The sequence below is a fragment of the Mirounga angustirostris genome, unplaced genomic scaffold (genome assembly GCF_029215605.1).
Source record: "Mirounga angustirostris isolate CCGP_5_RB_7025 unplaced genomic scaffold, mMirAng1.0.hap1 SCAF_11, whole genome shotgun sequence".
Lineage (NCBI taxonomy): Eukaryota > Metazoa > Chordata > Mammalia > Carnivora > Phocidae > Mirounga > Mirounga angustirostris.
In genome coordinates, this window is record NW_026991719.1 from 81,756,239 (window position 1) to 81,828,327 (window position 72,089).

The window sequence follows — 72,089 nt, forward strand, 5'->3', positions numbered from 1 at the left end:
ACTTCCTCCTCAAGAAGTCAAGGATGGCTCCATATTAGGAAATCCATACATGTGACTAACCATATTAAGTCAATGCCAAAAAAATATTAAAGTAATCTCACTAGTTCCTAAAAATGCATTTGCTCATATGTAATATTTTTTATTTAAAAACCTTTAGTAATCTGTGAATAATGAAGTAAATCTTTAGCATTATTGATGGGTACATTCCAAAAGAAAGGCATGCATCACAAACTGAGTGGTCTACTACTAGTATTCTTGTAGAGTCAGCAATTTGAAAAAAAAAATCTATTGTTATCATCAATCTCCATCACTGTGGTAGAATAACAAGTCAATGTGTTTATACAAGAAAGTTAGCCATGGTCAATATTGTTATAATTACATAATTAAACCATGAGATTACTCTTCAGTAGTCAAGAGTGTGGTATCGGCAGAGGGTTTGACAGATAGATCAATTGAACAGAAGAGAGAACCCAGAAATAGATACAACAAATATGTCCAACTTATTTTTCATTAAGGTTCAAAGGCAATTCAATGGAGGAAAGACAGCCATTTCAACAAATGGTACTGGAGGAATCAGGCATCCACAGGCAAAAATAAATGAAAGACAAACCTTTAACTAAACTTCAAGCTTTATACAAAAATTAATTATAATGAATCAAAACCTTAATTATAAAATTTAAAATTATAAAACTTGTAGAAAAAATATAGTAGAAAAATCTTTGGGATCTAGGTCTAGGCACAGAGGTGGTTTTTTATCTTTTGTTTTCTGTTTTTGTTTTTTGTTTGTTTTTTTTTAGGTGGGGCGAGAAAGAGGAGGAGGAGCAGAGGGAGAGAGAGAATCTTAAGCAGGCATCAAGCCCAGCATGGAGCCCAACATGGGGCTCAATCTCACAACCCTGAGAGCATGATCTGAGCGGAAATCAAGAGTTGGATGCTTAACCAACCAAGCTACCAAGTCACCCTTAGGCAAGGAGTTGTTAATCATGACATTAAAAACAAGATCTGAAAATAGAGCTATCAGGTTCCAAGATGGTGTAGGAAGACCCTGAATTCACCTCGGTACCATGGAACACACCAAGTTACACCTGTTTATACAGAACAATTCCTCTTGAAGAAGAACTAAGGGCTGACTGAATAGACATAGTAACAAAGGGAACTCCCACCCCAGATGCTGGGAACTGCAGTGAGAAGGGATAGTACCAAGGGACTAGGAACAGATCCGTCTGTCCTTGAGCACAGAAAAAAAAAGCCACGGTTTAAAAGAGCAACTAGTTTATAAAAGATCCAGCCCTACAACTCTGCCAAATGGTGGGGGAGCTGCTAGAACTCCCTCTGGGTCAGAAGGGCTGGTGAGCGACATGGTTTACACTCACTCTCCATCTTGAAAGAGCAAACCAGAGTGGGTCCAGACACCATAGACGGTTTGCCACTTCAGCAAGTCATGGGTCCCTAGCCCACACAAGCCCCATTTGTCCTGGGACACAGAAAAAAACCCCACAATTTAAAGGAACAGCTAGTAAATAAAAGGGTCTGTCTTAGAACTCAGCCAAAAGGCAGAGGATGGGGAGCTGCTAGAATTCTCTCCAGGTGGGAGGGGCTGGCAGACATGATTTATGCTCCCCGTCTACCTTAATAACATGAATAAGAACAGAGTCTAGACCCTCTAACTGGCCTACCACCTCAGTAAGCCTTGGGCCCCTAGCCCACCCCAGCCCCACCTGTAGTCCCACCAAGGTGGCCACAGGGCAGTGCACACAGGGACACCTTTAGTCAGTGCTCACCTTGCTCCAGCTTTTGCACCAAGATGACACAGGCACAAAGCACCCTGAAACACTCCAGGCCCACACTGAGATAGGGTAACTGAAGGACTCCATACAAATCTGCTTTTTGCTTCTTTTCCTGCTTCTATTCTTGCTAGAACCTGCACCCCCACTTTACACATGTCTCATAGTGCAAATAGTATATGCGCTCCTTGTAAGTGATAAGGAGTTAATGATTTCTTTGGAGTCTCCCAGCACAATAGATAACATCTAAGGAAGGACAAGGTGAGAATAGCCAGATGTAGTCATCACATGCCCATTCCACACCACCGATACTAGACATCTTGAGGCCAAGACCCCCGGCTCCAAAGAATAATTGACTTATAAAGGATACCTGGCCCCTTGTCCTTTTTCTAACCAGTTCCTAGATGCCTGAGGACATGTACACCAGACCACAATGCTCAGGAAAACCCCAGGTCATGAGCAAAGATGAGACTCTCTCTCCTTTCCTTTCTGAGTCTTCCAGACACTGTCTGTACCTGCACTCTCTCCACACTTTCAATAAACTCTGCTCTCACCTCCTGCTGGCTTGCATTTGATTTCTATCCTGCGTGGTGCCAGGGACCCTCTTGGCTTGTCCAGCAGGACTCCCTCTGGGTCCTTGGACCTGGGCTGCCTGCATCAACATCACTTTGACTTCAGATGGTTTGCTAGGGCACTCCTGATGTAGAGTGTTCCAGGACCTCCCGGCTGACACCTGCTTCAGATCCAGCCACTCTGCCAGAGTGCCTCCTGGGCAGAACGCCCCAGGAACCCACACGGCTTGCCTACATTGGTTCTAGCCATTCTGCAAGGGCACCCCCTGCATGGAGCACCTTGGAACACCCCTGCCCATACCAGCCTCAGTTCCAGTAGCCTGAGGGCACCCCCTGTACTGAGCACACCAGGATACTCTGGCTTTCATCCACTTCAGCTTCAGCTGTCCTTCCAGGGTGTCTCAGTGTGGAGAACCACAGGATACCCTGGCTTACATCCATTTCAGCTTTAGATATCCTGCAGGGCACACTTTATGCAGAGAACCCAGGGACCACACGGGCCCATGCCCACTTCAGCTATACCTGTCCTGCCAGGTACCCCCTCCACAGAGTACCCCAGGAACCCCCAGCCTTTATTTTGCTTCAGCTTCAGCTGCGCGCTAGGGCACCCTCTGTGCAGACAGTCCTGGAACACCCTGATTTGTACCCACCTTAGCTTCAGCTACCCTTCCAAGTTGTCCTCTGTGCATAGAACCCTGAGACCTTCCAGCTTGCATCCACTTCAGCTTCAACTGTCCTGCCAGGGTGCCCTCAGCATGTAGAACCCTGGAATCACACTGGCCTATACTCACTTCAGCTTTAGTTGTCCTAACAGGGTGCCTACTGCATGGAGAGCCCCAGGAAACCCTGACTTTCACCTACTTCAGCTTCAGCTGCCCTGCCAATGTGCCGTCTGTGCAAAGACTGGGACAACCAACATGCACCCACTTCAGCTTTATCTGTCTTGCCAGGGCATCACTGCATGGAGAGCCCAGGGACTACACTGACCTGTGCCCACTTCAGTTGTGTACCCCCTCCGCAGAGAGCCTCAGGACCACCCCAGCTCATGCCCACTTCATCTCTGGCTCATGCCCACTTCATCTCTGGCTATCCCATCAAGGAAGCCCTAGCCCAGAGTGCCCATGATGCCGAGGCCATGCCAATTGTAGCTCCAGACAGCCAGCAAAAGTCACCAAGCACACACAGTCTACGTAGGGGATGAACGTACACAAGACTGTTCCTTCAAGAAACAGTAAAACATACACAAGACTGCTCCTTTAGGAGCAGCAGCTGTTCCACCTAATCCATAGGAAAAAAAGAAAAAGTCAAGCAAAATGAGGAGACAGATGAATATTCTCCAAAGGAAAGAACAAGACAAAATCTCAGAAAAATAACTAAATTAAATAGGGATAAGAAATATGCCTGATAAAAAGTTTAAAAGTAATGATCATAAAGATGCTCACCTGAGTGTGAAGCAAAGCCGTGGCACCAAACTGTGTTGGCATTCATTAGTTCTTCAACTCCTCATACTCAGCAAAACAACAACAAACCTCATTTAAGACTATCCTCTATAAAGTAGCTGAAATTAACTTTATTAGAGCTCAATTATTGAGAATATGTATTTTTATGTCCTGTGTGATAAAATAAGTAAACATAAAGTGCTTTTGGTATGTATCAAAGTAGGATGATTGTCTTGAGAAAAGCAGTTATATCATCATTTTAATTGCATGAACTCTATGAGACAGGGCAGTAGAGGGACAGTTTTGGCTTGGGTGTCAGACAAACATGAGTTAGAATTCCTATTATGTCTTTTATTAATCCTGCTGCCTTAAAAATGTCCTTAAGCTCTCTGTACCTATTTGCTCATTTGTAAAATGTGAGCATTGATTTTTATCAGAATTATTATGAGTAGCTAAAGAAATAACCAATTTAAAGTGACCAATACAGCATTTGCCACATGGGGCTTTCAACTAATGTCATTTCTCCCCTCACTTCACACCTTCCTTCTCATATTAAGACAACTACATCTATATTTACTGTGTCTAAATGATTAAATGCCCATGGCTAACGCTGGAGCCATATTGTGAAAGTTTACAGGGTCAAATCAGGCCTCAAATCTCTTCAAATATGTAGTGCAAAACGTTCCTTCTCTGTTAGCACCAAGAAATTTTCAGTTATCTTATAGGTGACAAAAGCTTCTTAGTAGCCAGGTCCTTCATCTGCTTTATGATTGTAAGAAATGTAATGGTTTCAGAGGTTATCTGATCCACTTCAGTTTAAGATAATGAATCCAAGTTCAGGGAGGCTAGATTAGTTAGTAGCCAAAAGAATGTCAGGATCCAAAGCAGAAACCACTTTTGTGATTTTTCCTGATATGCTGCTCAGTAATCCTACCATTTAAGCATTGTATTTTCCTATCCGATTTATTTTGTGTTTTAGGTTGGCATCAGAAAGTACTAAACTGCGTGTATATAAATAACTTTGAGCCCCTAGAAGACAAAAGTACCTGGATGAGAAGTTCGTATGAAAGAATCGAGCATAATAATTGAGCTTCTGGTCAAACAAACTATTGCATGGGAATCAGGAGATCTGGGTGCCAGTGCCTAAACTCCCACAGGCTCTGGGAATTGGGGTCTTTCCCCCATTGCTGTCCTCATCTGTAAAACAGGGCAACACCATGTATTACTCTCAATCATCAGAATATGTTGTGTTCGATCCCTCTCAATACCTTACCCTTGTAATAGCGCTCCAGCCAGTCTTAAGGGTTAACTTGCTCCCAGATAACACACTCCTTGCTGACCTAAGACCTTGATCTGTAATAGAGCTAATTTACAGTTTTTGAGATTTACAGGCCACTGGCCTGAGAAGTGAAGAACCAGAATTTTCTCAGGCCACAGAGTCCAGCAAGCCTGTTTGAGGCCTCCTTGGCTTTCTGATTAGCCCAGCAATTTTTTAGCAAAATGTTTTTCTGGGGCACCTGGGTGGCTCAGTCAGTTAAGTGTCTGACTCTTCGTTTCAGCTCAGGTCATGATCTCAGGGTCCTGAGATCCAGTTCTGTGTTGGGCTCCACACTCAGCACGGAGTCTGCTTGTTCCTCTTCCTCTGCTCCTCCCCCACCCACTCACTCTCTCTCTCTCTCTCTCTCTCTGGAATAAATAAATAAAATATTTTTTAAATGTTTTTCTTTTTTTAGGTCACACAAATGATTTTACTAACCACCCTTTGTGCATTTGTAGACTCTGCCATTCTTTGCAGAAAGAACAGAGTACTCCTGTGCATCATGAAACAAGAATTGGACCCCCTCACACAACCCCAGAGCGCTGAGATCACATTTGTAGCTGGCATCATCGAGTCTGCATGAAATCAAGAAATGTTGCAGGCCCCTGCACTCCCTTTGCAAATTAACTACCCTAAACTCCTCTAAAAACCCTCGGGCCAGGCAGAAACCTCAGAGTTGGCTTTTGGACAGGAATCCACCTTCTCTCCAGGTTGCTGGCCTTTGAATAAAGCTCAGATTCCTTTCCAATCAAAAATTCATCCTTTGAGTAATGGTCTTTCTTTTTTTAAGATTTTATTTATTTATTTGAGAGAGAGAGTGAGTGAGAGAGCAAGCACAAGTGGGGGTAGGGACAAAGGGAGAGGGAGAGGCAGACTCCCCGCTGAGCTGGGAGCCAGACATGGGGCTTGATCCCAGCACTCCGGAATCATGATCTGAGCCGAAGGCAGGCCTTCCCCGACTGAGCCACCCAGGTGCCCTGAGTAATGGTCTTTCAAGTGACAGACAGCTGAACCTGGGTTCAGTAACACCCTCTATTGGAATAAAACAGAACTGAATGACAAAATTTATGTGCATTACCATTAGTGTATTGATAAAATAGAAATGCTAATACATAAAGATATAAATATTTATTAATATAAATGTACCAACATTTTATAAGAATTTTAAACTTGGTTGGCTTCCTTTACCTTTCCACTTAAACCCTAAAAGGATAGAGTCTAAAACATTTATTCATTTACATTTCTCTCTCTCTCACACACACACACATACACAAACACAGCACACAGCACACTATGGTGTACTCATACTCACATGCTGTTTAATGGGTCCTTAGCCACACAGTAGGAAATACACCCTATCCTCTATAGCAATAAGTGAAATGCTGTGGAAAAACAAAGGGAAATATATTTTGATTCCATATTGTAGGGGTCAAAGCAATAAGAGAAGGCTTTCAAATGAACTGAAAAAAGTCTGAGGCTCATTCCTGCCAAGCTGGTAGGCTATCTTATCTGAGTCATTATTATTGGGTTTATCTAGCACCAAATCCTGTACCTTCACTTGCAGTTATCAATTATCTTTTCCACATAGTTTAGTTTAGAGAAGAGATGAACATTGTCCTGGCTGGTATAATGTCTTTTGGTTATGTGACTCTATTCTTTCAATCCCACGCTCTAGGTTGGTGAATCATTGGCAAAATTGGCTTCCCAGCTTGCCTAGACCCACCTGGAGCCACCCCCAGGTCTTGAGATGGAAGAGTATCCTCCGAGATTTTCCCATGCCATCCAGGGACACTTAATTTATTCAATGAGTTACAGACAATAGGATGACTCAACGACTGCAAGCATTTCTGCCACAACACCCCACCGAAGCTTCTTACTGGAAAGGGGGAAAGGGGAGAAAGAAACATAAGGAGAGGAAGTAAACAATAATATTTCACAAGTGCGTATTGCTACAAATGGTTTTCATTCTTAGATGTTTCCAGAATTAACACACATCCATTCTCTTAGCTGAATATCACTATTAGGAATTCAAACTAAGAATGCTTTCTACTCAGTATTTTAGCTATTTGAACTCAAGTTTCTAAAGTTTTCCAGCACAAAATAATGCCTCAATAATGTATCCTGAACATGATACAGATTTCCATTCATTCAGACTTTCTTTTTATAGGGTTCTTTTGGTAAATTTTCTTGAATTGTCGTATACACATAGAAAAGCATACAAATCATAGGAGCACAGCTCAATGAATTTTTTTTTAAGTCTTTATTTAAATTCCAGTTAGTTAACAGTGTAATATTAGTTTCAGGTATACAATATATAGTGATTCAACAATTCCATACATCAGCTGGTGCTAATCACAACAAGTGCACTCCTCAACCCCATCACCTATTTTTATTAAGTGAACACACCTGTGTAATCAGCAACCAGCTCACAAAGCAGAACACTATGTTCAAATCCAGAAGCCACTTATGAGCTCCACCCCCAATTCCTACTGGCATCTTAGAAGGGTAACTACTATCCTGACACCTAATATCATGGGCCAATTTTGCCTAATTCTGCAGTTCTTATAATTGGCATCTTATAGTGTGTGCTCTTTTGCAGCTGGATTCTTTTTACCAACATTATATCTTAGGAGAATGGCATTCTGTTTTTCACCGTTAAGTATAACATTAGCTGTAGGTTACTTGTAGATGTTCTTTACCAAGTTGAGAAAGTCCCCTCTACTTTTAGTTTTCTGAGAGTTTTTGTCATAATTTGGCATTGAACTTTGTCAAATATTATTTCTGCACTGATTGATCATGTGATATTTTTCTTCTTTAGATTGCTAATTATTGATATTCACATGTTGAACTAGTCTTATTTTTCTAGAATAAACTCCACTTGGTCATGTTGTATAATTCTTTTATATATTGAATATATATACATATATATTCTTTTATATATTGAATATATATGTATATATATAAAAAACATTGAATTCCATTTGCTAATATTTTGTTAAGCATTTTTGCCTCTATATTCACAAGAAAATATATTGTTTCTTTCTTTTTTGTACTGTCTTTGGTTTTGGCATCAGGGTAATTCTAACTTCATGAATTGAAAGTATTTCATCCTTTTCTGGAAACCATTGTGTAGAATTGGTGCTAATTCTTTATTTGTGAATGTTCTTCCGTGAAACCACCTGGGCTAGGGAGTTTTGGGTTTTGGGAGTTGTTAAATTATAAAGTCATTTTTCTTAGCAGTTATATGGCTATTCGAAATATCTATTTCATATTGGATGAGTTGTAGCAGTTTGTGCTTTTGGAAGAATTGGTCTCTTTCATCTAAGTTGTGAAATTTATGTGCATTCAGTTGTCAAATTATTCCCTTAGTATCCTTTTAATGTCTGCAGGTTCTGAAATGATATATCCTGTTTTATTCCTGATAAATTTGTGTCTTGTCTCTTTTGGCATTCTTGCTAGAGGCCTGTCAATAGTATCAATCATTCTAAAGAACAAGCTTTTTGTTTAAGTGATTTTCTCTATTGTTTTTCTGTTTTCAACTTAAATATTTTGTTATTTTTATATTTCCTTAATTTTTGTTTGCTTTGTGTTTATTTGTTGGCATGTGTGGGAGTGAGGATACAGTTTTGTTTTTTGTTTTTTTTTCCCCCTCTGGTGTTTGGTTGGAGTAGAGCAGTTATTAAAGTTTTCTGTCTGGTTAGGCCGCACCTTTCCTGGTTCTTTGGCTGATGAGAAAACTTGTTGGAGCTTTTTTTTGTCTGTGACTATTGGCATCTCTGGATTATCTTTTTCTCCAGCTCTAAGTCTGGAATATATGAGATAAAAAGAAAACCTAAGGAACTCACTATGATGTCATTCCTTGGGTCCCACCTTTCAGAGTCTTCTTAAGTTTGTTTCCCATATAATGTCCATAGTTTTAAGTTGAACTTAGAGAAATAAAGAATTTGTATACCTTTCCAGAAGCAGAAGTTTGTCTTTTAAGTTGCGCACTTGGGATAGTCATATTGGTAGAAGTTAATGAGATGAATAAACCAGCTCTTCTCTATCTACACTGTTGCCTCAATTCATCTGCAGATCTAGAGGTCTTCTTTATGGATTAAGTTACTTTTATATTGCAGTAAATTGGTATTTTTATTTCCATTAAGTTATGATTTCTAACTGCACAAATAACGTGGAGTATTTTTTTTATAAGAAAACTATGAAATATGGGAAAAGGAAAAAAAAAACCTACTTGAATCCCACTATCTGTTGGTATGCATTGCTATCATTTTTGTATATATAGTAAATGAAAAGCGGAGAATAGAAAGAACCTAAGCTAGCTACACAGTCCTGTCTGGTATTGAGACAGTGTGAATAGGCAGAAAGGATGGGAAAAGGTCCATCAAAAAGTAAATCTGGAATATTTATTCCTAACTCATGTGATTTTAGGCCATTTTCTCTAGTAATTTTTTGTCTATTTATAAGCTGCATACATTTATTTTATTTTATTATTTTAAAATTTTATTTTGTTGTGTTAGTCACCATACAATACATCATTAGTTTTTGATGTAGTGATCCAAGATTCATTGTTTTCATATAACACCCAGAGCTCCATGCAGTACGTGCCCTCCTTAATACCCATCACCGGGCTAAACCATCCCCCAACCCCCTCCCCTCTAAAACCCTGTTTGTTTCTCAGAGTCCATAGTCTCTCATGGTTCATTTCTCCCTCTGATTTCCCCCCCTTCATTTTTCCCTTCCTTCTCCTAATGTCCTCCATGCTATTCTTTCTGTTCCACAAATAAGTGAAACCATATGATAATTGACTTTCTCTGCTTGACTCATTTCACTTAGCATAATCTCCTCCAGTCCCATCCATGTTGATGTAAAAGTTGGGTATTCATCTTTTCTGATGGTTGAGTAATATTCCATTGTATATATGGACCACATCTTCTTTATCCATTCATCTGTTGAAGGGCATCTCTGCTCCTCCCTCTTGTTTCCAGACTGCAGGTGGAGTCATCATTTAAGACAGCAGATCAAAAAGGTGGAAAGAACGTGTGTTCTTGATTAAATCACTGGGCTGCTGAATCAACCAACCCAGAAGCCCACTGTATATCTGAGCTTCCTGGGATGAGAGGCAATATGGGAGGCATTTAGGGACTTTTAGCCTGGGGTATAAAGAATAAAACTTATGTGGACATTCTAAAAAGAAAAAGTAGAGCCAAGACAGACAGACTTGAAAGTGGCCAGAACTTTGAATGTGTTCCTCTACCCACACTTAGATACAATGACAGGGGTAGAAACCTTACTGGCTTGAGTTGTTTGAGCACAAATTCTATCCAATCTTATTTAGCTATTAAGCTATTAAGCTACAGAGACCAGGGACTACCTCTAGGATATTCACTATATATATATATATATATATATATAGAGAGAGAGAGAGAGAGAGAGAGAGAGAGAGAGAGAGAGAGACACAAAAGTGGAGATTTTATATATATAGGTATATTATATATATTATATATAATAGGTATACACACACACATACACAAGTACAAACACACAACTAAGACATCAGCTGCCATATATTACAGCTGAGATAGTTTTAGCCCAAGCTTATTACTAAACAATGAAAAAAATAACTACCAGAGTTACAAAAATATATTATCAAAAATTTCCAGTTTTCAACAAAATATTACAAGACATGAAAAGAAACAAGAATTTGTAACCCATTCTCAGGGGGAAAAAAGTCAAAAGAAACTGCCTTTGAGTGTCCCCAGGTATTAGATTTAGCAGATAAAGACTTCAAAGCAGAAATTATAAATATATCCAGATAACTAAAGAAATCACTTTAATATAATTATACAAAAGTGTGGAACAACGAGTCAACAAATAAGGATCCTCAATAAAGAGATAGACGTAAAATAAGAACCAAATTTCCATTGGGTTCAATTTGTGAAGTACAATAACTGAAATGAACATTTCACTTAAGGCACAAGAGCATATTTGAAATGGCAAAAACAACAATAATAACATCAAAAAACTGTGAATATGAGGATATATCTTGAGAAATTACTCTGAAGAACAAAGAGAAAAAAATAATGAACAATGAACAGTCTCAGAGATCTTTGGAATATCATCAAGTGTACCAAGTAATGGGAATGGCAGTAGTGGGGGGGGGCAGAAATATATTTGAAGTAATATACCTGAAAACTTCCCAAATTTTGATAAAAAAAATATTAATCTACAGTAACAAGAAGCTCAACAAACCCCATGTAGAATAATTACCAAGGGAACTACAACTAGACACATCATAGTCAAACTTCCAAAAACCAATGACAAAGAGAAAACTGAAAACAGCAAAAAAAAAAAATGACTTGGCACATACAGGGGATCAAAAATATGATTAGGGGCCAACTTCCTATTGGAAGTAACATGGTCAGAAGGCAGTGATGCTGGAAAAAACCCTGCCAACCAAGATTTCTATATCCAGAAAAAAATTATTATTTAGAAGCAGAAGCTAAGATTAAATAAAGACATTCCAGAAAAAGACAGACTGAGAGAATTTGTTGTGCATACCTGTCTTACAAGAAACAATACAAGAAGTCTTCAGGCTGAAAAAAATGACACCAGACATTAACTCAAATCCTCAGAAAGAAATGAATAGCAACAGGTATGGTAAATATATGGATTAATATAAGAGACTTTATCAATATATTTTCTCATTTCTTCTCTTAAATTCTTTAAAAGGCATAAGATGACACAAAACAATGATTATAACTGTATTGTTGGATTTATAACATATGTAGATGTAATATACATGGCAATAGCACAGAGGAGGGAGGGATAGAATGGAATTTTTATCTGAACAAATATCTTTGTTTTATTGGAATTTCATTAGCATTAATCTGAAATAGGTTACAATAAATTAAGATGCATGTTGTAATCCTTAAAGCAACCGCTAATAAAAATTCTCAAAAAACTATAGTAAACATAAAAAATCACTGGAAGAACTAAAATGGATATCAAAAATAATTTTAACCTCAAGAAAGGAGTCCAGTAAGAATAGAAGAACAAAAAAAAAATAGAAGAGACATTACTCAGTCATAAAAAAGAATGAAATCTTGTATTTGCAATGACATGGATGGAGCAGGACAGTATTATGCTGAATGAAATAAGTCAGTCAGAGAAACACAAATACCATGTGATTTCACTCATCTGCGGAATTTAAGAAATAAAACACACAAGCAAAGGGGGAGAGAGAGAGAGAAAAGAGAGAGAGACAAACCAAGAAACAGACCTAACTATAGAGAACAAACTGATGGTTACCAGAGGGGAGGTGGGCAGGAGGATGGGTTAAATAGGTGATGGAGATTAAGGAGTACATTTGTCATGATGAGCACTGGGTGATCTATGGAACTGTTGAATTATTATATTGTACAAATAAAGCTAATATTACACTGTATGTTAACTAGCTGGAATTTAAATAAAAACTTAAAAGAATAGGAGAGACCTAGAAAACAAATAAAAAATAAGAAATGAAACTCTAAATATATCAATAATTACATTAATCAAAAGGAAGCAAATCACAAACTGGGTAACAAAACAAAATTCAACTATATATGGTCTTTAAGAGACACCTTAGATTTAAAGACACAAATGATTTGAAAGTAAAAGATTCAAAAAAGATATATCTTGCAAACAGTAACTACAAGAGTGTTGGAGTGAATTAATTAATATCAGAAAAAAAATAGACTTTAAGAAATCTTATGAGACATAGGGAATATTTCATAATGATAAAAAGGCCAATACCTTGAGAAGATAAAACAATTATATATGTGTATGATCCCAAAAGCGGAGCCCCCAAATACATGAAACAAAAACTGACAGAACTGAAAGGAACAATAGTTGGAAACTTCAAAACTCTATTAATCAGTAATTGATAGAGTAACTAGATGGAAAATTAATGACTTTAACAGCATTATGAACCGATGTGACATGTGTGTATGTATGAGTGCATGTGTCTGTGTGTATAAAAATGCATCACTCTGTAAATGTAGAATACACATTCTTTTCAAGCACAGATGAAACATTCCCTGAGATTGACAATATGCTAAACCATAAGTCTCAATAACTTTAAAAAAAAATGAAAATGATACATTTTCTTGGTTCACAACAGAATTAATTGAAAAATCAAGAGAGAAACAAATCTGGGAAATTTCAAAACATTCAGAGATTAATACACTTCTAAATAACACATGAGTGCATTTCTTGACTGGATTTTTTGTTTTCTGGTTGTTGAGTTTGATAAGTTCTTTATAGATCTTGGATACTAGCCCTCTATCTGATAAGACATTTGCAAATATCTTCTCCCATTCCATAGGCTGCCTTTTAGTTTTGTTGACTATTTCTTTTGCTGTGCAGAAGCTTTTTATCTTGATGAAGTCCCAATAGCTCATTTTTGCTTTTGTTTCCCTTGCCTCTGGAGACATGTCTAGTAAGAAGTTGCTATTGCCAAGGTCAAAAACGTTGCTGCCTGTGTTCTCTAGGATTTTGATGGACTCCTGTCTCATATTTAGGGCTTTCATCCATTTTGAGTTTATTTTGTGTATGGTGTAAGAAAGTGGTCCAGTTTCATTCTTCCGCATGTTGCTGTCCAGTTTCCCCAACACCATTTGTTGAAGAGACTGTCTTTTTTTTTCCATTGGATATTCTTTCGTGCTTTTTGAAGATTAGTTGACCATAGAGTTGAGCCATTTCTGGGTTCTCTATTCTGTTCCATTGATCTATGTGTCTGTTTTTGTGCCAGTACCATACTGTCTTAATGATTACAGCTTGAAGTCCGGAATTGTGATGCCTCCCACTTTGCCTTTCTTTTTCAACATTCCTCTGGCTGTTTGGAGTATTTTTTGGTTCCATACAAATTTTATAATTGTTTGTTCTAGCTCTGTGAAAAATGCTGGTGTTATTTTTTTTTAAAGATTTTATTTATTTATTTGAGAGAGAGAGAATGAGAGAGAGCACATGAGAGGGGGGAGGGTCAGAGGGAGAAGCAGACTCCCTGCCGAGCAGGGAGCCCGATGCGGGACTCGATCCAGGGACTCCAGGATCATGACCTGAGCCGAAGGCAGTCGCTTAACCAACTGAGCCACCCAGGCGCCCGCTGGTGTTATTTTGATAGGGATTGCATTGAATGTGTAGAAATGGACAGAAGACATGAACAGACATTTCTCCAAAGACATACAAATGGCTAGCAGACACATGAAAAAATGCTCAACATCACGGAAATACAAATCAAAACCACAATGAGATACCACCTCACACCAGTCAGAATGGCTAAAATTAACAAGTCAGGGAACAACAGATGTTGGCAAGGATGTGGAGAAAAGGGTACCCTCTTACGCTGTTGGTGGGAATGCAAACTGGGGCAGCCACTCTGGAAAACAGTATGGCGGTTTCTCAAAAAGCTAAAAATAGAACTACCCTATGATCCAGCAATTACACTACTAGGTATTTATCCAAAGGATATAAAAATAGTGATTCGAAGGAGCACATGCACCCCAATGTTTATGGTAGCAATGTCCACAATAGCCTAAGTATGGAAAGTATGGAAAGAGCCCAGATGTCCACTAACTGATGAATGAATAAAGAAGTGGTGCTCCTATACATATGTAAAATATATATAGATACAGGAATATTACTCAGCCATCAAAAAGAATAAAATCTTGCCATTTGCAATGACATGGATGGAACTAGAGGGTAATATGCTAAGCAAAATAAGCCAGTCAGAGAAAGACAGATACTGTATGATGTCACTCAGATGTGGAATTTAAGAAACAAAACTGGTGAACACAGGGGAAGAGAAGGAAAAATAAAATAAGATAAAAACAGAGAGGGAGGCAAACCATAAGACTCTTAGCTATAGGGAACAAACTGAGGGTTGGTAGAGGGGAGGTGGGTAGGGGGTGGGGTAACTGGGTGATGGGCATTAAGGAGGACACTTGATGTAATGAGCACTGGGTATTATATGCAACTGATGAATCATGAAATTCTACCCTGAAACTAATAATATGCTATATGTTAAATAACTTGAATTTACATAAAAATTTTAAAAAAATAACACACGGGTGAAGGAAAAAAGAAAAAAATTAGAAAATACTTTGAATTTTGAAAATATTTTGAAATGAATGCTCAATCATAGCATATCAAAATTTTGGAATGCAACTAAGGCAATGCACAGAGATAAATTTATACCTTCAAACACCTATATCAGAAAAGAAAGAGTCTCAAACCATTAACCCAAGCTTCTATTTTAAGAAACTAGATAAAAGAAGAGCAAACTAAACTCAATACAGAAGAAAGCAGAAGAAAGAACAGAGCAGAAATCAATGAAATGGACACCAGAAGATACAATAGATATATTTTCGAAATCAAAAGTTGGCATTTTGAAAATGTATGCAAAACTGCCAAACTGTTAGCTAGACTGGCCATGGAAAAAAGACAAATGACAAAAATAAGTAATAAAAAGGGACACCACTGCAAAACCCACAGAAAGTAAAAGGATTTTAAAGAAACATGCACAACTTTGTGGCAGCAAATTACACAACCTAAATGAAACAGACAAATTCTTAGGAAAGACACACATTATCAAAACTAGCTCAATAAGAAATAGAAAATCTGTACAGACCAATAAGTAATGAAAATGAACTAGTAATTATAAATCTTCCAATATAGGAAAATCCAGGCTTAGATGTCTTCACCAGAGAACTCCATCAATAAAGAAAAAAATAATACCAAATCCTTCACAAACTCTTTCAGCAAATGATAGCAGTATTGTCTTGATATAAAAGCTGAAAATAGGTATCAAAAGAAAATTAATCCATAGACCAATATCCCACATGAACAGACATGAAATTCCTTAATAACATTTAAGCAAATTGAATCCGGCAACATATCCCAGAAGGTCAAGGTTTGCTTAACATCTGAAAATTAATATAATACATTTTATTAATAAAATAAAAAAACCCCCACATGATTATTTCAATAGATGCAAATAAAAGCATTTGGCAACAACCAACAAACTTTCATGATAAAAAAACTCAACAGGGCATTAAGGAGGGCACGTGTTGTAATTAGCACTGGGTGTTATACGCAAATAATGAATCATTGAACACTACATCAAAAACTAATGATGTACTGTATGTTGGCTAATTGAACATAATAAAAAAATCCCAACAAACTAGGAATATAAGTAAACTTCCTAAACATGATAAAGAACATTTATTGCAACTGAAACCTGGTAGAGAGAGTTTCTTAGCATTGCTTCCTTGCCTCAGTGCCCACTACAATCCAGTATGGTCTCATCCTAATTTATTATATCTGTGACAACCCTATTTCCTCACATTCTGAGGTGTTGGTGGTTAAGATTTCAACATATCATTTGAGGGACACAATTCAACCCTTAACAATCCGCTTGGACACTCTGGTATTTTTGCCTCAATGTTCTGTATTATTCCCTTACTAAATCTCTCTATCGCAATGTAGTGCTTTCCAAATGTTCCAAACTGTGCTAACACCACAAGTTACATTTTATCCGATCCATTTCATAAACATTAAATGCTTCTGGTTCAAGGTCAAAGGACTTAGGACAGTCCAGGAATCCTCTCCTGCATTTTCACTAACTCCTACCTTCAGTAAATTGGCAACGAGATGAATTTAGAGACAAACGGGCATTGTGGGCCTACCTGTTAAACCACTGAAGCTCTCCAAAAATAATCCAAAGTGATAGGGCCAACTGTGTATGAGGGACCATGTGCAGATAACACAACTAAAATCCAGAAAGAATCCATCACATCCCAGGGAAAACCCTGCGCAGAGATTCTACTGAAAACAGTTGAACAGGTCAGATGGTGTGCGTAAATGCACAACAGCAAAATGCACATTGATGTAAAATAAGCCAAGCCCATGTGTCTGCAACAGCAGAGCTGCCCAAGCATAAGGTTAGGGGGTGTTTTGTAAACAAATGCAGCTCTGTTGCAGAGGGGCATCGGTCAGATCCCAATTCTGCCGAAATAACAAAAAGGGAAGCAAAGCCATCAAGGGGCAGAGGAAGCAGAGGAAAATGTAGTTGTCAGCACTCACACACAGACACACTCAAACACACACACTCACATACTCATCAGGTTTTCTTATAACAATACTAGAATTTGCTCAGGACAGTTTGCTGAGGTTAGAAAGGACACATTCAGTCCTCCAATGAGAAAGAATAGCCTTCTGAGATGTGACCTGAACTGTGCCCTTTACCAGTGTACGCACACTGAAAACATGTCATCCACACAGTGGTGATAGTAGGTAATATTCAGAACATCCTGAATTCCAAATAACATGAAATTATGAGAATTATGTCAGTCACATCATTAGGATAGAGCTCAAGGTAGGGATTAAAAGCGAGTTATAATGGAAACAAATGATGAGAGATGATTTGTTGTCTATTAGATTAGCAATGACTCACATCATCTCCAACGTGTTGAAAACAGTCACAGTACTCCTGCATTGTTAAGAATATAAATTAGTCATAGGATTTTGAATGTAACATGTTAAAATGAAAATTTTTACATTGCATAGCTTTGAAAGAACACTTTCAGAAATTTATAAAGAAATGCTTACAGAGATATCTGTATATATGAACAAGAGTGTTAAGTATACTATTGTACATAGTAGAAGATACGGTAAGGGAACTAAAATTTCATCAATAAGATACTGGTAAAATAAATTTTGGAGCAGCCATATGATGAAATACCCAGGTGATGTAAAAACAAATAAAAAAACCTACAGAGTTTGTTGTAAAGTAACTTAAAATGTAAAAAAAAAAAAAGTGTTATCACAGAAAGGTAATTATGTGGAAAGGTGGTCATAATAAGTGCAATGCAGCTTACAAAGATCATAAGTGTCACATATCCATTTTTGCTTACATTGGTCTCCAGCTATGTATCCATAGGTCTCAAAGGGTAAAATAAAAATGATCTTTTGGTTATCATACTGCTTTCTCATCAGCACACGAGGTTGCACTTTCTGTCTGGAGGCTGTCAGTATCCCTGTACATTGGCAGGCCCTTTCCACCCAGATTTCTAGAAGGTGCTGTCTGAATTTTTAAAAAAGATTTATTTATTTACCTGGGGGGGCGGAGAGGGAGAGAGAGAATCTTCAAGCCAACTCCCTGCTGGGCATGGAGCCCAGTGCGGGGCTCGATCTCAGAACCCTGAGATATGACCTGAGCCAAAACCAAGCGTGGGATGCTTAACCGGCTCAGCCACCCAGGTGCGCCCCCCCCCCGCCCCCTCCTCAATTTTGACCACAGTCACTCCCTCCCACCTCCCAGCTCCGCGATATTCAAGCTGCGGTTCAGGCTTCTGTCATGAGGTGGCGCCAATGTACCTTAGTTATCAAACTTTTCTACAAAGTTTATTCCAGGACCAAAAAAACACAATACCCTCCCTTAAAACCCAGCCTTTGAACCTATGTACAGAATGATTCTAATTCTGTCTGAATAAAAAACCGATAGGTGTAAAAGAAGATTGTAAACAAATCATATACTCCGGGGCATGCAGACAATGAAACACCACGTGGAGGTAAGCACGCCTTGGCAGGTGGCGCAGCGAAAGGAATACAGAGCCAGGCAGGCGGAAGGTAACTGGGAGAAGATGGGGCATCAGAACAGGGTCGGGGCATCTGTGTCCTGTGTTATGGACAGTGAATGAGGACTGAATGTGTCCTTTTTAACCTCAGCAAACGGTCTTGAGCAAACTCTAGTAGAGGACAGGAGGTCTGGGAAGCCTGTATAAGGGGGGCGATAATAGAGGGTGAACGCCCTGCCCTGTTCTGTGGGAGGGACTCTACAGTTTAGACACTTCAACCTACACTAATCAGGGAAGAGCTATGTCAATGAACGCAATGTAGATTTGGAACAGCTAATGGAACTGCTTTAACATACGTATGAATTTTCCAAGCAGAATTGGTATCATAGCAAAATAAACAATTTCATAACATTTGTTATTTACAAAATGTACAGTACCCCTTTCCCTTAGAAAAGAAAAATGAGGATAATGCCACCTGGTGGCCACATCCAGGATTGCAACTCTGAGTGGTTCAGATCAGTGGAAGGGCTCAGGAGGGATGGAAGGATAGTAGTTGTGATCTTGGCTTAGTGGTATCAGCCAGTATTTTCTGGAATTCTGCACCTACTGTGAGCAGTCAGTCCCTCTGTGTCCGTTATTTTCTAGGACGTCTAAACCTGAGATCGGCTGTCCAGCCCCGGCCTGAACTGTAGAGAAAGCTGTACTTGTGAGTGTGTGTTTGAGGTGATAGAGCTAGGGGAGACCCAGAAACACACACGCACACGCACACACACACACACAGATGGGCTGTGAATTCCAATTTTAAATCTATTTTGTTTCCGTATAAAATTACATACAATAAATATATTTTGAAAGTAATACATGTTCACATTACCTTCATCAGTCTGTTCACAGTAGTTTTCAAATTTTTAGGAAAATTTCTTTTTTAAAAGGTTTTACTTATTTATTTGAGAGACAGAACAAGCAGGGAGGAGGGGCAGAGGGAGAGAACGAGAGAGACCGAGAGAGAAAGAGAGAGAGAGAGAGAGAAGCAGACTCCCTGCTGAACAGGGAGCTCGATGTGGGGCTCAATCCCAGGACCCTGGGATCACGACCTGAGCCGAAGGCAGATGCTTAACTGACTGAGCTGAGGTGCCTGGAAAATATCTTTTTCCCCAATACATTTCAAATGATATGCAAAAGTACATTTACACATTGAAACTATCCTGCCTCTCTCACCTCTTATCACTGGCCAGACTCCTACCCACTGACTCAAAGGGGTCTGCTGTCACAGAATGGTGTCTCTTCTCCAGATGTGTCCCTCCAGGTGAAGGGTACACAAACATAGATACCTGCACACACACAGCGTCTTTTCTGTGGGGCGACCCGATTAAGCAGTAAAAAAAGTCACCCAAGGCAGAACAAAGGAAATAGAAGGTTATTGAATATATGCAAGGGAGCACTGGGCAGGACAGCAAAGGAGAGACTACTAGGAGGCAGTGTTGGGGGGCTGTAGTTAAGGGGAGAAAGTGAGGAGGTATGGGAACATATGGAATTTTCCTTTTTTAGTACCTGTGCCCACTTGTAAATAGCCCATTGGTCAGGTAGGGCTTATGGTATTTTGAGGTGGGTTGCCTAATGAACCCGTTTACATTCAGCTTGGTGGTCACTGTGGGCCCTTTTACCTTGCTCAGGTTTCCATGTTCAAACCTATTGCCCATGAGTGGCCTCTACATTTTCCAAAAGAGAAATCACATTTCTCATCTTCTTTTGCATCTTGTCTTTTCCACTTAATAGTTTTCTTAGGATTTATTTTGCATCTTATTAGTTCAAGTTCTGAGGGTTAATTTTACGGGTTAACCTGACTAGCCATGGATTACCCAGATTAAATATTATCCTGGGTGTATGTGTGAAGGTGTTTCTCGATGAGATTAGTACTTGAACTGGTGGACTTAGTAGACTGTCCTCTCCAGTGTGGATGAGCCTCACCCAATCTGTGGAAAGCCTGAATAGAACAAAAGTTAAAAAGAGGAAGAATTCATCCCTTTGCTTCCTGCTGCACTGCTTGAAATCTCATCTTCTCTGGCCCTCACACTGGGACTTAAACTACTGGCTTCCCCTTGGGTACTTGGCTGGCTCAGTCAGAAGAGCATGTGATTCCTAATCTTGGGGTCGTGAGTTTGAGCCACATGTTGGGTGCAGAGATTACTTAAATAAATAAACTTAAAAAGTTTTTTAAAAACTCAGTCTCACTATTGGCTTCCCAGGTTCCTAGGCCTTTGGACTCAAACTGAATTGTACCACTGGCTGTGCTGGGTCTCCAGCTTGTAAATGGCAGACCATAAGACCTCTCAGCTTCCATAATAGAATGAGCCAATTCCTCATAATAAATCTCCTTTTATATATAAATGGATGTCCTGTTTCCATTTCTCTGGAGAACCCTAAGACACTAGTGATTTAAGCATATTTTAACATATTTATTGGTCTTTTATAAATTCATTTGAATTATCTGTTGAAATTAGTTGTTTGTCATTTTGTTACTGAATGTGCTTCACAAATCATGGATATTAACCCAATATCTGAGGTGTAGTTTATAAATGTTTTCTCCCATTTTAATACAACTCTTTGTGTTTTATTTTTCATTTAGAAAGTGTTTTAAATTTCAACAGTGTGACTTAAAAACAATGCAAGTACTACTTAAAAAGGAAAAAATGTGGGGACCATGTACTGTCAGCTTCTAGGGAGATTAGAGCATTCAGAGCACTAGAGGCATCAAGACAAAATGGAAACAACTTTAGAGTGATTCCAGAGTGAACTGCTGATCAGGAGATGAGAGCATTGTCTTTCTGATTAATTAGACTCCCCAGAGTCAGCCCAACTCAACATTTCAGGGATCAGCTAATGGATATGGCCCACCACCCATGTCTGAGGGCACAAGGGATGGGATTCCATCTCCTCTGTCATCTTCATCACCCAGAGGGGTTGCTAAGTGACTATGCACAAGGCCACAATAGCAGGGGAGTGTGATCCAACCAATTCTCCAGTCCTTAAAGCCCATCTTCTATAAAGGAGTCTGCTCTGTGTCCTCTAGGGAGGGCAAGGGATGGAGCTTCATTCCTATTCTGGCACTTATCTGCAGAAGTGACTTAGACTCTTTTGTCAGTCTGAGCTTGGTTATCTGTGAAATAGGACTCATGATACCTGATACCTTCATCAAAGAGTTGTCCCGAAGGGTAAATGGCTCAGACAATAAGTCATGTAGTGAGACTTCAATGGCCCTTTAAATGTTGAGACACAGCAGTTAAGAGCTGGCTAAGCCTCTGGGCTAAGGCCAGCATTGTGAAGTCATTTCTCATTGTTTCTTCTAGGAAATTACAGACGTATAAAGGAAGGGAGAAAATATCTCTCTGACATGCGTTGAGTTCAAAGTTTTGGAGATGGTAAGTTCTCTATATTCTTCAGTGTTTCAGAATGTCATAAAAGCTGTTACACATCATTCCTTTGAGCAGATCCTAATCTAGTTCCTCCCACTGGGAAGATAGGCTTGTCTTTGACTCAGCTGTGAGCTTAGTGATAGATTGTACCAGGGAAACAAGGTGTGGTGTTTGCCTAACTGCTACTCTTGCATTATTCCATATGTTAATATATTTATAGAAAAATTCAGACCCCATCCCACAGTCACCAGTGCTGAGGTCCTCAAATCATTCATTATCCAGCTACATCACACCAGGACGTCAGCCATCTGCTACTTCCCTGAGAAGCAAAAATCCAAGAACTATTATCATATCTTTGACACCGAAATACCCATCCTTTCATGCACTAATAACTAAGTATATATTGAGTAAATTCCATTCCACTGTTCCATTGGAGGCATCTCATTAACTTTACACTGGAAAAAAGGAGGTAATAGGGGAAATGAATATATGGACATATTCAAAGGTTAAATCTGAGATGAGATAGCTCTTTCACATTAACTTTTTTTAAAATGAAAAGTATACTTTTTAAAGAATAGTTTACAGCAAAATTGACTGGGAGGTACAGAGATTTCCCATATACCTCCTGTTTCCACACATGCATAGCCTCCCCATTACCAACATCCCTTAACAGAGTGGTACATGTATTACAATTGATGAACCAACATGGACACACCATAATCACTCAAAGTCCATAGTTTACCTTAGGGTTCACTCTTGGTGTTGGACATTTTATGTGTTGGACAAATATACAAGACATATATCCATCATTGCAGTATCATACAAAATATTTTCATTGCCCTAAAAACCCTCTGTGCTCTGCCTATTTATCCTCCCCCTACTTCCAGCAAACCCTTAGAAACCACTAATCTTTTTAACTATCTCCATAGTTTTGCTATTTTCAGAATGTCATATAGTTGAACTTTTACAATATGTAGCTTTTTCTAATTGTTTCTTTCACTTACTAATATGCACTTAGAGTTCATCCATGTCTTTTCAAGGCTTGATAGATCATTTACTTTAAGGATTAATAATATTCCATTGTGTGGATATACCACAGTTTATCCATTCACCTAAAGAAGGACATCTTAGTTGCCTTCAAGTTTTGGCAATAAAACTGCTATAAACATCTGTATGAGGTTTTTGTGAGGACATAAGTTCTTATTTCCTTTGGGTAAACACCAAGGACTGTGATCGCTGGATTATGCGGGAAGAGTATGTTTAGTTTTGTAAGAAACCACCAAACTTTCTAAAGCTGCAACTATTTTGTGCTCTTACGGCAATCAATGAGAGATTTTATTGCTTGAAATCCTCCCCAAGATCCCGGTATTATTGGTGTTCCAAATTTTGGCTATTCTAATAAGTGTGTAATGGTATCTCACTATTGTTTTAATTTGCCAACACCCCGGCATGTAATAGTAAAACTTGCAAATCTTAGAACCAAGGAAACCATCTTAAGGGCAGTTAGGGGTAAAAGATTCCTTACATACAGAGGGAGGAACATCAGAATAACGTCAGACCTATCCACAGAGACCTGGCAAGCCAGAAAGGGCTGGCAAGACATATTCAGGGTACTAAATGAGATGAACATGCAGCCAAGAATACTTTATCCAGCAAGGTTGTCATTTAGAATGGATGGAGAGATGCAGAGCTTCCAAGACAGGCAGAAACTGAAAGAATATGTGATCACTAAGCCGGGCCTGCAAGAAATATTAAGGGGGGTTTTATAAAATGAGAAAGACCCCAAGAGTGATATAGAAAAGAAATTTACAAGGACAATCTATAAAAACAAGGTCTTCACAGGAAACATGATGACAATAAATTCATATTTTTCAATAATCACTCTCAACATGAACGGCCTAAATGCTCCCATAAAATGGCACAGGGTTGCAGATTGGATAAAAAGACAGGCCCCATCCATATGCTGTCTACAAGAGACTCATCTTGAACCTGAAGATATATCCAGACTGAAAGTGAAGGGATGGAGATCCACCTTCCATGCCAGCGGACCTCAAAAGAAAGCCTTTTGTGTATTGAGTCATTTTATGTTCACAGTTCCATTTTAAGGTAGATATGATGTTAATCCTCATTCTATAGATGAAAAGCTGAGGGGCAGGGAGAATAAGAACTTAATCCATGACTACATAGTTAAGGAGCAGTACAGGCTGGGTTTGTATCTAGCACCTCATGCTCCATAGTCTGAAAAAAATATCAAAGATTTGGTGTTAAGTGACAGAAGCTGTCTGCACAAACATACATATTTTAGGAGCTCATTAAATGTAGCACTCAGTATGTTAATATATTCATACAAAATTGGTGGACCTAGTGGAAAAAAGTGGCTTGTGACCATGATGAGACCACTTTCATTACAATCATGGGGACAGAAGCCATAGTGCAGTGGGATAATGAGTCAGTTGGAAGTAAAGAATGTTAACAGGGAATACAGAAAATACTTTCAGGAACTTTGAAAAGGGAGAGGAAAAGGTAAATACAGAGATAATGAAAGATAGGCACTGAGAGACAGAGATATTCTGTGGCTGAATGGTGATGAGGGGTCCAAAGAGGGTTTAAAAAATCTTCAATGCTTTGAAAGTTGAGCAAGTTTAAAAGTTAATGTGAAAGAGTTCTCTGTTATCAGATTTAATCCTTTTCTTTTCCCATATATTCATGTCCCTTCTTACCCTCTTACTTCCACTATAGAGTTAATGAGACACCTCTATTGGAATGCTATCGATTTTAAACTCAATATATATTTAGTTAGTAAACAAAATGGGTATTTGTGCAACAAAGAAATTATAATAGCTCTTAGCTTTTTGCCTCTCAGGAAGATAGCAGACAGCTGAAATCCTGGTGTGATGCGGGTGGTCTGAGGACTCCACTGGTGACTGTGAGGCATGTCCAGGATTTTCCTATAAATATGTAAACATACCAAGCAGTCCAGGAGCAACAGTTGGGCAAGCACAACTTGCTGTCCTGGTACCCATCTCTCACTGAGATCAACAGGTGAGTCAAAGACCAGCCTGTCTTCCCAACGTGGGCACCTGGATTAGGGTCTGTCTGCTCATAGCCATGACATTGAGCAGCTCTTAAGAGCTTCTGAATCACCCAAGAAAGTAGAGAATTTCTGTCCCCAAACCTTTGAACTCAAGACAAATCAGAGACATATTTGCTCTCTTTGTCTGGATGCTTGTATTCTCATTATAAGAAAACAATGAGAAATGACTTTTAACTTCTGAAACTGCCACTGAGAGAAAAAGATGGTACCCAGTTGTGTTTGTCAGGATAGGTTAATAGCATAGCATACAATTCTAATTTTTCTTTGGCTTAATGTAATAGAAGTTTATTCTTCTCTCATAAAACAGTCCAACACTTCTATTACTTGTCAAATAGTTGTCATGGATACCTTTCCTGTAAGTGGGGCTATAAGGACCCAAGACCTTCCATCTTGTGGCCCTGATATTCCCTTGAGCCTCAGAGTCCTGTGATCAATTTCCTGTTGGCAGAGAGCAAGGGAATGGTGTATTGCTTGGGAGGCTCTTAGTGGTCAGGTATAGAAGTGGCAAGCATCACTTTTGTTCACATTCCATTACTTAGTGTTTTAGTTTGAATTCCCTCAAAAGCAGAACTTAGATGTTGGTTGTTTATTTGGGAGGTGATCCTAGAAAGCGACAGTGAAGTAGGAGCCAGAATGGAGTCAAGAAAGATATAAAGCTAATATATTGGTGCATTATTGACATTACAGCTGTAGTTAAGTAATGGGGACTAAGACTGGCTGGGACCTCTGAGAAGTATACAAAATGACTCCCAGAAATGTCCGCCCAAAGGTTGAGAGGCTGGAAGTTTTATTCATCACTCCATGTTCTGTTGGTTAAGACTAGTTTCTGGGTGCATTAATTCCCATCCAATTCAGGGATGGATTTGTGGGGGTTAAGAGGACTGCTTAAAGCTAATGAGAAGAATTTGAAGCAGGAAAGTGAATGAAGGTGGCCTGCTTAAGGTAGGACACTGCTGCCATCAGTGTGAGCTCACAGGGAACTGTCTATGACAGCTGTGGGTGTGTGCCGAAGAAATGCAATAGGAGGCACCAAAATTCTTGCTACACATGGACTTTGCCTGATTACAAGGGAGGGTAAGCAATGTAGTATAACTCTGTGCTGTAGAGGAAAAGAAAATTGGAAACAATCTAAATTTTTATAAAGTAGAATATTTAAATAAATTTAATAAATTAAAACAAATAAAAGTTATATAAATTATGAAACATTTTAGCTAATGAAAAGTTCTCTAAAACACATTTAAAGGGAAAAGAGGGAATTGCAGAACAAGTCAAATAATGTAATCCTGGATTTCAGGAGTGAGATCTGCACTTGGGGAATCATGATGATATATATTTCATGAACTAGTTGAAACTATTTATCAAGTAACAGAAGATAGAGAAGTGATGAGGTCCAAGAATTAAATTAAACCTGGGCCATCCAGTATTAGGAGGGCAGAGAATATATATATATATATATATTCTCTTGAGAGATAGATAGATGATAGGAAGGATTTTGGACTGCTTTTTATTTTATTCATTTTTGTTTTCTATTTCAGGCAATAGTGAATATTTTCTTACCAGCCTATTTTTTTTTTTTTACAAATGAGAACATTTCCCTACATTACATGCTTACATATATATTCCCTGAAACTTGATTTCAATAATTTAAAATCTTTCAAAAAGTGTGTGAGAATTCTCATTTCTTCATCCCACCTCTACACCTGGTGTCATCAGAATATTTAATGAATCAGAATAATTAATAAATTTAAATATTCATTTCTAACTGATAAGTGTGCTTCCATTTCCCATTTCTGTGATTTGTACTGAAATTGAGTCGCTCCCTCTCCCTCTCTCTCTCTCTCTCCCCATACACACAGAGCCAGTTTAAAATTTTTTCTTCCATGAATTTTTCCTCCATTTTATTGAGTTCTTTCTATACTTAATTTTTGTCGGGTGATAGGTGATAACAGGTAATTTCAATGCTTTTATTTGCATTTGTTAAATTAATAGTGAGAACTTTTCTTGTAATTATTGACCATCTGCACTTTCTTTGTGCACTATTTACAAATTTTGTTCATTTTGCTGTTTTGTTGTAGGGGCTCTTAAGGCATTGAGGATAATACCCTTTGCTGATACATAGATTCATTATTTCAACAGATATTTATTGGGTGTTTATTATTTGCCAGACACTCCAGCCAAACACCATATTCTAGATCTTTCTTCTGAGATATAGATGCTTATATGTACTAGAAATGTCCACTTAGAGAAAGAAAGGTATTAGTATCCATCCATACATGCATGAATTGCCAAGGAGAACATACACAGCTCAAAAACACTTATCTTTAAGTACTGCGTGATCATAGAGTTAAAAGGATGTAGCGTGGGGCGCCTGGGTGGCTCAGTCGTTGGGCATCTGCCTTAGGCTCCGGTCATGATCCCAGGGTCCTGGGTATGAGCCCCGTATCGGGCTCCCTGCTCGGCGGGAGGCCTGCTTCTCCCTCTCCCGCTCCCCCTGCTTGTGTTCCCTCTCTCGTTGTGTCTCTCTCTGTCAAATAAATAAATTAAATTAAAAAAAGAGAGAGAGAGTTTTAAAAAAACAAAAAACAAAAACAAACAAACAAACAAACAAAAACCAAAAAAAAGGATGTAGCTTGTTATTCGAGGAGACTAGTAGCTCAGGATTAGCCTTTTTGTCATCTCTGTACTAATGGCAAGATTTTTTAAAAAATTACACATTTCTGAGTTTTTATTTCCTCATTTGTATGATGGGAATAATTATGTCTATATCAGACAATTATTGTGAAGAGCAAAAAAGCAAAATATTTCAGGGGCGCTGGGTGGCTCAGTCGGTTGAGCTTCTGCCTTTGGCTCGGGTCATGAACCCAGGGTCCTGGGATTGAGACTCGTATGGAGCCCTGTGTGGAGCCCCTTGTCAGGCTCCCTGCTCAGCTGCTTAGTGGGGAGTCTGCTTATCCATCTCCCTTTGCCCCTCACCCTGCTCATGCTCTCTCTCATTCTTCCTCTCGTTCTCTCTCTCTATCAAATAAATTAAAAATCTTTAAAAAAGCAAAATATTTCAAGTGTCATACACAGCAAATGGTACATTTTTACTTCACTGATGTTAGTTTCCTTCCTTTCTCACATCCATCCTTCCTTTAAAGGAGATTCCTTTGACATAACCCAAATAACATGATTACATAATTATCATGTGAAAATGTTAAATGGGAGGGAAATGTACAAGTTTCCACTATGTATAATTTCTATGTATTCTATGTGCATAGTCATTTCTATGTACTAGAGTGATTTCTCTGCTAATTTAGAAAAAAGGAAAATAAACACTGGATCAGTTCTGAGAGTTTGAAAAAGAAAACCATCACCCCTTTCATTTTATTTCATATATTCTCCAAACCACTTTTTGATGATATATTATTTTCTCAAGAATAATATGTCTAATGTGACCAAGAAAGAAGAGGCTTTGCAAAAGAACTTTGCAGTAGAACACCCGGGGGCCAGGCATACCATATGGGCTTGATTACATCATGTCCACTGTGCTGGCCATTTTTCTGGGGGGGGGGTAACACCTCTCAGGTAGATGTAGGGGTTAGTGAGATCCCATCTGGGAAAACACATATGATAAAATGTCATATGACCAAATGCTCACATTTGCATGTAAAATGGTGAAATGTGAATAAGGTCAGTGGATTATATCAATGTTATTTTTCTGTTTGTCATATTTTACTGTAATTACACAAGTTACCATTGAGGGAAAATGGGTAAAGGGCAGAAGATAACTCACTCTGTTGTTTCTCACAACTACATGTAAATCTACCATTGTCTATATATACATATATATACATATATGGTTTTTCTTGTCTAGGGAACTAAGAAAACACAGCCAGTAGAACCCTTGCTATGTGCCAGGCACTAGGCAGGTGGCTCTAGGATAAAAATACTTCCTGGTTTTCCCTTGATAGAAGGGTTACCTGTTGACCTGGTATCCCTTGTAGTTTAACAATTGTCCAATATCTTCATTTCTAAACAATATATTATTATTACTGATATCTACATTAAAATAAGCCAGAATGGGTTTAGTAGACCTTGTTTACTTGAATTAGTTTTCTAGTTCTACTGTTACAAATAAACATAAACTTGAAAGCTTAAGACAATACATATTTATTCTTTTCCAAGAGTGTTCCATTAAGTCCAAAATCAGTTTTACTGGGCTGCAATCAAAGCTGTTGGAGGTTTCTAGGAGAGGTTTCCCTTCTGGAGGCTCTAGGGGAGAATCCATTTTTTCTTGCCTTTTCCAGCTTCTAGAGCTACATTCCTCAGACCTTGGCTCCTTCCTCCATCTTCAAAGCCAGAAGCTTAGCATTTCACTTCAGTTGTCACATTGCCTTCTTCTGTAGTAAAAACTCCCTCTCTTTCCCTCATAGAAAGGACACTTGTAATTGTATTTTTAACCCAACTGGATAATCCAGGATACCCTCCCATCTCAAAATTCTTAATTTAATCACGCTTGAAATGTTTCTTTCCCAATTCAACACAATTAACATAACCACTTCAAGGACAATGTGCAGGGTTGCCACTGGTAAAATGAAGTAAACTCATGCAGGAGCAGCTGCAGAGCTAACTCCTTTTTGTTTTAAGTGGTAGTGAGAAGAACATTTGATGCTGCTACCTCCACTGGTCATGTATGACTAGCTCGTTGGGCTGTGATCCATGCCAAGGACACCCAAAGCGCATGAAAATGCCAGCCCATCAGACAATAAGATCAGAGGACAACATGGCAAATTATGGGTTTAAGTGTATGTGAAATGTGTGCGAAGTAAAGGCTGAGCTGTCCTACTGTGGAACATGAAAATCTTGGTACAGTGGTTTTGTCATTTATCACACTGTGTAAATCTACATTTATTTTATTGTTGGGATGATTCTTTAATTTTTCAATAAGAAATGAAAGTGCATATTGAATGGAAGATTAAGTAACAAATTTCATTTTCTTAAGAAAGTTGGTGATAAACATTTATTTAACTTGCACAAGACATTTGCTGGCATTTACTATGCACTAAGGGGACTATAATGATATTATTGATCTCATGAAAACCCAAATCTACAAACTTGCTGAAGAAACATTTGCATCTACTTCAGAAGGTAGTAGTTATTTTAAGAAGAATGTGTTAATTTAGTACATACAGATGCAGTTGTGTTGACTTTTCATTGTATGAACACAACTTCTAATTTAAATAAAATTATTTTTCTTCTAATTTAATTGCACAAATCTTGAATTCCAAGTTTTTGTGTGCATGTTTAAAAACAGGAATGAGGGGCACCTGGGTGGCTCAGTCGTTAAGTGTCTGCCTTCGGCTCAGGTCATGATCCCAGCGTCCTGGGATCAAGCCCCGCATCGGGCTCCCTGCTCCGTGGGAAGCCTGCTTCTCCCTCTCCCACTCCCCCTGCTTGTGTTCCCTCTCTCGCTGTGTCTCTCTCTGTCAAATAAATAAATCTTTAAAAAAAAATAAAAAAATAAAAACAGGAATGATAGCTGATAATATGTTGACTCTATTAACAAAAGAACTCGGAAAACAATTATTGATGATAGCTTATTTATTTATTTTTATTGATGATAACTTAAAATCAGCATCATCAGATGGTTAAAACAGAAAATCTTTTAATACCAACAGTGATTTGATATTATTTTAGTCAAATTTATGGAATAATAACAATAATGATCAAATACTTTTGAAGTTCATATTCATGAAAGGGAAACATCCAGCCTTGTTATGAATGATATTGTGAATTCAGTAAAAAATTCAACATTGAGGATAGTATTTTTTGTTATATGGTGATAATGCAAATATACATTTTGGTGGCGCAAAATGTTGTAGAAAGATCAATGTTTTGCTAAATAAGAAATATGCAGCAGAAATAGTTAGAATTGGTTGTGTCACACACATAATTCATAATTGTGTAAACAAGATGTGGCATTTTGCAAATCAAAACAGAAATGGAGGTTTCCCATATTTACACATAAAAACACTCATGCACACATATACTCTGTGTGTGTGAGAGAGAGAATACACAGTAGAAGCTACAATATTGGCAATTTTCTAGTTCTCTGGCTGGGTGGTGGTTTCACAAATGTGAAAGAGTGAAAGGGACAAACATGGGTTACCAATACGAGTGTTGTGAACCAAGGGCTATGATGAATCTATACATCTGCGGTGCATTTTAAAAAATGTCTTAATGCTTCTTTTTTTTCTTTTTGCCTCTCTGACATTCTACATGAGAACAGGTCAAATATTGGAGTGCAAGTTTCAAGTGTGAAGAGAAGTGAAGGGAGAAGGTGAGAAGGAAGTTGCTGAAAGCAGGTTGGGGTATATGGATTTTGAGGTCCGTCGGGGACATTCAAGCAGTGGTATCCAATAGACAGTTGGCAAAAAGGGTCTGGGGCTAAGGGGAGGAAATAGCCTGGAGATGGAGATTTGAGAATCATCTGTGCTTAGAGGGAAATGAACAGAAATCTCTCAGGGAGAGAGAACGTGTGGACTGAGAGAAGAGGCCCAGGAACACAGCTACTCAAGGTGGCAGCGCCGCTTCCCGGTGGGCACTACTACCTGGGCTCTGGAGTCAGGCAGAGCCGCTCTTGGAAGCAGCCTGTGGGACTCAGCTGCTGAGCGCTCCTGGCAAAGTCGGGTACCGTCCCTGTGATCAGCGGTCACACCGGGCAATGACGTACCTCGCAGAGGGATGCTGTGCGAGGACCTGAGATGCGCCAGGTGAAGCACCTGCGGTCGGGAAGCCTCCGGGCTCCTGCTCTCGCCTTGATTCCCCCTTTGCCACCCCGCCCCCCACCGTGTGCGGCTGCTCGGTCCCTTGGGGATGGGGGTGAGGGGGCGGGGTGGGGGACCGAGCTCGGGTGACGCGGCGCTCACGTGACCGGCTGGGCGCCGACGTGGGCAGCAGCCCCCGCGCCCGCCCGCTCGCCCGCCCTGCGGTCCGGTCCCTGCGCCCTCCGCTCCCGTCGCCCGCGCGGAACCAGCTCCCTGAGCTGCCCGGGCGGCGGGCGAGGGGCGAGCGGGCTTCGGCGAGCAGGTCAGTGTGAAGGTGGGCGCTGCTGGCGGCCCCGGGCTGGGGTGGAGGTGGATGGCAGTAGGATCCGTGAGCAGCGCGGGGTGGGGAGGGGTCCGGGAGGTCGGTGGGGAGGGGGATGCAGCGCGGACGTGGGCAGGTGGGGAGAGAGCACCCCGCCGCCTCCTCGACGCCCCTCCTGTGCGCCCTCCATGCATTTTTGGACCTGAAATGGGGGGGCGCCCCTGCAGTGCGACAGTGAAATGTAGGCATATTCTAGAAATAACCCCCTCTCACACTCTGCACCTAAAAGGAAATACTGACCTCCGCGGAAAGGGGGTGGGGGTGGGCGGCTTGCCTGCGGGGGAGGGGGATACAGACATCCAAACCATTTGGAAAGCATCCTGGCTTGGAGCCTGAGGCCTGAAAAGTAATGGAGGCTGGGGTTCAGGGGAGGTAGGAGAGGGAAATGTTGTATGAGGAGGGCCCAGATTCAGGAAGGAAACCTCAGTAGGCTGAGTGCACAGTTACTGCCCTTGTCACTCTCTGTCTGCAGGTCTGGTGTCTGTCCTCAGCACTGTTCAAGTGTAGAAAAGGAGGAGGAACCTGTCCAGAATCCCCACAGGTCAGTGAAGGGGGGCGGGGTGCTGGACAGGAATGGTGGGGGGTGTAGAGGGCACAGCTTGGCCAGAATTTGAGGTCACCAGTGCCCATCTCCCCACCATATATATTGCACACACCCAGCCACGCTGAAGGATGGCAGAAGGTGGTAGCACCTGCCAGGGAAAAGTTTGGGAGGAATGGTGGGGTAGACACTTGGAGGGCTGGGATTCAGAAAAGGGACCAGAGTCTTTGTGCATCTACTGAATGCCCAGTCTCTCTCTCCTGTCTGTCTGCAGTTCTGTGGGTTTGTTGTCAGCACTCTACAAGGCTAGAAAAGGAAGAGTTACCTGTTCTGAATTTCTGCAGGTCAGTGAAATAAGGGGGTCTCTGGACAGGGACTCAGAGTGGTGGGGAGTGTGGAGGGTAGAGCATGGGCAGAATTTGGAACCCCACTACCCACCTCCCAGCACACTTACACTTTACCACACTGAGCAAACAAAGAGAAAATGTCAGGGCCTGAGAGAGAAATGGTTGGCTCACATGTGTGGGAGGAATGGTGGGAGAAGGAGTATGGCTGAATACACACTTGGAGGACCAGGCCAGGTTAAGGGAACTCAGACAAGGGGAGATATGTAACTATTTTCCAGACCTGCATTCCACCCCCAAGCCCTCAGTCTCTCTTGTCTACTCTTCCTCCCGCTCCCAGGACAGGAAAAGGAGGGGAATCTCAACAGGGAAAAACTCTGCGATGCAAATGAAGGAATGCCTGAGAACCAAGGAAAGATGGAATACAATGAACCACCACAGGATGCGGGAAAGCCAGGATTAGCTTGTACTCTGGAAGACGAAGAAAAGTTGGAAAATAAGGGGAAGACAGAAAATGAGGAAATACTAAAGGACAAGGAAAGGCCAGGGAGTGTGGCAAAGCGAAAAGAGGGAAAGCCAGTAAATGAGGGAAAGCCAGAGAACCAGGGAAAACCAAAAGAAGAAGGAAAACCCACAAGTGAGGGGAAGCCAGAGAGCAAGGGACAGCCGAAAGAAGGAGAACCAGGGAGCGAGGGAGAGCCAAAAGAAGAAAAATCAGAGAGTGAGAAAAAATCAGAGCCAATGAATGAGGGAAAGCCAGAGAGCCAGGAAAAGCCAAAAGAAGGAGAACCAGGGAGCGAGGGAGAGCCAAAAGAAGAAAAATCAGAGAGTGAGAAAAAATCAGAGCCAATGAATGAGGGAAAGCCAGAGAGCCAGGAAAAGCCAAAAGAAGGAGAACCAGGGAGCGAGGGAGAGCCAAAAGAAGAAAAATCAGAGAGTGAGAAAAAATCAGAGCCAATGAATGAGGGAAAGCCAGAGAGCCAGGAAAAGCCCAAAGAAGAAGAAAAGCCAGCCAGCAAACCAAAGGCTGCGGGAAAGCGCCCAGCTGGGGATGGTGTACCCAGGAAGGCCAAAAGAAAAACCAACAAGGGGCTGGCTCAGTGCCTCAAGGAATATAAGGAGGCCATACACGATATGCATTTGAGCAATGAGGAGATGATAAGAGAATTTGACGAGATGGCCAGGGTGGAGGATGAGGTGAAGAAAACCAGACAGAAATTGGGGGGGTTTATGTGGATGCAAAAAAGTTTACAGGACCCCTTCCACCCGAGGGGCCCAAGGGAACTCAGGGGTGGGTGCAGGGCCCCACAGAGGGGCTTTGAAGACATTCCTTTTGTGTAGTGCCCCTGGCAGGCATTTGCCCAGGCCCTGTGCTTTAACCTTATGCTAGTAATTTGCTTTAGCTGTCACTCTGGTTATCAGTAGCCTTTTGATCCAACTAGAACACTCTACCAGTAGGAGATTTTTCACCCATGTGCATTGCAAAGTCGTTATAATTCTTGGAAAATAAAGTAGCTTATAATATCATCTATAGAATCAGTCCACTTTGTAAAAAAAAAAAAAACCATAAGTTTATATAGTACCTCTATGCACAGGAAAAATAGAAACTTTTGTTCACCAAAAGGTTAACAGTGGTTCTCTGAATTATAAGACTGTGGGTGACTTATTTGTTTTCTTTCTACTCATATTTTTTCCCTAAAGAACACAGATTACTTTTCTCATAAAGAAATACTAAAATATAAAAAAAAGAAAACAATACACAAAAGAAATACAAAGATCTGTTCAGTGAGTTTATGAAGGCAATGGAGACACTTAAAATTCTTGTCAGAACTTAATATGTAAAACTTGCATACCTCTAGGACTCATATTTAAAGGAATCAACCAGCAGTTATGACAGATCCATTGCTGTAAAAGACAGTCTTGTCATCTGTGAAATGGGGATAATACTTGCCTCACAGGATTGCCGAATGGAATAGATGAGGTGCTGAGTATGTGAGCTGTGTTGGTCTGGTTTCTACTTTTTCCCCTACACTAGCAGGGACCAAGACCGCCCCCCCCCCCATCAGACACTTGGAAGAGGGTAAGGTACAGCTCACCTATGCTCAGGAATAAGGCCAAAAGATGGGTACCACCCTCCCCTGGGTACTGCCATGTCTTCTGGACACTGTGCCTCTTCTTATGAGTTCTGCACACTCTTAAGGGTCTCACTGCTGCTGATGGGCTGGTGTCCTCAAGGTGACAAAGTTATGCTTACCCAAGTGGGTTAACACCTCAGTAATACTTTGGCCCTTAATGGATTTCAGATTTTTTTTAGCAAAACAATCCTTTCTGTGTTTGTTGCTTTGTAAGTATGTATTTGCAGACAGCTATCTCTCTACTGGATTCAGATATGGGAGGCTGGAATAAAATCTGAGGGGCACACACCAGTTTTTTCGTCTGTCGGTGCCTTGTCTGCTTGATTCCTCTTTCCTCAGAGGAAATTGTCTCCTAGGAAACTCTTGCCAGGTCCTACCTTACAAGGTTAACACACCTTCCCACATTTAAGGTTTTAAGAGCATTGCTACTTAAATAGTGGTCAGTGGACCAGCTGCATCAGCATCACCTGAGAGAGTTAGAAATGCAGAATCTCAAGTCCCCATCCAAGATGTACTGAATCAGAATCTCCATTTAACAATATCTGTAGTTGATTTCTGTATGCATTAAAGTTTGAGAAGCACTGTTTTTAAGGAGACTTTACCTAGCCTCCCCACTCCCACCTTCACATGAAATATGTGACTAGAAGAATAAATACATGTACTACATAAGATATACATCAGATTATCTTTGTTAAACTGTGTTAACTGTGTTAAACTTTAGTTCCACATTCCCTGCACTAATAGAGCCTAAAACAAATTTAGTGAGTCAAGACCTACAATTTATTAAGGAAGTAGGGTAGATTAGTAAATAATCAGATTATATCACATCACAGGTAGGTAGGGTGAGAATTGTTTTGTGAAAATTGTGTTTCAGTTACATATATATGTATATTTGTACACCCTGAGTTGTGATGAAAAATGTATTTATGATTGTGGACTGACACTTTTAAAAAACTGAGAAACACTGCATTGGACTCTGCTTCTCAAAGCGCAATCTTTCCTTTCCATCCTAGTACCTCTAATGCCTAGCATGGTGTCTGACAAGTCATAGGTTCTTAATAAATTTATAAATAATAATAACTAGGAGTTCTCACCCCAGATAATGTCTTGTCTAGATAAATAACTGAACTTCTCTAGCAGGGTTTACTTGCAGTTCCAGATGGAACACCATGTAGAAGTGTATTACCACAAATTTAACCCTATTTCATTTTATTCATGCTTGCGTGTTTTTGAAGTGTGCTCGTCTGCCACATGTCAGAATCACCAGGGGACTCTGTTGAAAATGTGGACTCCTGACCCCTACCTCAGATCTACTGCTTCTTATGTGATTCTGATTCATCCTAAAGGCCGATGTCCACTGACTTATATATTCATTATGCTCTCAGTCATATTAAGTGTGAACCACCAATAGATAAGCAGAAGAAAACAACTGCAACATCTATTTCTGGAGAGAGATGGGAGATGAAGGTCTTTCTAAGGTGTCAAAGTTTGGGAGTAAGAATACATAAAGGCAAGGATTCATATATCTACTGAAGAGAACCTGAAAGTGTCTTTAGAGCAAATCAGATCTAGAAAAAAAGGCAAATGGAAAGCATCTCATAATATTGTGTAGTTCCTTCTTCAGATGCTATGATAACTATAGAAGTTAAACAGTTCCATTGCTAAAGAAGACTCATGGGACTCCAAATGTCAGTGCTTGCAAATCCATAGTTTAGTGCAGAAAAAAAGATGCAATATAGCAACAACATTAAGGATATGTGTCACAGCTAAAAACTGTCTCATAACAAGGGGTCTGGAGTGGCCAGGTGCAAGCTCCAATTGTCTGCCCTCTCTATAGGAACCCCAGCAATAGGCACTTCTTTTGGACCAGGAACCACTGATGTGTACACAGAATACCTCAGAACCAGAGAGCACAAATGGAGTCTCTGTCCAGGATTCTCCTACACTGCTGGTTATGTAGGCATATTCTTGCTATGTAGCTAGCTTCAACAGCAGAGCGCTCTTGGTGGGGAGGTTCACCAAGACTAGGTGCAAATAATCAACCTTGTTGTTACCAACAAACAACAAGCTGGTACAAAGCATCCATAACTTCTCAGACCCGTGGTTATAAAACAATACTCTTATTATCTTTAATGCCTTTTTGATAGGACAGTACTAAACAGGTACATTTCTTATTTCAGTAGATGAGCTCAGACAAATCCCAGTCTTATTTGGATTGACCCTCTAATAACAATATACCATTTACTCTCTTCTTTACAATGTAAATAAAGCCAGTGGTGTACCCTTTCTCACTGCAGGCACAATTCTCACTGACTACTACTAACATGACTCTCACCCAGTTGCTGGATATCTCTCCATCTCATCTGGGTTCACTCTCCTCCCTTTCTGTATCCTGGGAAGTCTGACTTGTATGAACTACATCAGAGGACTCCCTTGTCCTTTGGGAACCAGCAGTGAACAATGCGGTCAGGAATTTTCCTCCCAGTTTGCTTCCTGCACTGTCACCAGACACTGAGTCTCTTCTCCAAAGGTTTCTGTAAGGTGGCCCTCTCAACATAGGCTATGTGTCTCCAACTTTTAGTAAATCCTCTCTCCCTTTGTCTTTCAGGGCTAGGGCTGATAATCCTACCTTTACTAACCACAGAGTATTGCACTGTCCCTTGTGGTTCTCAAATACTCTTCCCACACCATTGTATATTGTCCTTAAAAAAAAAAAAAAAACTCCTCTCACATTTTCTAATGTGACATGCCCCCCGTTTTCTGCTATGCACTTCTCAGATACAGTAGTAAATACCAAAAGTTACTACAGGAATTGGGTTGCTCATTTGAAGAGGGAAAAATAACCTCCTTACAATGGGGGTAAGGAGAGTGGATAGCAGCTGTTAGGAGAGGTTCACTGGTACATGGCATGTATAGTATCACAGTCAAATTAACACCGCTGGTGGCATGGAATGAAGTATAGGAATCCAAAGTTTTGGGAAATCAAACAGATATGTCATTTAAATACTGTGTTGAAAATAAGTATCCAAAAAGTTGTGGAGTTATCTGATGGTCTTAAAGAGTATGCATAGGGAAAAGAGGAAATTAAAAACTATGAAAATACAACAGAAAACACATGTAGAACACTAGAAAACCTGCATGACATGTTTGAAGGAGTCCCTCGTCTTATGATATATAAAACTGAGGACCAAGTCTGGGTACTCATAGTGTCACAGAGTTCCACTGCCAATAAAATGTTCTATCTGCTATGGCTTTTACAATAAGGTAAGGATGCAAGTAGGGAAAGAGTGGAATCCTGAAATATCAAATAGGGACATTTGTGTAGACATGCTCTAAAATATTAAGAAATGCAGTAGTGAGAGGGTCACCAAGCATCTTTGAAAATTTCTGTGTGTCTGTGCTCTGTAGGCTGGAGAGAATGGTGGAGAGTACTGCAATGGAATCAGCTACTTGATCTTAATGTGAATAAAGGGATCCCAGAGTGGTGGAGGTCAGGTGACAGTGCTTAATCATGTAAGACAAGGTGAGCGCAACTACAACAATAAGCCACAGGAATGAAATGATAATTAGAGGATGTTTGAACCACAGGGATCTGTGGTGATGGCTAATCAGAGAATTCCAAAAAATGAAATAATTGGGCAGTGTATAGGATGCTGCTCAATATATTTCAGGCAGAAAAAAATTCTAGATCTGCTGGAGAGCCTAATTAGAGTTGCTGTGGTGGGGTTTCTCAACTTCTTACTCAACTGAAGGGAAGGCAGAATACCTTTAAGGTAGGACCCTACAGCCACTGGTGTATATTATAAATCTTCCATTCAACCTTTCCCAGTGGGACCTGCAGATATTTTTTAGGGTGACTGTGTACTAGGGAAAAGGAAATATCAAGACCTTCTGAGAGTTATTAGCTAAAGACTCTGAACTGGTGCTAACCTCTAGACTGAGAAACAGAGAGGCAACAAGATAGACAGTACAGAAAAGGCTATGACAGACTAATGGGGCATGGTGGGAAAAAATCTACTGTATATATGTAATCAGAGTTCCAGAAGAAGAGGAGAAAGAGAATGGAGAAGAAACACTGTGAAGAAATAATGGTAAACTGATTTCTGTCATGACTGCCTGAGGAGCCCCACTACTGACCTGATACCCAGTGAAAGTGATGAAAATTATATTTTAAAAACCCACAACCATTAAAGCTTTTGGAAATGGTCCTAAGGACAAACAGCACACAAAGAAACATCTGTTCAAGAAAATCTACAAAAATTTAGTAAGGTGAGAGCCTGTAATATTTGAACCAAGACAGTTCCTTCCCCACTTTCCAAGCTCAGTGAGGTGGATACTTCATTCCACACTGCTGCAGCCAAAAACACAGGGCTCCTTCTCCCCAAGATCCCAGCTAGAGGGCCTACTTCACAAGAGGGGCAGGACTTCAGCATTCTTCATCCTTATCCCAAATGTCTGTTGCTGAGACTAAATCCTGGATGAGTTCAGCTGGGGGGGGGGGGGGTCTCCCTTCTTCTGCCCAACTCCCACTTGTGGAACAGAGAATCTACCTTGGGCATAGCATGCCTAGAATATTTGGGGCTCCAACTGTCTTTGCCTTCAATAAGGAAAGGGTTAAGGTATAGGCAGGGAAAGATAGGGGGCCCCTGGGGAGGCTCTGAGACTATTCCTGGCAGGCAGAAGCACTAAGGCAAAGTGAACAAGAGATAAGGAAACAGACCACCTGGCTTTTTGGATGGTCCGGAGTATTTTTCTTTGGTGGCTACAATGTATCAGAGAAAATGACCAAATCTCAAAGAATTAAGTCATTAAGGGTGTTATCAATAGTCCATGCTCAAACCAAGACGGCACAAGAAACTCAAGGCCATAAGTTTCCCAGTCAGTTTTCAATAAAAGACCAGCCTACAAGCTCTCAGTGGCATCCCTGTTGGGACCCCTCTCACTCCTGAGAGCTTTTTCTGTATCCTTGATTAAAAAAACTCTATCGCTTTACTCACTCTCCTTTGTCTGTGAGATTCATTCTTCAACTCTTTGAGACAAGAACCTAGTTCTCCCGCTTCAGCCTCAGCTTATGAGGCAGTGGTACTGTGCCAGGAAATGCAAACTGAGAGGACCTCAGGCTGCTGTCCCCTTCCACTGAGGGCTCAGATCATAAAACAGATGTGATATTCAGAAAGAAGCTATCCATTGCCTGATCCCCAGTTCCAGAGCCCTTGTTCAGAGATTTTACTGGGGGGATAAGCAAGCCATAAAATAGCTCCTTATCTATTCCCAAAGGAACTGGCTTCACTTACAACAGAGCACAAAGAATCTTAAGCCTAAGGGCACTCTCAAGAAACGTGATGGTTGTGGTGAAAATAAATTGGAAGAATACTCATGGGTCTAACAGACATAGAGCCTTGACTGTGGGCTGGCTGGTTTTCAGGAGAGAACTGAAAAATAAGACAGCTTAGAGGAGCCCTCCTGGAGTCAAGTATCAAACAGGTATCAAAAGCTGACCTCAGAAAGTATCATCTGAAGGAGTCACAGTTTGATTGGATTAATTTGCAGAGAAATTTATGCCCAGGGCACTATTGAAAACAAGAGAGCAATCAACTAAGAATTAGTGGAATTTAATAGCTAGATGTGTTCAGGGAAACAGTGAAGGAAAACTCTACCAATACCGCTGTGATTCCAGTATGCCTGTGTTCATACCAAAATTTGAACATCAGAAGGTTAACACTATGTGTATGAGCAGTAGATTTTACTAAAATAGTCCGGCCAGTCACTAAACAAATAAACAAGTAGATAACAATAAGAAATCATGGTGTGGGGGGAGTATCCAGAGTTGCTACAATATATTATATAAAATGTCCAGTTTCCAGCAAAAATTATGTGACTAGCAAAGAAACAAAAAAGTATACCTCATGCACTGGGAAAGAAAGCAGGCAAAAAAACTGGGAGAGTGATCAGATATCAGATCTAATAGAAAAATATTTCAATGATATATAGATATATCTAAATATTTATCTATCTATAAAATATATACATATATATTTCCACAGAACTAAAGGAAAGTATGATTAAAGATGTATAGGAAGTTGTAATGACAATGTCATATTCAAAAGAGAATATCAATAAAAAGATAGAAATTATAAAAAGAACTAAATGGAATTCTGGAGGTGAAAAGTACAACAACTGAAGTAAAAGTTTTTCACCAGAGGGATTCAACAGTAAATTTGAACTGGCAGAAAAGAATTGGAAAACTTGAAGATAGATCAATAGAGATTATGCAAACTGAACAACAGAGGGAAACAAGCATGAAGAAAATGAACAGAGTCTCAGAGAAATGTGGCACACCATTGGGCACACCAGCATTACGTTTAAGAGTAGTACCAGAAAAGAGGAAAGAGAGAGATTATTGGTACTATAACATATAAAATTTTACTATATGTGTAATATATTTGCTAATAACAGCACAAAAGAGGTGGATGGGAGTAAAGCTGTAAAGGGCTGAGGAAATAACTACAGGTGGCAAAGTAATAAATATGACAATGTGTTGTTGGCCTTGCAACATTAATAAATGTAAAATATAATGATAATGGCACAAAAGGGGAGATAAGGGAATAGAGCTATATAGTAATAACATTTTTATATATCATTGGAATTAAAAAGGTGTGACTCTGAAGCTGATTATGATATGTTAAGATATATATGGTAAATGGGAGCAACCACTAAAAACATAAGTAAAAAATATTGTAAAAAGTATTAAAGTATGCTATATTTAAAAATAAACAGGTAATGCAAAATAAAGCAGTGAAAGAGGAATAGGGGAAAAGACATGATCATAGAAAATAAAAAGTAAAATGACAGAAGTAAATCCAGCTATATCAACAATGACATTAAATATGAATGCATTAAACAATCCAATCAAAAGGCACACATTGTCAAACTGGATAAAAAACATGATTCAATGATATCCTGTTACAGGAGACATACTTTAGATCGAAAGATACAAATAGACTGAAAATAAAAAGAAAGAGAAAAATGTATCATCCAAACAACAACTTCAAGAAAGCTGAAGTGCCTATACTAATATTGGACAAAATTGATGCTAATACAAAAATTGTAACTGGAAAAAAAGAGAGACATTTTATAATGATAAAAGGGCCAACCCATCAGGAAGACATAAAAATTTATTAACATGTATGCACCTAATAATCACCAAAATACATGAAATGAAACTGATGGAGATGAATGGAAAATAGACAATTCAAAAATAATACTTTGAGACTTCAATACTGCATTTTCAATAATGGATAGAAAAACTAGACAGAAAATCAGCAAGGAAATAGAAGACTTGAACCACATTGTGGAACAACAATGCCTAACAGATATCTATAGGACACTCCACCCCAAAACAATAGAGTATACATTCTTTTCAAGTGCACATGGAACATTCTCCAGCGTAGGTGATATTCTACACCATAAAAAAAATCTCAATACATTTAAAGGATGAAGATAATGCAAAGTATGTTCTCCAACCATAATGGAGTGAAATTAGAAACTTATAGCAGGAAAAACATTGGGCAATTCACAAATGTGTGAAAATAAAACACCACACTCCTAAATAACCAATGGCTCAAAGAAGAAATCAAAAGGGAAATCACAACATACCAAAATTATGGGATCCAACTGAAGAAGAAAGATCTCAAATTAATAACCTGTCCTTCTACCAAAGGCATAGCAAAAAGAGCAAATTAAACCTGAAGCAAGCAAAAGGAAGGAAATAATAAAAATTAGAGTGTAAATTAATGAAATGGAAAATACAAGATATAAAGAAAATCAATGAAACCCAAAGCTGGTTTTTTTTTTGCAATTTTCTAGTATATATGTATATTTTTTTAACTTAAAATCAATTAATTAACATATAGTGTGTTACTAGTTTCAGAAGTAGTTTGGTGATTCATCAGTTGCATATAATATCCAGTGCTCAGTACATCAAGTGCCCTCCTTAATGTCCATCACCCAGTTACCCCATTCCCCTCCCCCCACCTCCCCTCCAGCAACCTTCAGTTTGATTCCTATACTTAAATATCTCTTAGGTTTGTCTCCCTCTCTGATTTCATCTTATTTTATTTTCCCCTCCCTTTCCCTATGTTCATCTGTTTTGTTTCTTAAATTCCAAAAACGAGTGAAATCATATGATATTTGTCTTTCTCTGATTGACTTATTTTGCTTAGCATGATACCCTCTAGTTCTATCCACATCATTGCAAACGGTGAGATTTCATTCTTTTTGATGGCTGAGTAATATTCATATATATACCACATTTTCTTAATCCATTCATCTGTCGATGGACATCTGGCCTCTTCCCATATTTTGGCTATTGTGGACATTGCTAACATAAACATTGGGGTATGCTATGTTTGTATCCTTTGGATAAATACCTGTAGTGCAATTGCTGGGTCATAGGGTAGCCCTATTTTTAACTATTTGAGGCAACTCCATAATGTTCTCCAGAGTGGCTGTACTAATTTGCATTCCTACTAACAGTGTAAGAGGGTTCCCCTTTCTCTGCATCCTCGCCAACATTTGTTGTTTCCTGACTTGTTAATTTTAACCATTCTGACTGCTGTGAGGTCACATTTCATTGTGGTTTTGATTTGTATTTCCCTGATGCTGAATGATATTGAGCATTTTTTCATGTGTCTGTTGACCATTTGTATGTCTTCTTTGGAGAAATGTCTGTTCATGTCTTCTGACCATTACTTGGCTGAATTATTTGTTTTTTGGGTGTTGAGTTTGATGAGTCCTTTATAGATTTTGGATACTAGCCCCTAATCTGGTAAGACATTTGCAAATAATCTCCCAGTCTGGAGGTTGTCTTTTAGTTTTGTTGACTATTTCCTTCACTGTGCAGAAGCTTTTTATCTTGATGAAGTCCCAAAAGTTCATTTTTGCTTTTGTTTCCCTTGCCTCTGGAGATGTGTCTAGCAAGAAGTGCTGTGGCTGAGGTCAAAGAGGTTGCTGCCTGTGTTCTCCTCTAGGATTTTAATGGATTTCTGTCTCATATTTAGGTCTTTCATCCATTTGGAGTCTATTTTTGTGTATGGTGTAAAAAAGTGGTCCAGTTTCATTCTTCTGCATGTGGCTGTCCAATTTTCCCAACACCATTTGTTGAAGAGACTTTTTTCCATTGGATATTCTTTCCTGCTTTGTCAAAGATTAGTTGACTATAGAGTTGAGGGTCCATTTCTGGCATCTGTATTCTGTTCCATTGATCTATGTGTCTGTTTTTGTGCTGGAACCATACTCTCTTGATGATTACAGCTTTGTAATATAGCTGCGAGTCTGGAATTGTGATGCTTCCCACTTTGCCTTTCTTTTTCAACATTCCTTTGGCTATTTGAGGTTGTTTCTGGTTCCATACAAATTTTAGGATTATTTGTTCTGGCTCTGTGAAAAATGTTGATGGTATTTTGATAAGGATTGCATTGAATGTGTAGATTGCTCTAGGTGGCATAGACATTTTAACAATATTTATTCTTCCAATCCATGAGCATGGAATGTTTTTCCATTTCTTTGTGTCTTCCTCAATTTCTTTCATTAGTGTTCTATAGTTTTCAGAGTACAGTTTCCTTACCTCTTTGGTTAGGTTTAATCCTAGGTATCTTATGGTTTTTGGTGCGATTGTAAATGGGATTGATTCCTTGATTTCTCTTTCCTCTGTCTCATTGTTAGTGTATAGAAATGCAAATGACTTTTGTGCGTTGATTTTATATCCTGCCACTTTGCTGTTCTAGCAATTTTTGGCTGAAGTCTTTGGGTTTTCCACATAAAGTACCATGTCATCTGCGAAGAGTGAGAGTTTGACTTCTTCTTTGCCGATTTGAATGCTTTTATTTCTTTTTATTGCTGATGGCTAAGACTAGGACTTCCAGTACTATGTTGAACAACAGCGGTGAGAATGGACATCCCTGTCATGTTCCTGACCTTGGCGGGGAAAGCTCGCAGTTTTTCCCCTTGAAGATGATATTCACCATGGGTTTTTCGTAAATGGCTTTCTTATACTGAGGTATGTTCCCTCTATCTCTACACTGCAGAGAGTTTTTACCAAAGCTGGTTCTTTGAAAAGGTCAATAATATTGACAAACCTTTAACCAAATTGACCAAGGCAAAAAGAGAGACTTGAATAACTAGAATCAGAAGTGAAAGAGGGAACATTACTATCAACTTTATAGAAATAAAAAAATAATAATATAAAGCAATACTAGAACAATTGTATGCCAACAAATTAAATAATTTAAATGAAATGGAAAAATTCCTAGAAGAACACAAACTACTAAAGCAGAGTCAAGAAGAAAGAGAGACTTCCACAAGATGGCACTGTAGGAAGATCCTGAACTTACTTTTTCCCATGGACACATCAAATGTACAGCTACATATAGATAGATTTTTTCCTCTGAAGAAGATCTGAAAACTAGATGAATTGCTTCTCCACAACAAGGGGTACAAAGACCACATTGAAATGGGCAGGCAAGGCAGATAGACATAGTCTCACCAAAAACCCCACCCCCAGTACAGTGATACACAATAAGGAGGGTTATCACCAGTCCTGCCTATCTCCTGCATATCTCCCACATCAGGCACCCCAACCCCTGGGATCTGCACCAGACACAAGCTCCCAAAATGTTTGGTTTATCAAACCAATGGGGCTGATGCCCACAGGGCCCAATGTGCTATAGGAACCTGAGATTCTCCTTTTAAAAGGCTCACATGTTGTCTCACTCATCCTGAGACCCATCAAAAAAGCAGCAGTTTGAAAACACCTAAACTGTATGTGAAGGAGATTCATTTGCTAATCCAAAAGCATCTGCTGAAGGGGCAGGGGACAGTTAAAATACTTCGCAGAGATGGAGGCACTGGCAGATGCTGTTTTTTGCACTGTCCACTTACCTCCTAGCCCAGGTAGGTGAGCTCAGGTGCAGAACCCTCCTGCCACCTTGCTAAGACAGGTGGGGGTGAGCAGTTGAGGCAATATCTCACTGCTTTGCTGAAGCTGGAGAGCATGGGTGATTGCAACACTCCCCCCCACCCCTCGACTCCCTGACTTGTGCTGGGGAGTGAAGGCAATCATGGCTTTCTCCCACTCCCAGCTTAAAGTTGGCACATGGACACAGAAAAGGCACTGCCCTGATGCATTCCTGAAGGCAAGGGCATGCACAGTCAAGACATTTTCCCACTGCCTTTCTGAAACCAGCAAGTATATCTCACCCCCTATACTCCCCAGCTGCCCAGCTAAAGCCAAAGGGTGCATGCAATTCACACAGTGGATGCTTCTTGATTACCTGGCCCTGGTGGCCAATGGGCCTGGTGTTCCTGAGCTCCATGGTAACGTAACAATCAGAAAGACATTTCCTGGCTGGCCAGCACCCCAGGGCACAGCACAGACAGCAGACTGAAACACAACCCTGGGCTTCCTATAAAAAATGCCTATTTACTTAGCCTGGAGCTTAGCCTGCAGGACAGGCTTCAGGTTTGCCACACATCTAGGAACTAAGGAGGTGCTCCCAGGAAATGTAAGCAGAGAGACACCATCTTTGCACACCCTCTTGGCCTTGCTACGGGTTGATGAGACCTCCCAGAAAGAAGCTTATCTACATATCTAGAACCATGATTTTTGCAACTATTGTCCAAAGGAAATTTCTAGATTTCTTGGTATGGAGGCCAGGGGGATTATAATTACAGCCTGACAGGACTGTATATATTTCCATAATTTATTTTTTTAATTTTTTTAAATCTTTTTTTGAAAGATTTTATTTATTTATTTGACAGAGAGAGAGATAGCGAGAGCAGGAACACAAGCAGAGGGAGTGGGAGAAGGAGAAGCAGGCTTCCCGCCAAGCAGGGAGCCTGGTGTGGGGCTCGAACCCAGGACCCTGGGATCATGACCTGAGTCAAAGGCAGATGCTTAATGACTGAGCCACCCAGGCACCCCTATATTTCCATAATTTAAAAGTTGCTGCCTGCCTCTGGTTTCCAATCAGCCTGAACTAGGTGCTAAATGAGATTCCTTCTTTTGGAGCACTGACAGGTCTTGGCACACTTCCAAAAGCAGGGACACTTCAAGAATAAACCAGGCAGTTTAGATAACCACAAAGATTTGAGAGAAAAACAAGAACTAGGGCAAGGTTGAACAAGAAGTTTCACCAGCTACACAAAGCTAAGAGACTCCTTCAAGACTAAGAGAGGTAGCTATTTTGCCTAATACATAGAAATAAACACAGACTCAGGAAAAATGAAGAAACAGAGAAATATGTTCCAAATGAAAGAACAAGAAAAACCCTCAGAAAAAAAGACCTTAATGTACAGAGATAAGTAATCTACCTGATAAAGAATTTAAAGTAATGGTCATAAGGAAACACTCAGGCTCAGGAGAAGAGTGGATAAACACAGTGAGAACTTCAACAAAGAGACAGAAAATGTAAAGAAAGTACCAAACAGAGTCATAAAACTGAAGAATACAATAACTGAACTGAAAAAAATACACTAGAAGTATACAACAGCAGACTAGATGAAGCAGAAGAGATAATCAGTGAGCTGGAAGACAAAGCAATGAACTCATCTAGACAGAACATCAAAAGGAAGAACAAATGAAGGTAACTTAAGGGACCAATAGGACAACATCATTCAGAATATCTTTTACACTGTAGGGGTCCCAGAAGGAGAAGAGAGAGACAGAAAGGGACAGAAAATTTATTTGAAGAAATGATGGCTGAAAATGTCCTCACATAGGAAAGGAAACAGACATTCAGGTCCAGAAAGCCCAGAGAGTTCCAAATAAGATGAACCTAAAGAGATCCATACCAAGACACATTATAATTAAAATGTCAAAAGTTAAAGATAAAGAGAATCTTAAAAGCAACAAGTGAAATACAAATTGTTATATACAAGGGAAACCCCACAAGGCTGTCAGATTTCTCAGCAGAAAGTTTGCAGGTCAGTAGGCAGTGGCAAGACCTATTCAAAGTGCTGAAAGGAAAAACTTCCAACAAAGAATACTCTACCTGGAAATGTTATCATTCATAATTGAAAGAGAGATAGAGATTTTTTTTTTTACACAGGCAAAAGTTAATGGAGTTTATCACTACTAAACCAGCCTTACAAGAAATTAGCTGTGCCTGGGTGGCTTAGTTCATTGAGCATCTGCCTTTGGCTCAGGTCATGATCCCAGGGTCCTGCAATTGAGCCCAACATCGGGCTCCCTGCTTAGCGGGGAGCCTATTTCTCCCTCTCCCTCTGCTGCTCTCCCTGCTTGTGCATTCTCTGTCTGTCAAATAAATAAATAAACTCTTAAAAAAAACCAAGAAATGTTAAGGAACTTCCTTAAGCTGAGAAAAATGGCACTAATTAATAACAAAAAAAAAACTTATGAAAGTAAAAATCTTACTGAAAAGGTAAATATATAGTAAACATAGATCAACCACTTAGAAAGCTACTATAAAGGCTGAAAGACAAAAGTAGTAAAATTAACAAAGCTACAATAAATACCTAAAGGATACATAAGATAAAAATATGTAAAATGTGACATCAAAAACAAAACATGGGGAGGGGGCAAAAATGCAGTATCTCGGAATGTGTTCAAATTTAAGTTTCTATCAAATAGAATGTTATTTACATAGGATGATATATGTGAAACTCATAGTAAATTCAAAGCAAAAGCTTAAATACACAAAAGAAAATGTGAAAAGAATCTAAACATAACACTAATGGAAGTCATCAAACCACAAGGCAAGAGAGTAAGACAAAAAGAAAGGAACAGGGATGAACTACAAAAACAGCCAGAAAACAATTAACAAAATGGCAATAAGTAAAACCTTGCAATAATTACTTTGAATGCAAATGAACTAAATTCTCTAATTAAAAGAATTAGAGCAGCTGGATGGATAAAAAAAGACATATCTATATGCTGCCTAAGGAGACTCACTTCAGACGTAAGGACACACACAGATTGAAAGTGAAGGGATAAAAATAAGACACTTCATGCAAATGGAAACCAAAAGAAAGTGGGTGTACATATACTCATATCAGACAAAATAGACTTTAAAACAAAAACTGTAACAAGCTGGAGGAGGGAAGATGTTGAAAAGGTAGGAGACCTTCATTTCATCTGGTCCCTTGAATTGAGCTAGATATCTATTAAATCATTCTGAGCACCTGTGAATTCAACCTGAGATCTAAGAAAAGAATTACTACAATTCTACAAATAGAAAAGTGACTACTTTTCATGGGTAGGAGGTGCAGAGAAGTGAATCTGAGGGGATATATTGGAAAATAAAACCCAGGAGGAGGGAGCCGCTGTTAACTGGCTACCAGAAAGTGATATAGCACTGGAGCACAAAATTGAAACTTTCAGAAGTCTGCTCCAGTGAGGAATGTCCCTGCCTGGAAGGTGCTCAGGTGGTGAAGCGGGGCAGAATCCTAGGTGGTACTGTGTGGTCTCAGGATCCTTGGGGTCAGAGAAAGAACAGAGGTGCCTGAGTGTGACAGAGTTCCCAAGCATTAGAGCGGGGACACCAGCTATAATCAGCAAGGCCAGGAGTGGGCTTTCAGCTTGGTCTTGCCATAAGCTGTGAACCATGGCATGATTGGGTGACCACTGTCCAAGCTGGGGCCCTGGAAACAGCATCACCATGGCAAGACCCTCCTCCTTCCTTTGGGAGGAGTGGTGCTGGCGTGCACACTATCTGGTATCTGCTTCCAGAGCAGGGGTCCAGCAAGCTACAGAACAGCTGCAAGACTCTCTTCCTCCCCCCAAGAGGAGCCACGAGGGTATGTGCACCATCGGGCAACTAGTCACTGAGCAAGATCTAACAATTATAAATATTTATGCTCCTAACTTGGGAGCAGCCAAATATATAAACCAATTAATAACAGTACTAAAGAAACACTTTGATAATAATACAATAATAGTAGGGGATTTTAACACCCCACTCACAGTAATGGACAGACCATTTGAGCAGAAGATCAACAAGGAAATAAGGGCTGTGAATGACACATTGGACTAGATGGACTTCACAGATATATACAGAGCATTCCATCTGAAAGCAACAGAATACACATTTTTCTCAAGTGCACATGGAACATTCTCCAAAATAGATAACATAGTGGGTCACAAATCAGGTGTCAACCAATACAAAAGATTGGGATTATTCTCTGCATATTTTCAAACCATAATACTTTGAAACTTGAACTGAATCAGAAGAGGAAATTTGAAAGGAACTTAAAACACTTGAAGGTTAAGAGCATCCTACTAAAGAATGAATGGGTCAACCAGGAAATTAAAGAAGAATTAAGAAAATTCATGGAAACTAATGCAAGCTGGTACTGCCACTCTGGAAAACAGTATGGAGTTTCCTCAAGAAGCTAAAAATAGAGCTACCCTACTATCCAGCAATTGCACTACTAGGTATTTACCCTAAAGATACAAATGTCGTGATCTGAAGGGACACTTGCACTCCAATGTTTATAGCAGTAATGTCCACAATAGCCAAATATGGAAAGAGCCAAGATGTCCATCGATGGATGAATGGATAAAGAAGATGTGATATATCTATATCTATCTATATCTATATCTATCTCTATATAAAAAGTATTTAATACTAATCCATCTCTAAATCCTCTGAAAAATTGAAGAGGAGGGAATGCTTCCAAACTAATTTTCCAAGGCAAACATTTTCCTGATACAGAAACCAGACAAGGACACCACAAAGAAGAAAATTACAGGACAATATCCCTGATAAAAATAAATGTAAAAATCCTTAACAAAATATTAGCAAACCAAATTCAACAATACATTAAATGCATTATATACTATGATCCAGTGAGATTTAATCCAGGGATGCAAAGATGGTTCAACATGCAGAAATCAATCAATGTGATACCCCATATTAACAAAATAAAAGATAAAAATCATACAATCATCTCAATAGATATAGAAAAAGCATTTGACAACATTCAACATCTATTTTTGATAAAAACATTTAACAAAGCAGATATAGAGGGAATGCACCTAAACATAATAAAAGCCATATATGACAAATCCACAGCTAATATAATCAATAATGAAAAGCTGAAAGATTTTCCTCTAATATCAGGAATAAGACAAGGATATCCACTCCCCCACTTTTATTCAGCATAGTTTTAACAGTCCTAGACATAGAAATTAGGCAAGAAAAAGAAATACAAGACATAAAATTTGGAAAAGAAGAAGTAAAATTGTCACTATTTGCTGATGACATGATACTATATATAGAAAACCTAAAGAATCCACCAAAAACTGTTAGAACTTATTATACATGAATTTAGTAAAGTTGCAGGATACAAAATTAGTACACAAAAACCTGTTGCATTTCTATATACTAATAAAGAATTTTAAGAGAAAAATTTAAAAAATAATCCCATTTACAATCACATCAAAAAGCATAAAGTACCTACAAATAAATTTAACCAAAGAGGTTAAAGATGTATATATTAAAAAATATAAGTCATTGATGAAAGAAATTGAAGAAACACAAATCAATGGAAAGATATTCTGTGCTCATGGATTGGAAGAATAAATATTGTTAAAATGTCCATACTACACAAAGCAATCTACAGATTCAATGCAACCCCTATCAAAATTCTAATGACATTTTCCAAGTATCTAGTACAAGTAATTCTAAAATTTATACGGAACCACAAAACGCCCTGGATAGCCAAACAATCTTGAGAAAGAACAAAGCTGGAGGTATCACCCTTCCTGATTTCAAACTATACTACAAAATTATAGTAATCAAAACAGTATGTTACTGACATGAAAACAAACACATAGATCAATGGAACAGAATAGAGAGTGCAAACATAAACCCACAAATATATGGTCAACTAATTTATGACTAAGGAACTAAGAATATGCAATAGGGAAAGGACAGATTCTTCAATAAATGGTATTGGGCAAACTGGACAGGTACCTGTGAAAGAATGAAACTGTATCACTATCTTACACCATATTCAAAAATCAACTCAAAAGAGATTAATGACTTGAATGTAAGACCTAAAACCATAAAACCCCAAGAAGAAAACATAGGTGGTAAGCTCCTTGACAACAACTTTAGCAACATGTTTTTGGATCTGGCACCAAAGGCAATGGAATTAAAAGCAAAAATAAATAAAGGGAACTATATCAAACTAAAAAGCTTTTCACAGTGGAGGAAACTCAACAAAACTAAAAGGTAACATACTGATTGAGAGAAGATATTTGCAAATTATATATCCAATAAGGGATTAATATCCAGAATGTATGAAAACTCATACAACTCAATAACAACAACAACAAAGAAACAAAGAAACAATTTCATTAAAAAAATGGACAGAGGATTTAAATAGGCATTTTTCCAAAGAAGACATACAGATGGCCAACAGGCATATAAAAATATGCTTAGCATCGCTATTTATCAGGGAAATGCAAATCAAACCCACAAGGAGATATCATTTCATACCTGTAGAATGGGTATTATCAAAAAGTCAAGAAATAACAAGTGTTGGTGAGGATGTGGAGAAAAATGAACCCTTGTGCACTGTTGGTGGGATTGTAAAATGGTGTAGCCACTATGGAAAACAGAATGGAGGTTCCTCAAAAAATTAAAAACTACCATGTGATCCAGAAACCCCATTACTGGGTATCTGTCCAAAGAAAACAAAAACACTAATTAAAAAAGATACATATACCCCTATGTTCATTGCAGCATTATTTACAATAGCCAAGATATGGAAACAACCTAAGTGTCCATCAATGGATGAATGGACAAAGAAGATGTGATACACACACACACAATGGAATATTAGTCAGCCATAAAAAGTAAAATATTGCCATTTGTGACAACATGGATGAAACTTGATGGTATTATGTTAAGTGAAATAAGTCAAACAGAAAGACAATTACCACATGGTTTAACAGATATGTGGAATCTAAAAAGCAAAGCAAACAGAACTCAGACTCATACATACAGAGAACAGATTGGTGGTTGACTGAGGGGAGGAAGATTGGGAGGAATGGTTGAAAGGGATCAATAAGTAAAATTTCCAGTTATAAAATAAGTAAGCTGTGGGGAGTATAATAATATTGTATTAACTTTGTGTGGTAACAGATGGTAAGTAGATTTAATGTGGTGATCATGTTGTACACTTGAAACTAATATATTGTATGTCATTTATACTTCCATAAAAAAGAATAGATTAAACAAATAGACTTATAACAGGTGAAGAGATTGCATTAGTAATAAAAAATATACCCACAAATAAAAGCCCAGGTCCAGATGGCTTCACTGATGAATTCTACCAAACATTTACAAAATAATTATTACCAAATCTTCACAATAAGAGAAGTCAGAGATTAGTAAATTCTGTGAGATTTAGCCCATTTCTTTTTATCTTTTGTAGCAAAATTAATTCCTTGGTTGAATATGATTTTGGTGATTTTTTGTGTGGCACTATTCAGATAACTAAGACATGCTTATGCTGACAGAAGTGGTATGGACAGTAAAGGCAATTCTTTATCTGATATGCATATCTATTACTGTAAGGAGAAATATTCTGACTCCTCTGTGAAAGAAGGGTTCCAGTAATCAATTTACCACTTGGCAGGTAGTTGGCTGCACCAGGAAGTGTTGCCAAATACATGGGTCAGCATTGTCCTCTGCTGTGGGAGTTTTGGACAGCTGGCAGTGGCAGTAGCCAGGTCAACCTTGGTAATAGGAAGGCAATGTTGTGGAGCCCAGTCATAGTATCCAACTTGGTCACCATGACAGTGTATGGACCCATGGAGTTTCAGATGGAGAGTAATATCTTCAGGAACTGTACTTAGTGGATTATGCCTAGGATCCTCATACACATCTAGTTTAGGTGATTTAGATGATGAGATTTCAACTTTTGAGCTAATGCTGTAATGAGATGAGATTCTTGTGAATATTGGGAGAAGGTGAAGATGTTTTGCATTTGGGAAAGAAATGAATCTTCAGGAATCAGAAGGTGGACTGTGGTAGGCAGAATTTTAAGATCGCCTACCAAATTGCCAGCTGGTTTGCATACATACCTTCTTCCAGTTATTTAATCAAGCACTAATCCATGTGTTTCTGTGAAGCCATCTGCAGATATAATTAGTGTCTCAAATCAGTTGACTTTAACATAGGAAAATTATCTAGGTGGCCCTGACCTAATCACATCACCCCCCCCGCTTTTTTTTTTTTTTTTTTTTTTTGAGAGGGAAGGGGAGGGAGAGAGAGAATCTTAAGCAGGCTTCATGCCTAGCACAGAGCCCAATGTGGGACTTGATCTCACAACCCTGAGATCATGACCTGAGCCAAAATCAAGAGTCAGATTGATTCCCCCCAGGCACCCCATATTATCCCTTTAAATAGGGGTCTAGAGTCAGATACAGAGAAGTCAGAGATTAGAAGCATGAGAAAGAGTCAATGTGCTGTTATGGGCTTGAAAATGGAGCAAGCCTTGTGGTAAAGAATGTAAGCTTTTATAAGCTGAAAACAGCTCAGCTGTTAGCCAGTAAAAATATGCAGTACCACAGTCCTATAGCTGCAAGGTACTGAATTCTGAAAACACCTTGATGTCAGCCTGGTGAGAGCCTGAGCAGAAAGCACAATCATACATTGCAAGACCTCTGGCCTACAGATGTGTGAACTAATAAATGAATGTTTTGTTAACCTCAGTGTGTCATAATTTGTTGTGCAATAGTAAATTATTATATCATGGGATACAAAATCTGCACTGTTATTAATTTTCTAATTTAAATTTTTCCAAAGTCCCTGATCAATCTTTTAATCATTGCATATTGGTCAGAGTAGATCCATACCTACAGCCATGAAGAGTTATATACAAAGACCCATATGAACCACATAGCATTCCACCTACTGGTAGCATGTTTCTTTCCCAGTGTTTTTCTGAGTCATTCCTGAGTGGGGTTATAGTGCAGCAGACATCCATTTACATCTACTATCAACATACCAAGAAGATACATCCACAAACTGGATCATTGTTTTATCCCTCTTCTAACTGGTTATGAGGAACTCCCATGAGGCCATACATGATGGTTGAGAGATAAAGACAATGAAATAGCAGGAATTGGTATCATGTAGTTTACTTGTGCCATTTTTATGTACCCAAGTCCAGTCTTTTAACCCATTTGCCAGTGCTCACACAAAACTTTACTATTCAACAGAGTAAATAGAAACAAATTCATAATGGATGTCTCATTCATACAGAAAATTAATACCTCATGGCCAGGTGTTAAGTCTCTACGAGGGTCTGGCAGCAAGTGAGCACCTTCTCAAATGGAGACTAATTGCTGAAAGAAGAGGGCACGGTTTGCTCAAAAACCCTAGGAGTGTGTTTTTTTAATTCTATTATTGGGGATTTTTAAGGCTGCATAGACTCTGTATAGCAAGAATATAATACAGTTGGGTCTGCAGGGTCATGAGGCTGAAGTCTCAGAGAAACTTGCACTATAGCCTGGACCTACTGTAGATCTTTTTCTTGCTCTGGGTACCACTTAAAATTGGAAACCATATGGAGTCCAAGCACAAAACCAATATGATATATGTTGTCTCTAAAATCTAAGGCCCTGATTCCCACAGGCTAACTGGAGAAAGATCACCTGCAGGTAGCTCAACTGTTATCCCTCCATGGCAGCTCCTTAGCCTGGCCTCCCACTGGCAGACATACTGTTCCTTTATGATGCTGTACTCCTGTGGCATACACAGAGTCCTCCACTGGGTCCCTTTACAGCACATATACCACAGTTGTTTAGTTTCACTTTACAGAGCTTGTCTTCCTGGGGTTGAGAAGTTCCACTCTGTCCAGCCCAGGAGCTCTCCTTGGTGCTGGTAAACACTGTTAGACAATTAAAATTATTTGTCCAAAGTTAATTATGTAGATAGGGGCTAAGCTTGGGAAAAAACTTAGGGTTCCCAAATTAGTCCTTATTATCTATGCTTTTATTAAATACCTACTATTTGTCAGGTACTGTGTTGCGCACTAGGGTTACAAATATGAAATGGGCTGGATAAGTTTTGAGATGCAAAGAATCCAATAGTGTTTCTCAGTTTTTTAAAACCACAGCCCACAGTTAGAAATATATTTTTGTATCACAACTCATGTTACACACACACACACACACACACATCTGAAACACAAATTTCATATAATATTCACCATACCTGCAATTTGATATTTTCTATTTGCCTTTATTCTATCTTATTTCCTTAACAATTTGCAAGTCTTGATTCACTGAATTAAATTCAAGACTTACCAATGCATGGGAAAGTGGTAACTGCAGTCTGACAAACATGGGTCTATTTAATAATCTGTGATGTGTATCTTATATGGTGCATATATTTATACTTTCAGGTACATATTTTATGGGAAGGTGGGAGTGGAGAGCCTGAAAAGAGTCTCCATCTAAGCCAGTGATTCTCAAACTTAAATGTGCATAGGGATCACCTGGGGGTCTTGTTAAAATGATCCTAACTCAGTAGGTCTGAGGTAAGGTGAGATTCTGCATTTCTAATTAACTCTCAAGTGATACTGATGAGCTGGTCCATGCACCACATGTTCACCAATAAGGATCTAAAAATAAAATATATTTAAGGGTTGGCTGAATTGCTAAATTGGGGCCTGAAAAGTTTCCTGGGCGATAACTCAACCTAGGAAAGAGTTTGCAGATATTAACCTGTAAGAATAGCACAGCTTTTTTTAAAAAAGCTTTTATTTATTTATTTTTATTTATGAAAGAGCATAAGTGGGGGGAGGGGCAGAGAGACAAAAATACTCCCCACTGAGCCCTGGACCCAACGTGGGGTTCTATTCCAGGACCCTGAGATCATGACCTGAGCTGAAGTCAGACACTTAACCAACTGAGCCACCCAGTCACCCTAGCACAGTTTTATCATACAGATTTTTTTTCCTGGTCTAGCCTGCAATATCTGAATTTGATGAGGATATTCATGTATGCAAAAACACACACACAAAAAACACATAAAACACCATTGCAAGTAGCACTGGTGGGATATTCACAGGTAACTGAATAACTATAACTCAAGTGGGGAAAGAGCTTTATTCACACTTCTATAAGGGTCAAGGGTAGGTGGGCATTGGCTCTAGAGAAATTGATAGGGCTTTGGCACCTAGGCCTCCAGATCATTAGACAGTATCAGTAATAAGTACAGAACCCAGGAGAAAGGGCACAGTGCCCAGCAGACATGGAAGTATCCAGGAGACAATGACATTCATCTTCTAGCTGCCTAGATTTGTTACTGGGCACAGGTGAGACCTTCAGTCCCGCTCCAAGTGTCTGATTCCATCCATATACCTGCTGCTGCATGGGAATGGTGTGGGAGCCTCCCCCCCGCCCCGCCCCCACACAAGTATCTGGTAGAGGCTGGGTTACAACAGAGCTCACATACTCAGTACCTCTAATCCACTTGGCAGGCCCACGAAGCAAGTAATATCCCCATTTCACAGATGACTACATTGACCTTTATAGCAGTGGGTCTGTTATAATTGTCAGGTTGATTCTTCTAGCTATTAGTCCTAGAAATGTGAGTTTTACTTATTATTGTATGTTCTGACAACAGGAATTTTAAGTGTCTTCACTGCCCTCTTAAACTCACAGAACAGTTCAATCACTTACCATGTTTTCTTTTCTGATTTTAGTTATTTTTTAATTATGACAAACATAATTCATATATTTAGGAAAAAGAGATGAGTGACCAAATAAAAAGAATCACACATGGTGGGAGCCATAGGATGGTAGAGGACTCAGAAGGAGCAGCAGTGCTCACCGACATGGTTACAACTAGGGGAAGACATGGGGTTGGGCATGTCTGCTGAGGAATGCCATGGAAGTACCTAACCATGAGGTGATTGAACTCATTTTTGAGTATGGGTGAGTCCTATTTTGGCTACCATGCAGGAAAAACCATTGCTTACTTTTTAGTGTAACACACTTTCAGAGTTTTCTCTGTGCACGAATGCATTATGTAAACATTATATTCTTACAAAAAAAATGGGCTGATACTGCATATGGGGTTCTGAAAGTGGTTTTATCTTTATTGTTATTTTGGAATGTACCATGAACATCTTTTCCATGCACATGGATGAAAATTCCCTACTGAAAGGCAGAGAGCATTATAGTTGGATCAAAAGGCTGCTGGTAACAAGAGTGACACCTAAAACAAAATATCAGCTTAAGGTTAAAGCACATAGCCTGGCAAATGCCTGCCAGGGAAAGCAGCGGCAGCAATATTCTCATCAGAGAAAACAAAATTGAAGGCCAAAGGCATTAAAGATATGGGATATCATGTAAGCCTCTTTGGCCCCTACCTCCACCCCTCACCCCCCTGACACCCCGTTGCCCCCTTGGGGCAAACGGATCCTGTACATCTCTTTGCATCCAATGAAAACCACCCATTTTCTGTTTTTTCCTTAGCTCTTCCTGAGCCCTTGACATATCTCCACATTCTCTCATCATCTCCTCACTGCCCAAGTGCCTTTCCTGTAAGTCCTCCTGATAGTCCTTGGGGGAATCATCTGTCTCCCTGTCTGTTTTTCTTTTTGCTTTCCTGGGCACGTAATCTTCAGCTGGGCGCTTCTCAGCAGCCCCTGGCTCACTCTCAGGCTTTGCCAGGGATTCTGGCTTGCCCTCACCGTGTGGTTTTCCCTCATTTTCAGACTTGCCCTGCTTTTCTTGCTTTCCCTCATCTTCTGGTTGTCCCTCATCATCTGGCTGTCCCTTATTCTGGAGCTTTCCCTCATGCCCTGGCTTCCCCTCCACTTCCAGCTTTTCTTCCTCATCTGATTTTCCTTCATCTTCAGGCTCTACGTCATCTTCTGGCGTTCCCTCGATTTCCAGCTTTCCTTCATTTTCATTGTAGAGTTTTTCCATGTTGAGATTTTCCCTTCTTTTCCTTGTCCTGCGGGGTAGGGTGGGATAGGGGGTTAAGAGAAGTCAAAAGAGACAAGGGAGACTGAGGACGTGGAGGTGGAGTGCAGGTGCTGATGGTACTGGCATCCTTCCCCTTGGCTGGGTTCCCCTGACCTGCCCAAGCCCTCCAAGGGTGTCTTCTGCCCACCCTTTACCCCACAATTCATCCCACAGGTGAGAGCCAACCATTTCCCTGGCAGGCCCTTTGCACCATCCCTCGGTGTGGCCGGGTGGGTGCAATATACATGGTGGTGAGATGAGCAGTGGGACCTTCAAATTCTGCCCAAACTGTGCCCTCCGCACCCTCCCCCCACCGTTCCTGTCCAGTGCCCCTCCTCCCTTTCACTCACCTGCAGGGATTCTGGACAGGTTCCTCCTCCTTTTCTAGCCTTGCAGAGTGCTGGGGACAGACACAGAGACCTGCAGACAGAGAGAAGACGGGCAGGGCCTGTGCACTCAGCCTACTGAGGTTTCTTTCCCGAATCTGAGTCCTACTCAAGCAACATTTCCCTCTCCTACCTCCCCCGCATCCCAGCCGCCATTAATTTTCAGGCCTCAGACTCCAGACCAGGATGCTTTCCAAATGGTTTGGGTCTCTGTGTCTCCCTCCCCCGCAGGCAAGCCGCCCACCCCCACCCCCTTTCCGCGGAGGTCAGTATTTCCTTTTAGGTGCAGAGTGTGAGAGGGGGTTATTTCTAGAATATGCCTACATTTCACTGTCGCACTGCGGGGGCGTTTCCTCCCATTTCAGGTCCAAAAATGCATGGAGGGCGCACAGGAGGGGCGTCGAGGAGGCGGCGGGGTGCTCTCTCCCCACCTGCCCACGTCCGCGCTGCATCCCCCTCCCCACCGACCTCCCGGACCCCTCCCCACCCCGCGCTGCTCACGGATCCTACTGCCATCCACCTCCACCCCAGCCCGGGGCCGCCAGCAGCGCCCACCTTCACACTGACCTGCTCGCCGAAGCCCGCTCGCCCCTCGCCCGCCGCCCGGGCAGCTCAGGGAGCTGGTTCCGCGCGGGCGACGGGAGCGGAGGGCGCAGGGACCGGACCGCAGGGCGGGCGAGCGGGCGGGCGCGGGGGCTGCTGCCCACGTCGGCGCCCAGCCGGTCACGTGAGCGCCGCGTCACCCGAGCTCGGTCCCCCACCCCGCCCCCTCACCCCCATCCCCAAGGGACCGAGCAGCCGCACACGGTGGGGGGCGGGGTGGCAAAGGGGGAATCAAGGCGAGAGCAGGAGCCCGGAGGCTTCCCGACCGCAGGTGCTTCACCTGGCGCATCTCAGGTCCTCGCACAGCATCCCTCTGCGAGGTACGTCATTGCCAGGTGTGACCGCTGATCACAGGGACGGTACCCGACTTTGCCAGGAGCGCTCAGCAGCTGAGTCCCACAGGCTGCTTCCAAGAGCGGCTCTGCCTGACTCCAGAGCCCAGGTAGTAGTGCCCACCGGGAAGCGGCGCTGCCACCTTGAGTAGCTGTGTTCCTGGGCCTCTTCTCTCAGTCCACACGTTCTCTCTCCCTGAGAGATTTCTGTTCATTTCCCTCTAAGCACAGATGATTCTCAAATCTCCATCTCCAGGCTATTTCCTCCCCTTAGCCCCAGACCCTTTTTGCCAACTGTCTATTGGATACCACTGCTTGAATGTCCCCGACGGACCTCAAAATCCATATACCCCAACCTGCTTTCAGCAACTTCCTTCTCACCTTCTCCCTTCACTTCTCTTCACACTTGAAACTTGCACTCCAATATTTGACCTGTTCTCATGTAGAATGTCAGCTAAAAAAGAAAGCATTAAAATATTCTTTTAAAATGTATCACAGATGAACAGATCTATCGTAAATCTTGGTCTACAACAGTCTTTATCATTAACCCTTTGTCCCTCTTTTCTTTCCTTTCCTCCCCTTTATTTTTTTCCCCTTCCCTTCCCTTTCCTCTTTCATACCGTGAAACCACCACCCAACTCAAAAACTAGAAAACTGCCAAAACTATATTGTTACAGTGTAACACCATATACTTGGTTTTGACATTGTGACTATAATGTGTCTTGGTTTGGATCATGTTTATCCTGACTGGAGTTAACTGAACTTCTTGTATGCATAGATTAGTGTGTCCCCTTATGAGTAATTTTTAGCTTTTATTTGTTCAAAAATTCTTTCTTCCTGTTTCTTTTTTCTCCTTCTGGGATTCCTATCATGCGTATGTTAAGTATGCTTCATTGTGTCTCCTGGTTCTTTTAGGCTTTGCTAATTTTTCTTCATTCTTTTTACTTTTTGCTCCTCAGACTGGATAATCTCAATTGATCTATCTTCAGGGTAACTGATTCTTTCTTCTGCCTGCTCAAATATGCTGTCAAAACCCTCTAGTGAGGTTTTCACTTCAGTTATTTTCAGCTCCAGAATTTCTATTTGGTTCCTTTTTATAATTTCTATCTCTATATTCTATCTTTCTGCTGATAGTTTATATTTGCTGAGGCATTTTCCCCTCATTTCCTTAGTCTTTTGCCTATGGTTTCCTTTAGCTCTTTGAGCGTATTTAAGAAAGTTGATCTAAAATTTTTTTCTAGTTTGTCCAATACATGAACTTTCTTATACTCAGTCTAATAATTTTTTTCTTTCCTGGAAATAGACCATACTTTCTTGTTTCTTCATATGCCTCACAATTTGTGTTGGAACCTAGATGTTTTGTATATTAGAAAATGTCAACTCTGTAAATTAGATCCTCCCACTTTCCAGGGTTTGTTATTGTTCTTTATTGTTGGTTCTTTCTTTGTTTAGTGACTTTTTAAAATATATTTTTTTAATTCTCTAGTCTTTGTCATGTGTGGCCACTGAAATCTGTGCCATATTAGCTCAGTAATCAATTGGTATTTGGACAGAGTTACTTTAAATGTCTAGAGCCAGGCGCCTGGGTGGCTCAGTTGGTTAAGCGACTGCCTTCGGCTCAGGTCATGATCTTGGAGTCTCTGGATCGAGTCCCGCATCAGGCTCCCTGCTTGTCAGGGAGTCTGCTTCTCCCTCTGACCCTCCCCCCTCTCATGTGCTTTCTCTCTCTCTCATTCTCTCTCTCTCAAATAAATAAATAAAATCTTTAAAAAAAAATAAAAATAAAAAATAAATGTCTAGAGCCAACAGAAGAAAAATACTTTCCCAGTCTTTGCAGATGAGCTCTGAGTTGAGGTATTTTTAATGCTTTACTTTCTGCTTGTGCAGACCTTAAGGCCAGCCCAAGGTTAATGTTTAGGGTCTTCTCTGGCCTTTTCTGAGCATGTGTCCAACCTTGGGTATGGACATATACTATTTGATTCCTTAGTATATGTGAGTTTTTAAAGTGTTTTTCCTCCATGTATGTCTTTTCCCCAACTTCTCATACTTACACTTCTCAATCTGTCTATTGTTTATCCCAAATGTTGTTCCTTGCCCCAGGCTGTTTGTGGTAGGCAGACAATTTAAAATTTCTTACCACAAACAGCAGCCTCTTTTTTCACCAAATTTCCCCCTCGTTGTTACAATTTTTATTTTACTAGATTCCAGAATTCTACAAAAGTTGATTCTGATACTTTTTGCCAGCTTATTAGTTGCTTTTGGGAGAGGGGTCAAGTCCCAGAATTCCATTGCCATTTTCAGTAAGGTTACTTTTCTTTCTATTCCTATTCCAATTTGTCAGTGTTGGTAGTTTGTGTCTTTATTGGAATTTGTCTCTTTCATCTATCTTGTCTTACTTATTGTCATACAGCTGTTCATAGTATTACTGTATAATGCTTTGTGAACCTTTAGAGTTAAGAGTCATGTCCCCTCTTTCATTCCTGATTTTAATAATTTGAATCCCTATCTTTTTTTTCTTGGTAGGTCTAGCTATAGCATTGCCAGGTTTTTTTTTTTTCCTTATATTTTCAAAGAACCAGCTTTTGGTTTTAGTGATGTTCTCTATTGTTTTACTCTTTTCTATTCCATTTTTTTCACTCTAATCTTTACTATTTCCTTCCTTATGATTTCTTTGGTTTTAAGCTGATTTTTTCTAGTGATTTAAGGTGAGAATTTAAATTATTGATTTGAGATTTTCATATTTTTAATATAAGGATTTACAACTATAAAATTCCCTCTAAGCACTGCTTAACTACATCCCATAAGTTGCGGTATGTTGTGTTTTCATTTTTATTCATCTCAAAGTAGTTTCTAATTTCCCTCATGATTTCTTCTGATTAAATGTAAACACACTGTTTAATTTCTACATGTTTGTAGATTTTTCAGATCTCCTTATGTTTTCAATTACTAATTTAATTCCATTATTCTCAGAGAATATTATTTGTATGATTTCACTCCTTATAAATTTATATGGTATTTTATTATGGCCTACTGTATGGTCTATCCAAGAGAAAGTACCATGGGTGCTTGACAAGAATGTGTATTTTGATGCTGCTTGGAGTATTTTATAGATGTCTGTTATTCTAGTTGGTTTGGTTTTATTCAATTGTCTTATTTTCTTTTCCTTTTTTTTAAGATTTTATTTATTTACTTTTGAGAGAGAGAGAGAGAGAGAGAGAGAGAGCACAGGTGGGGGTGGGGAGGGAGGGGCAGAGGGAGAAGCATACTCCCTTCTGAGCAGGGAGCCTGATGTGGGACTCGATCCCAGGACCCTGGGATAACGACCTGAGCCAAAGGCGGGCACTCAACTGACTGAGCCACCCAACTGTCTTATTTTCTTGTTGACACTCTTCCTACTTGTTCCATCAAGTTTTTAAAGTGTCATTTTGAAGTCTCCAGTTGCTATCATCAAATTGTCTGTTTTTCCCCTTTTTTTCTGGCAGTTTTTGCTTCATGTATTTTGACATTTATATATGTTTACACATGTTTTAATATATTCCTAATGGGTTGACCTTGTCATTATAAAATACCTTTCTTGTCGAATAATATTTTTTTGTCCTAAAGTCTATTTTGCCTGATATTAAAATAACCACTACTCTTTTCATTACCCTTTGCTGGTATATATTTTCCATCTTTTCACTTTCATTCTATTTATTTCTTTGAATCTAAAGTGTTTCTCTTCTAGAGAGTATGGAGTTGGATTATGCTTTTTTGCCCCATTCTGCCAATTTCTGCCCTCTGACCGGAGTGTTTAATCAATTTGTATTTAATGTAATCATGGATAGGGTAGGATTTACATCTGCCATTTTACTATTTGTTTTCTATATGTCTACTGTCTTTTTTGCTGCTTTATTTCTCCACTATTTCATTCTTTTTTTAAAAGACATTTTTAGTATGCCATTTTAATTCTCTTGTTGTTTTTTAGAAGATTTAAAAAATCATTTTCTTAGTGGTTGCCCTAGGGATTAAAATTAACATCTTAAAACAATCTAATTTTGTCATTTTTAACTTAATTTCAATAGTATTAAAAGGTTTGTTCTAAAATATCTCCATTCCCGGGCGCCTGGGTGGCTCAGTCAGTTAAGTGGCTGCCTTCAGCTCAGGTCATGATCCCAGGGTCCTGGGATCGAGTTCCACATCAGGTTCCCTGCTTGACAGAGAGCCTACTTCTCCCTCTCCTCCCTGCTCATGCTCTCTCTCACTATCTCTGTCTGTCTGTCTCTCAAATAAATAATAAATAAAATCTTTAAAAAAATAAAAAATAAAATATCTCCATTCCCTCCTTGCTCCTTTGTGCTATTATTGTCATAGAAACTACACGTTTAGCCATCGCATACCCATAAACACTGTTTTATAATTATTGTTTTTATGCAGTTTTCCTTTAAATCAATAGGAAAGAGTCACAAACATACATTTATACTGTCTGTATTAATTTTTTACTGCTGCTGTAACAAAGTACCACAAAGTTCATGGCTTAAACAATAGAAGTTTATTCTCTTACAATGCTGGAGGTCATAAATTTGAAATAATTTTATGGGGTTTAACCAAGGTATTAACAGGGCAATACTGTCTTGGAAACTTTAGGGGAGCATCCATTTCCTTGCCTTTTCCAACGTCTAGAGCTGCATTTCTTGATTTATGTCCACTTACTCCATCTCCAAAGCCAGCAACATAGCATATTCAAATGTTTCTGCTTCCATCATCACATTGCTTTCTTCCTCTTCAATGTCAAATTTCCTTCTGTCTTTCTCTGATAAGAACACTTGTGATTGCTTTTGGGCCCCACCCAGAAAATCCAGTATAATCTCTCCATCTTGAGATCCTTAACTTTATCACACCTGCATGAGTATCTGTGGGGAGACCATTACTTAGCCAACCACTTTGTCTTTTATATTTACCTATTTTAGTTACCTTGCCAGTGGTCTTTATTTCTTAATGTGGATTCAAGTTACCATCTAGTGTCCTTTGATTTGAGCCTTAAGGACTCTGATTAATATTTCTTATAGAACAGTGAAACTGTTTAAAAATTCTCTCAGTATTTGTTATCTGAGAATGTCTTTATTAATACTTAATTTTTAAAGGAGAATTTGTTGGTTGAGAAATCTTTTTTTTTTTTAAGATTTTATTTATTTATTTGAGAGAGAGAGAATGAGAGACAGAGAGCACGAGAAGGAAGAGGGCAGAGGGAGAAGCAGACCCCCCTGCTGAGCAGGGAGCCCGATGCGGGACTCGATCCCAGGACTCCAGGATCATGACCTGAGCCGAAGGCAGTCGCTTAACCAACTGAGCCACCCAGGCGCCCGAGAAATCTTGATTAATATTCATTTTCTTCTGCATTCTGAAGATGAATTCTCACTGTCTTCTGATCTCCATGATTTCTGATTAGAAGACCATTGGAGATAAGTGTTTTTCATCAAATATGAGAAGTTTTGGTTATTGTATTTTCAAATGTATTTCCTTGTTGCTTTCTTTTTCTCATCTCTTTCTGTGATTCCTGTTATATCTATGTTGGTATACTTGATAGTGTCCCAAGGTTCTGTGTCTCTATATGCTCTCATTAATTTTTCTTTCATTTTTCAGACTTGAAATCTTTATTTACCTATTTTTAAGTTTAATGATTCCTTCTTCAGCCAGCTCAAGTGAATTTCTCATTCCAATTATTTTCTGTTTAATGGGGAAAAGACTATCTTTTCAATAAACAGTGCTGGGAAAACTGGATATCCACATGCAAAAGAATGAAGTTGGGCACTTACCTTACACCACTTACAAAAAGTTAACTCAAATGGATCAAAGAATTCAACATAAGAACTAAAACTGAAAATCCTGGAAGAAAAAGGTCGGAAAAACTTCATGTCATTGGATATGGCAATGATTTCTTGAATATGATACTCAAAGCATAGGCAACAAAAGAAAAATAAGATAAATTGGTGCTATGGACTGAATGTGTTCCACCAAAATTCACATATTGAAGCAGGCTAGAAAAAGCCAATGTTGCCTAAAGGATTGTTAAACTCGATTCTGGTGAGGGCTCAGAAAGGAAAGAAGAGTGTTAGAAATAAAGTGTTCATCTTCTTAGAGAGTAATACATAAATAATCATGTATAGAATGTTGGTAGTAATATGGATGGTAAAGGCCATTCTGTTAGGTCTCAGAATGAAGAACATATTATTGGACAATGGAGAAAAGGCAACCCTTGTTATTAGGTGGTAAATAACTTGGCTGAATTGTGTTCATATTTGAGTGTTTTGTAGAAGGTAGAACTTGCAAGCAACAAAAATGGATTTTTAGCTGAGGATATTTCTAGGAAAAGTGTTGGAGGAGCATCTGGGTTCCTCCTGACTGCTTATCATACCATGTGAAAAGAGAGAAGTGATTGAAGAAGGAATTGTTAAGCTAAAAGGAACCAGAGCTTAAGGATTTGGAAAATCCTTGGTCCACCCAAATTGCAAAAAAAATTAGAAAGCAAGTTCTAAGAGTATGGTGGAACAATCATTTGATAAGGAGATTAGTATGGGTATGAACCACAGTCCTAATCAGCCACCCCAGCAGAAACACTGCCAATTTGAACTGAAGAGAACAAAGATGTGGTGGAATGAAGGAAGATTTTCAATTTCTTATATTCTTCAGGACAGGATAATAACCCTATTCTGTTATGAACTTGCACTATTCAAGAAAAGGAAAGAATGGCCATGAAGATGATTCAGAGATTATCAAGGCCACCATCTTCAGTATTGATAGGTTAGATGGTCTCTAACAAAAGCCATGGTAGGCCAAAACCAAGGAGCACAGCTCCCACCTGGCAGACCACTGGGGATTTGTTCCCCACCTATCAGAACTGATATGTGGTTGGGGACCTTGAAGAGAGCTGATATGTGGGAAGGGCTACCACAGAGCTGTAGCATGGGCAGCAACCCTAGGAGCTACAGGAGTGATGTTGCCACTTCAGAGGGCCTGAAAGGCAGAAAATTAAACCGAAGAAGATTATTCTCATGCCTTAAGATCTGGGATTTGTCTTGCTAGGTTTTTGGACTTGCTTGGGACCCATCACCCCTTTCTTCTTTCCTGTTTCTCCCTTTGGAATGAAAATGTCTATCTTATGCCTGCCCCACCATTGTATTTTGGAAGCACATAACTTATTTGGTTTCATAGGTTCATAGTTGGAAAGTAATTTTGCTTCAGGATGAATTACACCTAGAATCTCACCCATATCTCATTTAGATAATATTTAGAAGTGATTTTGGACTTTTGACTTTAGAGTTTATGCTGGAATGAGTTAAAGCTTTTAAGGCTGTTGGGATTGAATTAATGTATTTTGCATGTGAAAAGGACATGACTATTGGGGGGCCAAGTTTGGACTACTATGGATTGAATGTTTGTGTCCTCCCAAAATTTATATGTTGAAACCCTAATCCCCAATGTGATGGTATTTGGGGATGGGATCTTTGGGATATAATTAGATCTAAATGAGGTCATAAGGGAGAAGCCTTTAGATGGGATCACTGTCCTTATAAAAAGAGGAAGAGACCAGAGTTCTCTCTCTTTCCAACATGAAAAGATCAGCAAGAAAGTGGCAATCTGCAAACCAGGAAGAGGGCTCTCACTGGACACTGAATTTTCCAGAACCTTGATCTTGGACATCTCAACCTCCAGAAGTGCAGGAATAAAATTTTTGTTGTTTAATACACCCAGTCTATTGCATTTTGTTACAGTAGCTCAAACTAATACAATTGTAATTAATCAAAATATGTTTTGTGCATCAAAGAACGCTATCAAGAGAGCTAAAAGGCAACCTACAGGATTGGGGAAAATATTTGCAAATCATATGTCTATTAAAGGAGACTATATAAAGGTCTCCTACAACTCAACAACAAAAAGAACCCAACTAAAAAATGGGTCAAGAACTTGAATAGACATTTCTTCATAGAAGATATGCAAATGGCCAAAGTATATAAAAAGATGCTCAACGTCACTATTAGAGAAATGCTAATCCAAACAACTGTGAGATATGACTTCACACCCATTAGGACGGCTATTATAAAAAAAAAAACTCAGAAAACAATGTGTTAGTGAGGATGTGGAGAAAATTGGAACACTTGTACACTGCTGATGGGAATGTGAAGTGGTGCAGCTGCACCAACATGCTGTTTACTCAAAACAAAACAAAACAAAACCCAAAACATATCATTATCATATGTTCCAGCAATCCACTTCTGGTTATATACCTAAAATAATTGAGAGCGGAGGCTTAAATAGATATTTGTACTCCCATGTTCATAGCAACATTATTCACAATAGTCATAAAGTAGAAGCAACCCAAGTGTTCATTGAGAAATAAATGGATAAATAATATGTGGTATATACATTCAATAAAATATGATTCAGCCTTAAGAAGGAATAAAATTCTTCTACACACTATAATACAAGTGAACCTTGAAAATGTTATACTAAGTTAAATAAGCCAGACACAAAAAGACAAATACTGTATTATTCCACTTTTATAGGGGTCCTACAAATCAAATTTATACAGACATAAGGTAGAACAGTGGTTACCAAGGACAGTGGGAGATGGAGAATGGGAAGTTATTATTTAATGGGTATAGAGCTTCAGTTTGAAATGATGAAAAATTGCTGGAAATGGATAGTGGTGATTATTCCACAACAATGTGAATTTTTTTTTAAAGATTTTATTTATTTATTCATGAGAGACAGAGAGAGAGAGAGAGAGAGAGGCAGAGGGAGAAGCAGGCTCCCAAGGAGCAGGAAGCCCGATGCGGGACTTGATCCCAGGACCCTGAGATCATGACCTGAGCCGAAGGCAGACGCTTAACCATCTGAGCCACCCAGGCGCCCAACAATGTGAATTTAATGCTACTAAATTGTACACTTAACAATGATTAAAATGTAGATATTGCACTATGTATATTTTTCCACAATAAAAATTAAAAAAATGGACCATTTTAAAGTGAACAATTCAGTGGTATTTAGTGCATTCACAATGTTGTGTAGCCACCACCTTTATTTAGTTCCAAAACATTTCTATCACCCCAAAGTAAAACTACTTACTCACTAAGTAGTTTCCCTCCTTTACTCTTTCTACCCGGTCTCTGGCAATCACCAATTTGTGTTATATCCTGTGTTGGTCTTCTGATTCAGCCATAAAAAAAATACCACAGATTGGGTGACTTAACGGAAATTAATTTCTCACAGTTCTGGAGGTTAAAATTCCAAGATCAAGTTGTCAGCAGGTTTGGTTTCTCTTGAGGCCTCTTCCCTTGGTTTGTAGATGGCTGTCTTCTTGCTATATCTTCATATGACCCTTTTCTTTTGAGCAAACACTCTTGGTATCTCTTCCTTTTCTCAGGAGAACACTTATTTGATTGGGGCCCCACCCTTAAGACTTTATTTAACCTTATTTACTTCCTCAAAGACCCTATCTCCAGAATACAGTCACATTGGGGGTTAAAGCTTCAACCTATGAATTTGGGGAGAACACAATTCAGTACATAACATTCCACCCTCTGGCCACCCAATATTCATGTCCTCATATACAAAATAAAAAATATATTCATCCCATTCCAACAGCCCCCAAAGTCTTAACCTATTCCAGCATCAACTCCAAAGTCTCATCTATCTAAATTAAGTCTGGGTGGGACTAGAAGTATGATTCATCCTAAGGCAAAAATCCTCTTTAGCTGTGAGCCTGTGAAACTAAAGAATTTAAGTGCTTCCAAATAGATGGTGGGATAGGCATACAATAGATATTCTCCTTTCAAAAGGGAGAAATCCAATATCATGAAGCTTTCTGCATGCTTTCTTCTAAGAGTTATAGTTTTAGCTCCTAGGTTTAGGTTTTTGACCCATTTTGAGTTAATTTTTGTAGATGGTGTAAGTTAAGGGTCCAACTTTCTTTTCATATGAATGTGCAGTGTTCCCACCACTTGTTGAAAAGTGGTATGTCCTTTCCCTATTGAATGTCCTTGGCATCCTTGTTGACAATCTTTTGACGAAGCATGTGTGGGTTTATTTTTGAGATGTCTATTTTATCCCATTGTCCTATATGTCTGTCATTATGTGAATACCACACTATTTTGATTATTGGAGCTTTGATAACAGTTGCACTGCAGTGAATGGTTTCTTTTGAAGAGCTTCCAGTGTTCCAGTGGGAGCATTACCCTGCCCACACATTAATTTCTGACTTCTGGTCTCCAGACCTGTGAGAGAATAACTTTGTATTGTGGTAATTTTGTTTGTTTACAGCAGCCACAGGAAACCAATACAAATGAGTATTTATGCTTATTTTCAACTTCCCACATTTTCCCTGAGACAAACAGATAAACACTCCCTCGTAATGGGATCAATTCAAAATGGCTAGGATGGACTCTCACAACAAAGGTTTTAAATTGGCAAGAGGAATGAAATTTTTATTCATTTTATTGTTTATATGTTACCCACATTGGAATGAGAGAAAAGCATTACATAGTCTTCAGCTGAGGAAATCATCTTTTTTAAGACATGTGAACCCTCCCCTTTAACTTTTATTTACAGTAGTGCTGTATTTTGCATAATGTTTAATATTTTTTACATAGTAAATACCAATCTTTCCCTTTATGGTTTCATCTTTTATTTTTCTAATGCTCAGATAAGCCTTCTCCTTTATGCTTTTTCCTGAATTCAGACTAACATATATCTATATTCTTTTAGTTATTTTATTGGTTTGTCCTTAATATACTTGAGATAAAAATGTATGCACAGGTAACAACCAAACTCTAGTGTGCAATAGAATCAGCTGGGAGTTTGTTAACATTGCAGTTACCTAGGCACCATTACTAAAGAGTATTCTTGGGTGAAGGGCCAGGATTCTGTATTTTAAACAAACTCCACATGTGATTCTGAAGCATTTGATACACTAGCAAACTTGAAGGAACACTCACATACACTACTTTTTTAAAAGATTTTATTTATTTATCTGACACAGAAAGAGAGAGCGAGCGAGCACTCTTGAGCACGAGCAGGGGGAGGGACAGAGGGAGAAGCTGACTCCCTGCTGAGCAGGGAGCCTGATGCAGGGCTCCATCCCAGGACTCTGAGATCGTGACCTGAGCCAAAGGCAGAGGCTTAACCAACTGAGCCACCCAGGCGCCCTCACATATACTATTTTAAAAGGATCTAATGTGTTGATTTGGGGGTATAACTCCTCTTTGATATGTATTTCACAAGATCTATATTCTAGATAAATGAAATGAATTGCTTAGGGTCACACAGTCAATCAGGGGTAGTGCAGAGAAAATAAACCAGAGATACTTAGGTCACAAATTATACTCAGTTGTTC

General features: G+C 39.5%; 2 protein-coding genes across 2 annotated transcripts; one reads left to right on the top strand and one right to left on the bottom strand.

Moving 5' to 3' along the window:
- Positions 1-18,693: 18,693 nt before the first annotated feature.
- Positions 18,694-34,663, top strand: TCEAL2 (transcription elongation factor A like 2). The gene is made up of 3 exons (XM_064573598.1): positions 18,694-18,778; positions 33,590-33,970; positions 34,253-34,663. The coding sequence occupies exons 1-3, from the start codon at positions 18,694-18,696 to the stop codon at positions 34,588-34,590; spliced, it is 804 nt and encodes a 267-aa protein (XP_064429668.1). The 3' UTR covers positions 34,591-34,663.
- A 23,971-nt stretch (positions 34,664-58,634) lies between these two features.
- Positions 58,635-59,806, bottom strand: TCEAL6 (transcription elongation factor A like 6). The gene is made up of 2 exons (XM_064574844.1): positions 59,751-59,806; positions 58,635-59,389 (listed from the first exon to the last, which is right to left on the bottom strand). The coding sequence occupies exon 2, from the start codon at positions 59,359-59,361 to the stop codon at positions 58,759-58,761; it is 603 nt and encodes a 200-aa protein (XP_064430914.1). The 5' UTR covers positions 59,362-59,389; positions 59,751-59,806; the 3' UTR covers positions 58,635-58,758.
- Positions 59,807-72,089: the final 12,283 nt, after the last annotated feature.

Coding starts and splice junctions, on each gene's coding strand:
- TCEAL2 (XM_064573598.1), top strand. CDS start 18,694: ATGCAGACAATGAAACACCACGTGGAGGTAAGCACGCCTTGGCAGGTG. Junction 18,779..33,589: donor CAGAGCCAGGCAGGCGGAAG/GTAACTGGGAGA, acceptor TCCCGCTCCCAG/GACAGGAAAAGGAGGGGAAT. Junction 33,971..34,252: donor AAAAGAAGAAAAATCAGAGA/GTGAGAAAAAAT, acceptor CCAAAGAAGAAG/AAAAGCCAGCCAGCAAACCA.
- TCEAL6 (XM_064574844.1), bottom strand. CDS start 59,361: ATGGAAAAACTCTACAATGAAAATGAAGGAAAGCTGGAAATCGAGGGA.